Source organism: Paramormyrops kingsleyae, chromosome 3, assembly GCF_048594095.1.
Source record: "Paramormyrops kingsleyae isolate MSU_618 chromosome 3, PKINGS_0.4, whole genome shotgun sequence".
Taxonomy (NCBI): domain Eukaryota; kingdom Metazoa; phylum Chordata; class Actinopteri; order Osteoglossiformes; family Mormyridae; genus Paramormyrops; species Paramormyrops kingsleyae.
The window spans coordinates 14,883,994-14,956,082 of NC_132799.1; the positions used below are offsets into that span (position 1 = coordinate 14,883,994).

The window sequence follows — 72,089 nt, forward strand, 5'->3', positions numbered from 1 at the left end:
AGGCGGGGACCTTGGCGGTCTGATCCTCGGCTGCAGAAGCTAGCTCTAGGGACATGGAATGTCACCTCTCTAATGGGGAAGGAGCCTGAGCTGGTGCGCGAGGTTGTGAAGTTCCGGCTAGACATAGTCGGGCTCACTTTGACACAGGGCTTGGGCTCTGGAACCAGTCTCCTCGAAGGGGGTTGGACCCTCTTCCACTCTGGAGTTGCTCGTGGGGAGAGGCGCCGAGCAGGCATGGGCATACTTATTGCTCCCTGGCTCTGCGCCTGTACATTGGGGTTTACCGCAGTGGACGAGAGGGTAGCCTCGGTGGAGGGAGTACTTCGAAGACCTCCTCAATCCCACCGACACGCCCCCCCCCAATGAATCTGGGGACTTGGGTGTGGACTCCCCTATCTCTGGGGCGGAGGTTGCTAAGGTGGTTAAAAAGCTCCTCAGTGGCCGGGCCCTGGGGGTGGATGAGATCCGCCCGGAGTTCCTTAAGGCTCTGGATGCTGCGGGGCTGTCCTGGCTGACACGCATCTGCAGCATCGCGTGGACATCGGGGGCAGTGCCTCTGGACTGGCAGACCGGGGTGGTGGTCCCCCTCTTTAAGAAGGGGGACCAGAGGGTGTGCTCCAACTATAGGGGGATCACACTCCTCAGCCTCCCTGGTAAGGTCTATTCGGAGGTTTTCGGAGGCCGGATTGTCGAACCAGGATCAGTCAGGAGGATCAATGTGGTTTTCGCCCCGACTGTGGAACAGTGGACCAGCTCTATACTCTCTGCAGGGTTCTGGAGGGTTCATGGGAGTTTGCCCAACCAGTCTACATGTGTTTTGTGGACTTGGAGAAGGCATTCGACCGTGTCCCTCGGGGAGTACTGTGGGGGGTGCTCCGGGAGTATGGGGTGCCGGGCTTCCTTTTAAGGGCTGTTCGGTCCCTGTATGACCGGTGTCAGAGCTTGTTCCGCATGGGCGGCAATAAGTCGGACTTGTTTCCGGTGAGGGTTGGACTCCATCAGGGCTGCCCTTTGTCACCGATTCTAAAAAAATATTACAGTTGCAAATCATATAATTATATCTGTAGCATTATTTGTAACTAATATAAGTTATAATGATCTTTATATTTTAATGACCACAATGTCGCTCTTGACCCTTTGGTACCTATCATGTCAATGATTACCGCTTTTTCAATTTTCACTGTAAACTGAAATAAATACGCTGTTGTTAACTAGCCCTGGTCTATCAGCAGGGTGCTAATTGGCTCTGAAATAAGACAATGGTCCTCACTTAAAAAGCTTGAAATTCAGTTATGTATCTTCTAGCCATTAGTTCAATGCAGATGGGGGGGTGCCAGATGCCAGATCCTATCCCAGACAGCATAGAGCATTTACAAGCTTTACAAAGGTGGAGGAATATAGTGAAGAGGATGCCAGTCCATTGTTGGCCACACATGTAGACTTAATCCCGTTGAACAATATAGAGAATCGAATCCACCGAACTGCTTGTTTTTGGAGACAGCAGAACACGCAACCGCAATGCGCACAAAGTGAAGGAGGAATTCGAACCCCCAACCCTGGGGACAACGCAGTGAGACCCACTGAGCCACCATGCCACATTGACGATAACCGAACAATGGTCCCGGGCTGCTCAGAGCTGTGGTATAAATCCCCAGTCCTCTCATTTGCACGTGTTACCAAGGCCATCGCTACAGAGAGGAAGCAAAACAAACAGCAGCTCATTCAAACACTCAGATTTGTCTCTTATTTTCTAAACTAGCTCAGATCAGGGACTGTAAGCATACATCCTACTGATAGGGCTCCGGAAGTAGGGTAAGAGAAACCGTGGAATCTGAAAACTGAATTAACAGCGTCTAGGTGAGTGTGCATCTAGGTGAGTGTGCGTCCAGGGAGTGTGCATCTAGGTGAGTGTGCGACTAGGTGAGTGTGCTACTAGGTGAGTGTGCTACTAGGTGAGTGTGTGACTAGATATGGATCAGCAGGGTAACCGACCAGGAGTACATGGAATATGAGGAACCCAGGAGACACAAGGTGCAGGAAAATCTCAACACGACTCTGTTCTGGGCACATTACTGGTGCCTGTCACCCCTTGCTGGCCCTCATATGTCCCTTACGTGCCCCCTCTCATATTTGTCCTCCGGTTCCTGGTTGTTATGATTCCAAGGTCAGATCAATCCCATAAATCTTTATAAATGTAGTTGATTTCATTTGACAGGAATATAATTTGAATATATTATTGTGCACATTTCCCCAGACAGTCATAAATGCTACTGCTGGGCGTTAACAATGTCAAATCCTGACTCTTGACCCTTGACCTCGCGACTAATAACTGTACTAAGCTTAATAAAGCCGCCATTGTTCTCTGAGGGTTAATCAATAGAATCTCTATAAACCTATTATCCTAATGTGCTGTGTAAATCTTAAATGCCAACTTGTATGCACATTTTATTATTTTTGTAGGAATCAAATCTGTCCCAAAGTGGGTTTTTCTAACTTCTGGAAGCATTTTTTGAGAAAAATCCCTCCGAAGTATAATAAACATTGATAAAACTGTTTTTGTATTTTTCTGTAAAATTTTCACATTTTCGATTGTTTTGATATACATTTTGATAAAGCTCGTCATCAACATACATCTAGGCACATTTCCAGCATATCAGGTATCGTACATTTGGTCCTTCAAGAAAGTAGCAGAAGTAACGTAATTCAAGGTGTTGCTTTTCCACTGGAATAAAAACTGGCACCGGTGCTGCATGACATGGTGTTTCAAACTGAACTGGAAAAAAAACGATATTATATTATAAGGTTGGACGATGTGTGATATTAATATCAACATTGCATGTTATGCACATGCACTTATTACCTCGGTAGACAGCTAGATTAAAATCAGGCATTTTCATGCCTTCAATTCTGTACGAAGTTCAGTAAAACATTTTTACTCTGTCATAGAGAAAAAAATGTAGCAAGTTTTGCAGTTTTAATGATTACTTTTCAAAATTATCTAGTATATGTTAAAAAAAACAGCTTAAGGTTTACCTCCACTGCGCTGCATGTGTTCTCTGAGACTTTGTGAGAAATTTATGTTGAACTCCTTTTTTTGTTTTATAAATACATCTATATTTATTACAACAAAACAATACCATGCTGTCCTAGTCCTAGTATATCACACAAAATACTTTATTTGTTGTCATACCATCCTGATCTTGTTGAATCTGTTCTTCGGTCCTTCATTTATTTGACCACACATCCATTATTATTGCTTTTTAAACTTTATTTATTGTTGTTTTCAGAGTTTTACAGTTTTTTCAAGATGGCATAAGCAATTGACAAAAAAGGGGTTTGAAGTCCCATCCCAAAATAACAAAGTACCAAAAAAGTACCCCAGTAGGTCAGGCACGATAGGTACTGGAACACGACTGGAAGTCAATGAGAAAAAGGAAAGTACCAAAAGTACGGTACCTGGTGCGGTGGAAAAGTGCCCTGTGTTTTTCAGTTTTGTTCAGATGGAGTCGTCCTGCATTGAGTCACTGTGGAGTCACCACGATACTTGCATGTGTCTGGGTGCGCATGTGCGTGTGTTGGAGAGGGAGAGTGAGAGAGGGTGAAAGGGAATAGGAGAGCGAGTGGGTGACCGTTAAAGACTTTCACAGCTACTGGAACAGTCTGCTGCAGATGTCCTCTCAGCACTGCGGGAAAGTACTGGACCGGGAGGATTTCGAGAGCCCACACTGAAGCCCATTCACAGCTGAACTCCGGGAACCCACCACTAATGGTACCGAGCTCAGGGGAAAGCTATAAACCATTTTTACAAGGTGTAATGAAAGAAAAATGGGGGGTGGGGGTTGGAATATTACACAGACTGGCATTGACACCCACCCCACTCTCTTTCTACCCCCTTCCACTGTTCCATCCATCCTTTCGCCGCCATTCACATCAGGAGACGGTAAATCTTGTGCTTTATGGAACAGAGAGCCATGGTCTGAAATGGGATGTGGCGGCCATGTTAGGGTCAGGAGGGGGGATCACTCCCAGACACCTTGGGCAGACCCCTCCCCTAGACACCTTGGGCAGACCCCTCCCCTAGACACCTTGGGCAGACCCCTCCCCTAGACACCTTGGGCAGACCCCTCGACACCTTGGGCAGACCCCTCCCCTAGACACCTTGGGCAGACCCCTCCCCTCGACACCTTGGGCAAACCCCTCCCCTAGACACCTTGGGCAGACTCCTCGACACCTTGGGCAGACCCCTCCCCTAGACACCTTCCGCAGACCCCTCCCCTAAACACCTTCCGCAGACCCCTCCCCTAGACACCTTCCACAGACCCCTCCCCTAAACACCTTCCGCAGACCCCTCCCCTAGACACCTTCCGCAGACCCCTCCCCTAGCCACTCCTGCCAACTCTTCCACAAAGCATCTGGTGCAGATCTGCTATAAACAAACAATGAATTACTGTCCATTAGGAAGAGGTGGAGTCCTGTAGATTTTTTTTTTACTCTTTTAGACATCAAAGGCCAATTACGTCTTTAACATTTTATTCAAATGGACGATTTCCGGATCAGTCCCCGTCAACTGAGATTCAAACTAAAGCATCCACAGGCTGACACGTCCAAACTGCTCCATGCCGAACACCATCTACAGTAGATTAATTCTGCAGACTTCCACAGCAATTTCTCAGCGCTGCATGTTCCATCCATATTTACAGCCCATTCCAAAAGATACTGGGCTTGGCTGTGACATATTCAGGGGATAGGCATGTCACAGTTTTCTGCTAATGCACCAGCTTCTCTTGTGAATAATCTGTTTAACTAACAGACTCTTAAATCTAGAGGAATCCCCCTCCCATTGGCCCCAGTGATAACCAGCACCACCTTGCAGCCTGGTCTGGAGTCTGCCAGTGGCAAGTCCTCAGCTGGCCGTCTGCTCATATCCACAACCAATTACTTACGTGCCTCGGGGGGGGGGTGGATGGTTGGTTTCGAGAGGAGTGGAGTGGGGATGGGATTACAGCGTTGATTGATTCTCAAGAGGGTCACACTCGAGCCACCGGAGAGCCAACAGGAGCTGCGATCCGGGGGCCACGGCCTTCGGAGCACAGCATTATGGGATACGCCTGTGCCACAGCTGCGTGCAGTCGTCTCCCCACCCCCCCTCAGACCATCCTACCTACGAGCCACTACCATTTCCAAATTAGTTTGGATCAGAGATCCTCTGTGATGAGAACCATTTGTCCCAAAACTGAAAGGCATTCGATCTCGATGACATGAACTATAAACACCTATTTGCTACTTGCTTAGGGGTCCTGTGTGTGCTTGCCTGACTGACCCCCTTTGCATGGCTTCATTTTAAACACCCATTTCAAGGTAATATTGGCACCATTCACACCCTCCGTCTGTCCCGATAGCGCCCCCTACCTCACGCTGGCCTCCCAGTCTCTCCTTGCTTTCCTTTTCTGTGTTCTTTTTTCTTTTTTCGCCTGCCTGAAGGGCCAGAATGATAATCACCCTGCTCCAGGGAGCGTGGCAAAACATGCGCAGAATTTGGTCCAAGATGAAAAATAAAAATAAAACTGGGGTTTAGTGATGCTTTTGCGTGATCAAGGATCTTAGAAAGAAAGAAAGAAAAAAAACAAGGATTTGCTTGTTGTGAGCTGGATCCAGCAGTCTGGGAGGTTTTATGTGGCAGGGGGGCAGGGGGGTTCGGGAATAGAGGTTTATATCCATGCTTTTGTGTACATGACATCAATATCACTAAATACTTCTAATCTCCCATTAATCAGCCACAACATCCATTTCCTCTGTCAGAACGGGGATTCATATCCACACCCTGCAGAGCCTTGAGACTCGGAGAGCTACATCCTTACTTAGAGTGTTACACAGCGTCCCAAACTCATTAACAAATAATGGCTGATCTGGTGGAACCTCGGACCACACGTGTGTTTTCATCCCACCTACAGCACCAGTCCTGCTGTCAGCTCCCAGTTTCCCAGCTGGTTTAAATTTCCTCACAACGTCTACTGGCACTTGTATTTAAATATATACAAAAAATTTATATATGACACAGTCCACCATTACAAATGACTGTTGATTTTTCTGAATGTCTCAGCAAAAAACTCTATTCCTCCTAGTTTCCTCTGAGATAATGTGTAAACAACAGATATACAAGCAATGTTCAAGCAACAGATGTTAATTTTTCACACTGGTTTGTGTGACAGGGATTGCGGATCGCTACTCCACCACATGTTCTGCATGTCCTGCTCCAGACTGTGGGAAGAACGGGGCGACGGACCCGTTTGCACCTCCATCAGGAAGTGGTTGGGGGTGGTGTTAGGGTAACGTGGCAGGGAGTTCCTTCTTGGGGTCCTGACCATTGCCCATGAGACTGTAGGAATTTTGGTATGGTTGGTGTCTGCTCCCACCTCTGCCCACCTTACACTTTGCCAGCCCCCCCCCCCCCCCCATTTGGCAGCACCACCCATGTCAGCCAGCGGCTAAGTGTTTGGCCGGGGGCCTAGAACCACAACCCTCACCAAGCAGCCGCTGAATCGTATTCCCTCACAAAGCACCTTTTCAGGGACCCTTCCTCCCCGCCACCTAAAACAGCTTCAGAAAGAATTGCCTCCCCTTCCCCCAAAAAATGGGCTCCAATTCAAGTATTCAGGTTAATTTTGTCTTTCTAAAAAGATAAATAAACATATACATATATCATTTTTAGCTTACTCTGTCTCGAAATGGCTTGGAGCCATAGGCAGTTTCCGTATAAGTTGATTCACACCCAATTAACGTGCAAAAATGGCCCCTCGCGTTACTGAATTATGGCCGTTTTATTTTGGTCAGGCAGTAACATGCGATTTATTCCAGTTACTCGTCGAGATTTTTCTGCTTTCACTCAAAAATATATTATGGGTCTGTTACTGCCGGCTTGCAGCTTGAGGCCTTTTCCACTAAATTAGACACACGGACGCGAGCTGGTGGCGAGGAAAGCGAGCGGCACGGCCAGTAGACAGCAACTATGCACACACAAGCATACACAAGCATACACAGGCATACACCGGCACACACACAGAGGTGCACAGGCACACACAAGCATACACAGGCATACACCGGCACACACACAGAGGTGCACAGGCACACACAAGCATACACAGGGGCACACGACACACACAGGGGCACACAGGCACACACAGGGGTACACAGGCATACTCAGGTGCACAGAGGGGTGCACAGACACACACAGGCAAACTCAAATGCACACAGGGGTACACATGCGCACACAGGGGTATACAGGTGCACACTGGCGTACGCAGGGGTACAGAGGCACACACAGGTGCCCACAGGGGTGTACAGGCATACTCAGGTGCACAGACACACACAGGCAAACTCAGATGCACACAGGGGTATACAGGTGCACACTGGCGTACGCAGGGGTACAGAGGCACACACAGGTGCCCACAGGGGTGTACAGGCATACTCAGGCACACACAGGAGTACACAGGCATACTCAGGCACACACAGGAGTACACAGGCATACTCAGTTGCACATAGGCACACACAGGTGCACACAGGGGTACACAGGCATACAGAGGCACACACAGGTGCACAGGCATACTCAAGTGCACACAGGGGTGCACAGGTACACACAAGGTGATGGTATAGGTTGGTTCTTGCCTAATGACCCAAATTCAGAGGTTGCAGCTTGGACCTGGCTGTCTGTCTCTTTTTATAATACTTCAGATGCACACCCTTTATTATCTGTGACTAAATAAGCCACGGAATGATTTTGGTTGAATCCGCCCTGGCCGTGTGCCACAGCACGTAAAACGTACAGCGAGAGAGGGATGAGGCGGAACAGAAGGAAGAACAGAAGGGCATGAAGACGAGCGATTAGCGTAGGGACGGTATTTATCGCGTCTTGCCTTGACAAGAAGGAGTGGATTCTTGTTATTGCAGGCCGACGGGCAGGCGAGCAGGTAGAGAGGCAGCCTAGGCAAATACTTCTGTTTAATTACATCCCCCACTGCATTGAGGGGGAACATTCCAGAACACATGAGAGGGCGTTCTTCATAACCTGCCCTTGAAGAATCTGGAACACTTAATTACCGTAAAAAAAGAAACAGTATCCTGGTGATATAGCCCAGAATAAAAGAGAGAGGAGGGAGGGAGAGAGAGAGAGATAGATAGAGAGAGAGAGAGAAAGTGTGCCATTTAGGGCTGGTCCTGGTGTTTAAACACAGTGTTAAATGGCCGGTCCCAAGAAATTCAGAAGCACCGGGCTGTTTCTTCATTGGCCGCTGTCAGCTCAGTGTTTAGCCCTTAGTTTTGAATGACAGTACCGTGGTTCTTTTAAAGTTCCTTAACTGTGTTGTGCACTGAAATGACAATGTTACAAAGTCACAGGAAGTCGAGAACTGCAACTCATTCTTACCTGTCTTACTGACCAGTTATTTAATTTATATTATGATAGTATGGGAGCATAGTGTGAAAAACCAGAACGTAGGAGGCGAAGAGGTTCAGAGGTATTTTCAGCCTCCCAGAAGAGGGTGTTTGGGGCAAACGCACCTCAGGTCCTGTCTCACAGCACAACTCCAACTCTTATCCCCTTTCCCACAAGTTTCTTTTCTTTCAAAAAAAAAAAAAAAAAGGTCATATTCAATTAAACTCCATTTATGGAGAGATTTTTATTACCGTTTTTTTTATTGGCGGATGCAGCCTGACAGTCGCTGCGCCGAGCCCATCCATCCTCGTTCTCTGGTTGTATATTTTCATGAGTAGTTCTGAAAGGAGATACGGAGCAGCTTTAACGGAGGAGAGAGACGGAACGAGAGGCTGCCAGTGGCAGCCTGTAGAATTATGCATCTATTTCTGCTTGGAAAAGCCACCAGTGGAGTCTGCGTTCTGTCATTACTTCAGGGCCAGCGCTTGACAAGGCAGAGAGCTGCAGGCTGCTGTTTATCTCCCAGTCTGCCCGCGTCCCTCTCGAGTGCACACGCCCTGCTATAGGGCCTCCCAGACACGCAGAGCGGCTCGGAGACGGGGGACGCCTGAGGGCCACCGTGTGGCGCAGCTAAGGGGATACGGCGGCGTCCTGTCACCGTGTCACCAGGCTCTCCTCAACAACAGCTAATGTTTGATAAAACAGTGGGGTGCCTAAGAGGGGGCTCAATTCATCCTGAGGGGCCAACCTTATCATTAGGCAATGATACGTTTTGAATCAGCGAGTGACAGGGGGAGGCCACTCTGGGGGCCAATCAGCTGTCAGCTGGGGTCAGTGCCCCTTTGGCCCCGCCCTTGTACATGGCCTTGTGAAAAGGTGATTGGTCTTGCTGTCGATACTACTGGTGAAAAAAAAAAAATCATATTTGATGATTTAAACAAATAACACCAATAAGATATTACATTTTTTTAGTCGAGACTTGATCAGGGGCAGCCTGCTCAAGCCCGGGGGGCGGGTGCTGTCGACCTTGTGGTTTGATTGAGTCAATCACTGGCAAGTAACAACACTGAAAATTTAATTAAATCAGGTTAGTTGAAGCCCCTTATTAGGGCCCCCTGGGCGTCAGCTTGGGTAGACCCGTGCATAAAAGCGCGTCTGGACATGATGCAAAATTAAAGATATTCCTGACTTTTCAATAGATAAGATCGTCTGAGACATGGAGAGGTGTGCTTTTGTCAGCAGTGATGTCTCGCCATTGGCCAAAACGATCAGAGGATTGCCCCCGGCTCTCACCCGGCTTTGATCAACAGAGGGCAGTATGAATGCCGTCCCAACTCCATGAAGCCCCTTCACTGGGGCTGTTAAGGTCAATGACTCAAAGTGCCTCTTTAAGAGGTACATAAACCAAGGTAGATATTCCATCCATGGCTTTGGATGCGTGAGTGAGCAGAACTCTGCTGCACTGCTTATTTCACTGGCAAGTTTGGATTAAATCATCTGGATGAGGCTATATTTAAAGCTCGTCACCTACTAGGCTTTCCACTAGTTCTGAATATAGGCAGGTTTGGATCTGATTTCACTAATAGATCCCAAACTAAGATGAAGGATAAGGAGCAGTACACAGTTTTAACAAAGGCAGGACAACAAACATATATCCTGTCGCAAACGATAGCACAGTAGCACATGCACACACATACAGGCACAAATGTACATGCGCACACACACACACACACGTACATTCTCGCACACACACACATGCACACACACACACACACACACACAGGCACAAACATTAATGTGTTTGCAGTCCATTTCAGTTACAGCCACGAGTTACCTTAAAAACTCAAACAACACCAAAACCAACACCTCACCCTGCCCCCCAAAACACACCAGCCCCCTCTTCCCTGACAAATAAAGCCTGAACAGACACCCAATACAGGTCCAGGATCTTCCTGCCCCCCAAAGCTCCCCCCAGCTGATATGGACTGGCATACCTTTAATTTCTTTGTTTTATAAAATTATTATAAACTATGAACTGTTATCTTCAATGCTAACTAAAATTACCTCGGTATGTCTAATTACTTCTAATTAATATAATGCAACAAAAGAAAAAAATTATGTCAAAAAATATTCATGTTTTATTTTGTAAGTTTTAATGTGATGTGATGCATATTAACACAAAAAACATTATATAATAATAAAAAAGTTTAATAAAACTGAGGTATATAACTTGCGCTTGAGGCAGTCAGTCTGCAGATGGATTGTGACAGTTTAGATAAATCAGAGTGGCATGACTGTCTCTCTCTCTCTCTCTCTCTCTCTTTCTCCCTCTCTTTCTGGTTTTTGGGCAGGGGTTCACCTCTAGCCCCTAGAGCAGTGAATAGCAGAATCCCCTGGGCTCTGGACAAAGCCGGTGTTGACATTCCAGGGGACCAAACCTTGTGCAAACAAATCAATGGTGGCAGATGGTGGGGGTGGTAGGGGGAACGCAAAGGGAGAGGGGGATATGGTGAGGGGGCAGGGGGGCGCTCAGTTATACGTATGGTAGTAAAAAAGGTTCTCTTAAAGACTGGGCTAGCCTTACTCCACAGGGATTATAATCAATTACACTAAATCTTCAAGTGTGCGGGGGTGGTAAATTAACTGAGCAAATGAGATAGTTAAGGTCACGGGGGTAACTGTACAGTAGGATCACTCACCTGGGGAACGGATGGCAGGAATTAGCAGTGATACGTCACAAATGCAGTTGTCCAGGAAACTCGGCCAAGATGTGGGGAGTGACACTAATTAATCGATCAATCAACAATGACAGCTGACAGAGGTGAGGCCGATTTCAGTTAAGTACTGTCAGCAGGATCAGCAACGAAGTTACTTTTACTTCTAGAATATGCGTGCGTATATTTCAAGTCTCTGAAGTCGTTCGTCTGTTGTAATCTGACACAGATCTCCGTGACCTACACACGATCGAGAGCGTTGGAGCATGGGCGCCTGATAGCTGACGATACACGTGCAGACGCCCGTGAAAGAGTGTGTGTGTGAGACAAGCATTAACGATGACCGGGGGGGGGGGCACCAACCTGTCGCTATCAGAGCGCAAATCTCCAGAGGCTTGGGGGCCGAATCTGAGCTCTGATCTTAACCGAGGGGAACAGGGAAGAACGTCCTAAACATGGCGGAACAGAGCATGTTTTCCACCTTGCTGCCAGGAACCAGTAGCCCTGTCTGGATGTCCAAACCTATCCCTCTTTCTTTGGTCCAAAAGCAAAGTGTGAAACTACAGTAAGTGTACAGTACTCTGGTTGCCCTATTGGAGTACAATGTGATGGAGATTCCTACTGTTTACCAGAGACTCTTTTTCTTATTTTTCTCATCCAAATCATTCTGGGGGCCTAGCCATGAAATAACACGTCGCCATGGTGTCGACTCGGAAACACTCGCTTGTACTTCATCTGATCCCACGTTCCGACACGCCAGCCGGTGCTCAGATTCGTACCTCTCAGGTAACAGCGGATTGGATGGGGAATCATAGCAGCTACGCCATCTAGGGTCCGTGACTCTTATTTTCCTGAAAATCATCTGCCCATGGAAGTGCAAAAAAGCATGACTGGCATCATGGCAATGGCGCGGTAAACGCCAGGGTCGACAATACATCTTAATTTACCAGTGGGGGATGGTTAAGTTTCATGGCAACAGAGTCTACGCCCATATGAAGACACTGACCTTCCCCGCATGCATCTTTAATAACCGCAGACCCAGTGCGGAGTTACAGTGAACCTGGATCCCATCCCAGGAAAAACAGGGCATGCGGCAGGAAACACCCTGAACTGGATGCTGTTTAGACCAGTTAAAACTAATGAAATTATTGTGGAGGCAGGCATTGTTTTGCTTTTTCTCCAAAGTCGGGATCCAAAACAAGGCTCTGACAAATCACAGCACATCTTTCATGTCACACGCCCTGAAGGAGATGCACAAGGAATTAGGCATGAAAGCGATTTGTTCTCACAGATTCAAGAAATTTGGACAAACTAATCCTTCATTGTTTGCTCTCTTGGACGTTCTTCACAAATAGTATTTGGTTTTCCTGAGATTTTATACAGCTAGAGGCTACACAGCACCTTAAAACAAAATTAAGGAACATGTTAAACGAAGTTCCAGCCTGTGTCACAGATAATTTCATGACGCCCTGAACCGGAGAGCAAAACTTGGCTCACTTGAGGTGTAATCATGAGACCTTTTGTGCCAGGCTCAGTAATGTCAACAAGAAGCGTTCAATTAAGGTGCCAAATTGTGTGCCTTCACACAGGAGAATAAAGGTCTTCATAGTAATACCCACGCATCCATTCAGATTGCTAGTCACATGACAAAAGCTGATCATATTAACCGGAGAACTGGTGATATTGACCATGAGCTGACCCATCGATTGGGAAAAAGCTCTACATTCGTCGCACGGACCTGGAACCTCTGCTGCTAACTGCGCTGGAGTAAGGAGCAGGCAGTAGGAAGCAGACCTCCCGAAAAGCTTGGATACCATTCCGGTCCCTTGTGGGGCTCAGCGAACTCCAGAGAAGCCAGCGCAGTCCGCAGCAATCCGACAGAAACCTTTGGACAAGTTTTCTCCTGTACAAACCACAAGAAGCTCTACATTTGACCCCACGAGGTAAAGAGATTTAGTCCCACCCATATCATCTTGCTGAATCCAAGAAAAAACGACGTTTGGGAGAAACTAGCTAGTTGCGACATATTGGAGTAAATGAAGAGTCGTACAGTGAGGGATCAGACCCATCATGCAGGTAGCCAGACCTGTGGATCTGCTCATTTCTGCGCTGACTGTCGAGAAGTGGATAAAGCGTTGAAATTCAGTGTGTGCCTCATGCCCTGGCAGCAGGATAGGTTGGACAGAATATCACAGAAGGCTACAGACTGATTCCCTCTTTACCAGAGTCCAAGGAAATACGTTTTCATCCAATTTGGATCTGCATGCTTCCATTCGGTTTTCATGGAGCACCGGGCTTTTTTTTTCTTTTTTTTGTGGCTGCACGCGCACGTGGTTCGTCCTTGGAGTGCTTGTACTGCAGCATAATGGGACAACTTCACTGTTTAAAGCCCAGATTTGCTCAGACATTTGTGGGGAAGGGCGGCTGCGGCTACTATCCCAGTGGCAGCCTTCGCCTTTGTAACCTTTTTAAAATCTGACAGATATATTTATCATAATATCCAATCATACGGGTCTAAATGCTGGACATTCTGTAAAGACAAAGCTTTCGATCCTAGGTTGCAATAAATGAAGAGTAGCTATGTGGCAACGAGGGGGTTATGATGGATTGTCATCTAACCCCATGAGGAAGGCTGCAGCTGATTGTTCCATATGAAACGATTCATAGAAAGAAAAGCTTGCACACATTTCAGTTTTTCACCTTTAATTTTGCAGTAAGTGTCAGAAAAATCAACACTCGCAGGAAAAAAATTGGAAACACTTGGATGATTTTTTAATACTTTTGTTTTCTGAGGAAAAAAAAAAAAACCTTACGTGAATTTTGTGGAATCTATTTAGTCTAGGTGAAGTGACAGAACATTAGCGGGTATTTGTGAAGATGCCATTCTGTCACACACTGATAGTCAGCATTTCCCTTGCTACAATCTTAAAATGAGAAAGCATCTTCTATGTCAAAGAAGTATTAGAAAATAAAATGTAAAGTGTGTCAAATGAACTTAATATTCATATTAAAACGTCTAAAAACGAGTGCAGGATCTTCCAAATACCCACTAAATCATTTCTGTAACCTCCTCTGAAAGATCATTTTAAATTACAATAAACATAATGGATTATTTATTATTTCATTAATATTATTTCTTTATTACGGCATTTTTTTTTTTTTACTTTTTCGTCTTTAAAAACATAAGTCAATAAATTAACATGCTACCACCGGACAGCCCAAACTCCATTATGTATTTGAGTAGAAGTGAAACAGACTCTGTTAGACACCTCAGATAGGGGGCAAGAGGAGGGGAAAGTTACTCTGGAATCCATACAAAAAATAATTCACTGTAAATATAATATATATATTTATACATATTTGAATATATTTACACATATACCCAGCACTATATACTGTGTATTCAGCTCAATAATAATAATGGTGTGGGCTTATCAAAAAAGAAAATACAAACCATATTACAAAAACATGAGGCAGTGTCTTTCTCTTTCCCTAATTTTTTTTTGTTAGTTTTAGTTTATTTTTCATGTTTATTTCCTATTTTTGTCCATAAGTCCTCCAGTAGAGGACACTGGTCCACGCTTCCCAGTTTCAGAAATGCCAGCCAGTGGAATGAAATCAATCATTTTAAACTATTTCAGGATCTCGGAGAAAGAAAAACAATAAAAAGAAACTTAAAAAAAAAAAAAAAAAAAAAAAAAGTGAGAAGCGGACCCCAGGATTGGGCAGTCAAGTCATTCACGTGGAGCATTTTCGGGGCCCGCCCTCCCATTAAGAGCTTGGAGTCGCACGTCTGCGCGTGCATGCAGGTATGTGTGTATGTACGTGTGCGCGCGTGTGTCTGCCACACAGCTCAGTTCAGATCCAACAGCAGCACGTCTTTAGTCCGGCACCCCCTGGGTCCAAAAGTCCACCGGGATCCAGAAAGGGTGAGTGGAGCAGAAGTTTGGGGGGGAGGGGTTTGCGGGTCTTGCCCTTTTCCAGGGGCTAGTAGGAAGACTATTCGGGGGGGGGTGGCATGGAGGTCACAGAGCTGACCGCGTCCCTGCAGCCTCATGTCTTTACCCCGCCGTTGATGTGCTGATACTTGGGGAGGCAGGGCTCGTCCGGGAGGGGCTCATGGGAGAATACAGAGTCATCTCCAGAAGAACAGGAGCTGCGTGTGTCTGGGAAGCTGGGAGAATACTGCTCGGTGGGGGCACACAGGTCCAGATACTCCTGAAAGGTGGGGGGGGGGGGGGAGGTTAGAACTGTACAAGGTCGCATAATCAGAGCTCGAGTCAGCTCTGCAAACAGACTGCAGAATCCCCGCCCGCAAACACACATCAGCAAATTTATCTGCAAGCCTGTAGGGGGATTTAAAAACACTGGCCGAATGTCGAATAAAGGTCAGACTGGACCCGTGTGAGACGAGCCTGGAGTCTCCCTGCGCTGGACCCATTTGCCACATCTTTTTTTTTCTTCTTCTTCTTCGGTACAGAGCATTTCGACGTGTCTGGGCAGGGCGGGGCTCGGCTGAAACGGACCAGCAGCGTTCTGGGTGGGGTGGCGACCGGTTGGCTCCACGCTGGTACGGTTTGTGTCGGTTTCAGGGAAAATGAAAATAAACCTGACGTCCGAAATTGGATGCGAGGAGCTCGGTGCACGGAGGCAGATGGAAAAATCGCTACAAAAATAGGCCACACTGGCAACCGTTTTTCTGCTGGTGGAAAAAAAAAAGAGTGAGACCGAAATAAAAAAAAAATCCATTAATTTAAACTTCAACCAGTGTGCTGTGGTCACTTGCATTTTTTCTTTGTCTATTTGATTTTTTTTTTTTTTAACAGTAGTTATTGAAATATTTCAGTAGAGGAAGAAAGGTTTGGGTTTCTAAAATGACTTCTGGCTTCCATTCTACAACTCAACACAACAGAGCTCACATTACTAAAGACCTCCACATCTGCGAGCACTTTGGGGGGGGTGGGGGGTGGAGAGAGAAAAAAAACAGTTTATTACATTTCAAAAGTTCAAATATAAGCTAGCTGCGGGGATAATCCATACAGTTCCTCTTTAACCCTCTGACTCCTTTCCAGAGCTTTCCGTTTGATACCTGGAGTTTTTCTCTCACATCGGGAAGATACGGCATAAGACAATTCTGGAGATGGAAAGCATTGCTAATTATGTTTCTGAGATCATGCCGGAGGGGTTTGAGTAAAACACTTTCGCTGCCTAGACTCACGTTTCCCGCTCTGATGGACAAGTCACGGTCTATCGCCCAGAACTCTGCCGATAATGGCTTCCCCGGCTGACGAAGACTCTGCACGGCGTAGCAATGTGCGGGCACACACACACACACACACACGTATTTTGCAGAGTGGCATGTCCAGCAGCCGGCCTGTTGTCCCTGTCCGGGTCTGTGCAGTCTGTAACTATGCCTTTTGGTTTTTGTGACGCTCTGGCACACAGTTGCATGTCGGGACCTGTGCATTATTGCAAAACATTTCCTTTTGCGCGTGAATATCTCAGAACAAAGGATAAAAAAATTTGATCTAAAAAATGCACTCTTCTTTAGCACCGGGGACAGGAAACGTCCATGTAAAAACACGTCCGTGGCAGATAACACCTGCAAACTACAGAGAAGCGGAGTATCAAATATGACACATCAAAGTGTGGTTCACGCGTTATGTGGAGGGGGAGTGCAGCTAGAGATGCATGAATGATTTATGGGGTTGTTACGGTCAGGGGAAAAACTTAGACCACATGGAGTGGTGGCGGTGCCAACGTCCTACATCTGTCCAAGACCGCTTCACCACAGAGCCACGTCCATGCTACAGATACTAGCCCTGTTCGGAATTCAGTCCAGTTCGACCCAAAAGGTGTGTGAAAGAGAAGTGAATTTCCATGTATGGAAAAAAGGGGCGGTTTCTGATACTGCAATGGGGGCGGGGCATCACTTTCTACATCCTCACCTCATTGGTGGCCAAGGTAAGGATGCGGTCCAAGTCCTCCACCAGCTGTTTGAAGGTGGGTCTATGGGAGGAGATGGCGTGCCAACAGTCTTTCATCATCATGTACCTGGGGTACAGAAAGAGAGCGAGGGGGGCGGAGAAGAACATCAGGTTACTTTTCTCTTGCCTGCCAGTGGTCTTCCACACATGTGTTCCATTTACGAGAACCTACTATCATCGAGACATTTTGTCTTTACTGTTGACTTTACTGTTACATTACTCAACGAACAAGGGCACTTCCCCAGCTGAAAGCTGATTTACCCCCAGAGTGCTCCCTCTCCTGTCACTCTTCGATTAAAAACATATCATTGGCTAATGATAAGGTTGCCCTGCCCCCACCCCTGTATAAATTATGGCCCTCACCTAAAAAAAAAATCCTAGAATTGCCCCTGCTGTGCTGACCTGCTACACGTGTCTCATTTAATTTTGAGAGAGCACAAGAGGTTAGGAGGATTACAGCAAAAGCAGAAGTTAGTTTTCAGTCCAACTCCCTGAACAGTATCTCTGGTGTACAGGTAGAGAGAAGGCATTGTGATTTCACTTTATCACCTTACTGTGCAGTCCAGCCATCTTTAAATACCAAAGCTAAGTAAGATGGCCTGCCAGTCCATTGGAGAAATGCTAAAACCAAAGTACTTTCTGGTGGTGCTGACGGACGATCGCAGTGCTTTTATTTTGTTCGAGCCGTCGCTCCTACGGTACCGAGTTTCTCCAGAGACCAAGAAGCTCCATCGGGCAGTCAATGTCAAAGCCCACTGAATAAGAACATTGATGGCAAACTGTCAGCGCATCTGTCTGCTGGCAGTAATGAATCTGAAGGGTGCTCATCAATGCCCCTCTCCAACTGCGAGTGCAGCACTTATCTTTACATTATCTTCAATAGCTGGCCACACTTCCTGTACAACCTGTAGAGATTCCACCTCACTTCCCGTATCATCTGGAAATGGTCTGCATCTTGTAACATCTGTGAATAGCTCACACTCCTCCACTTCCTGTATTTGTAAATGCTTTATTCTTCATTTCCTTTGGAATTCATATGGCTGACCCCAGACTTCCTGAAGTACCTATAAACATTTTGCCCACTCTCTTCTTGCAATATTCACAAATGGCTGTACAATTATTCCCTGAAGTATCCATAAATTGCATGTTAACCACTTCCTTTTGTATCCATAAATGGCATATTAACCACTTCCTGTCGTAGCCATAAATGGTATGTTCTTCACTTCCATTTTAGCACTTATCACCTAATATGAGGCTTATATTGTTGCTGTGCTTCATAACATATTTCTTTGTCCTGAAAAGCTGTTATTATTTGCTCTACAGTGACAGGAGAGCTGATGCAGGGTTAAAACACACAGAGGCAGATTTCTGCTGAAGTGCAGGAGGTCACCACTTACAACTCGTTGGTGCAGTTGCTGGGCTTGTCCATCCTGTGGCCTTCCTTGAGGAGTTTGAAGAGCTCCTCCACAGGGATGCCTGGGTATGGAGAGCCACCCAGCGTGAAGATCTCCCACATCAGCACGCCGAACGACCACCTGGGGGAGAAAGCAGAGATTGTGTGCTATCAGACAACCCAGCACAGAAATTCAAAAGCCAAAGCTCACAAAGTCAATGATCGCTCACTCAAGAATCAAACCGATTCTTCTCAACAGACAGCTGAAATTGAGTTTCACATCAACCGTAGAATTGCATGACCATACATTACTGCCGATAACCCTAACCCTAACCCTACAGTTTCCCTGAGCAGGTGGTGCTCACTGGCTGCTGCTGGCTTATAGACCTCATGCAGAATAATGAGACCAAAATAAACCAAATAACCTGAGGTGCCCGTTTCACGCTCTGCTCATCCCTGAGCATGCAAAGTCTGCTGCGTCCCCACTATTCATAAATAACAACCACGTTTGGCGGCAGATTTGAAACTTGTTCCGATGAGAGTAGGCTGGCTGGCCGGGCGGAACAACGGAATGCCTTTGGCGGTTGAATGCGGTCTTTCTCTGTGCCCCCCAGGACGCCCCGTGGCACTGACACCCCCCCTCCCCCTTTGGACCCTGCTCTCAAAGCTAGCTTTTGTCTCCTTGCGGGGGTTGACCACAGTGCCCCGCATTGTCCGTACCAAAACAAACAAACGTGGGAGAAAAAAAACGTGAAGCACAGGAAACAGCCGCCCCCCGACCCCCCCCCCCCCAAGGGGAGGACGCGCCGATACGGGCCGGCACACGCGTACACAACTACAAGAAAAAGCGCGGGCTAGCTGAGATGACAGATCGAACACAGGTGGCCAGAAAAATGCAGCGGGAACGGCAGCGAGTGACATTAGCGACGCAAGTGAGGTCTCAGACACGCAAACAAGCAGCATTTCAGACAAATGACTCACACACTCAAAGCCAAATAGCCTTAGTGACACAGAAGTCACACTCTGGGCCACTCTACGAAGCCAGAGGTTCTGAGGCCGTCCAACAAGAAGTGCACTCAGGGGTGGCACAGAGGCCGGGTTCGAGTCAGTGGCCACTCTGCTTCCTCACTTATCTGTGTGCTCAGTCTGCCTACTGTTTACATTTCTCCTTCCCTCCCAGTTCCATTCTAATCGGTAACATATTTATTCTTGTCCTTCGATAACGGCTGAACTTCTTCTCAGACGTTTGCTTCGTGTCACACAAACGCCACGCTTCTCATGTCTGATCCAGCATCTTTTCCCAATCTACTCGTTATCTGTTCTCAATAAAAGTACGGCATCCTTTAGTGCGCGAGTCAAATTTCATTTTCTTATGAAGAGGTGAACGGTGACTGGAAGAATAATCAAAAAGTACTGAAAACTTTATCCCATTTTAATTTTACACTTCGGTACAGAACTAGGCAAAAATCCATGGCTCCAAAAATGCCAACAGACCCTCCGTTCAATGGTAACCCCCTCCCCCCCAGCTTAACCTCGTCCCCTCAGATATGACATCATCCATAAGTAAGGGTCTGTGTGCAGGATCTGCCTGTGCGTTCCTGTAAAGTTGAGGTCACATGACTGCTTATTTGTGGGAGCCATGCTGTGAGAATTCCTCCTCAGCTCATTTATTCATTTAATCTGATTCCATTTTATAGACTGCCCCCGCTTTCCATCATATTCTGATGCAAATCCACCCCCTGGGGGCTTATATAAAAAAGCCAATTAGTAAAGTGAGCGATGAAATGTAATTACTGGTGAGCGATACAAGGGGCTTCTGTTTAGCCAGCATGGGGCCGCGGTTGTGGCCTTGGCATCGATTAGCACTGGCTGATGCACGCGTGTACATGGGTACGAATAAACAGGGGCTAGGGTTAGCATGCACGCACACGCACAGGTTTGTAGTTATATCTTTGTGGGGACTCTCCGTTCATTTGTATGGGGGAAACACTAATCCCAACATGACGACCTTAACCGCTACCCAGCCCTAATCCATAAGAAACAAAACAAAATATGAGACTTTTGGCCTTTTTAGTTTTTTGATTGCATTCAGAGATCTTTCTGTGGACCTGAAAAATGGTCCCCACAAAATGAAAATAACATGTCTATTACATTGTGGGCCATTGTGGCCATTTGGTACCCACAATGTAATATAAACATAATCCACAGACACACACACTCCCACACACACACACATTGTCCTATGCAGGAAAGCTGACATCAGCACACATACATGCAGTAATCATCTATACCTTCAGTGACAGGCTTAGGGGAACAAAAAAAAAACCACGACGACACACCATTCATCACCAAAAGATGGTACAACTATAAGGACAAAAAGGCCATAATGACCCAAGCTTTTAGCAGCGCGCCAAGTCACATACGCTGTCCTATGCAGAAAGCTGACATCAGTGAATAGTTACAGTAACAATGCACATTTTACAAAACCTGCACACACCAACGGCTATGCTCGCACGAGCGACACGCAAATAGCTCTCCCCATAGGTCAGCATGCAACATGCTTTTTCCAATTAGTCTTGCGCCGAAGCAGAGGACACAACACGAAAAAAAAACACCTCATACCGCCAATTCAGGCCCCTAATCCGGGCCTATGTTGGAAAAAAAAAAAAAAGAAAGTGTGCGATTCAGACCTCGCGTCTCTATGCGCCGGAGAGAAACAAAGACTCGTTGTCATTCACAGAGCGGACGTACGAAAAACACAGGAAGGGGGGATTACGGCCCTTTGAGAGAGAGGGAGAGACGGCATGCACAACATGTACGGAACAATCGGAGGGAACGGAGAGGGATGAGGCAGATTTGTAGCCTGGGTGCCACCGTGCTCAGACATGTGTGAAGAGACTGGGGTGGGAGAGATTTCCGCACAGCCGGGGGGGTCGGGGGGGGGGGCGCCAGCTTTGAAGCCAAGCAGATTAGTAACACAGCGATGGCCGCAAGCATAGCGTGAAATCCTCACTTTCGCCGCCGATCGCCTCACACACCCCCATCCCATCTTTGGGCCTAAACACCCCCTGTGACGTACGTGAGGCTGCTTCAGTTGGGTTATAAAGGACAGCTGAGGAATGGTTCCACTTGGGAAACGTCAACTAGCTAGTGGCTCTTGCCAGGGTGTTTCAAAAACCTTCCCCAGCACACAGTCACAAAACTTTACTAACAATTAGCCATTTATTGTCATTTATCTCCATTGTTTACTTCCAGTTTTGGTAAATTTGCACTACAATGAACCACTGCTTTTCCTTTAACAGTAGTTCAGTTATTGGTCTCAGCATTCTGGTTCTTTGCAGTGATATTTGCACATGGTATGTATGGTACATCTGTATTGTCTTAAGACACCATACACTGTGATTTCTGTACATTTCTAATTTCTATTGTATTCTTTAGTACAGCAATACCCCCATATCCGCAGTCTCAGAATCCGCGAATTACAGCGGTCCAAAAAAAGGTGGTTTTTGTGAGAGGTATAAAAAAAGCAGATTTTCATTGCTCTGTCATCCCTTGATACCAGAAATGGGGACTGGAGTTTGCGACTCAAACTCGAGTCTCACTCGAGTCAGCGACTCAAACTCGAGTCTCACTCGAGTCAGCGACTCAAACTCGAGTCTCACTCGAGTCACTCTTAAATTGACTTCCGACTCGTTATTTTTTGACTCAGACTCGTGAACGAAAAGAGGCTTTAAGGCTCTGTTGAAATTTCTACACATGTGAAGCACTGAGTGCACACCTCTCCGCAGACCGTAGAGGCGCTAAACATCACGACATGCCGCTGCCAACGGCGCATAGGGACTGGAGCCGGAGAAACGTGACGTCAGGCGATATCGACAAACAACGCTCGTTTTCTTTTTGCCACTAGTACAAATTGCGGACCCGATCTGACAAAGTGTCTTTCCGGGTTTTATTTTATGTGAAAAGGCACCGCCTAGAAATAGACAATTGTGTTGTCATACAGTGACACAGATCCGGCATAGATTGCCATAAATCTGATAATTTAGCAGAGATGTCCCACAAATACCTTTTTATTTCTGACATACCCTTCCAAATCATGCTGTGTTTTCTTACGGCTTAGAAAGCGCCCTCACCTCTTCATTGTGTCCCGCATAGGGCATGTAGTGTTAAGTCTTCAATTATACGGCGTTCCATCTCACATTCAAAATGAATAAAGTAGAAACATAATGGCAGCAAATAATTCAACTGAACAATAATATCACTGACCGCTGTCCACTGCTCTGCACGCGTTATTTTGACTTTTAACATGGGAGTTTGCGGTGATACTTGCATAACCAGCTATTTACTTGCATACACACGAGCTGAGAGACAAATCAATTTATCCATTGACTTAAAGTTTTTGCTTTATAATGGCAATTTTCTGTAAACATGCGCTTACTTTAGCAGCATGACAAACAGGGTCTCGGTTGTACTCATTCATTAGCCAATCACATCACTTAAACGTAGTTGAGGGCGGAGTCTGACATGGCTCGGTCTGGCTCCAGAGCAGGGCCAGTCAGACATGCCTTTAGTACAGAAATGTATGCATGCCACGGTGCAAGTAAAATTTCCCCCCAGGGATGTCTTCATCATAATGTTATTTGCTCTGTTGCCATTAGAATACCTTTCATTCGAGAGAGTTCAGTACTGTACAATAATGTACATTGTACTTTATCAATACTGCATTTAATGTTGGTTAATGTTTTACTGGTTATAGCTTCTCAAGTCATATGCAAGTACAGGAAAACCACATTTGTTTGTGGGGTCTGCGGATGGTTCACTATTCACAATTGCGGTCCCGGACCGCATCAGCTGCAGATACGATGGAACTATGTATTGCACATATTGTGTTATGAAGTATTTCCCCTATGTGTAATATTGTGCTGTTCTTCATGTTTGGCACCCAATGACAAACAATTCTTGTCTGTTTGTACATACTGGTGGTTAAGTGTTCCGAGTTCTGAATTTTCTAAGGAAAACAGGACGAAACACTTACACGTCACTCTGGTGCGTATACACTCGGTCGAAGAGGGCTTCCGGAGCCATCCACTTCACTGGGAGACGACCCTGCAGACACAGCAACAGAGGTCAGAGGTCACAGCCTCACAATAAAACGGCCACATTTAAAGTTCATTCTGGCTGTCAAGTTTTCTCATGACGTGTGCATAAAGGTGAAATAAACCACACCCCAGCAGCCTAAATCCAGCTATCTGCTGTGTGAGTGTCACATTAAGCAGACCTGATGAAGACTTATCTTCTGGGTCATACCATCTGAACACCACCCCTATAATCAATCCCACTGAAGTAGCGGGAGAGTTCAGACGTGCCTTGTGTTTTGGTTCATCTTGATTGTTTTCTTTAAGGCAGGACCAAAACCAAAAGACGGTTGGGGGGGTGGCACTCACATTTGTGGTCTTTTTATAGTAATCGATGTTGTGGACGTCCCTGGCCAAGCCGAAGTCAGCTATCTTCATGACGTTGCTTTCTGTGACCAGTACGTTCCTCGCGGCCAAGTCCCGATGAATACACTGAGAGAAAGAAGAAGGAGCAGCGGTGAGACCGAAGGTGTGGGTAGGAAACTGAAATACTTATCCCTTTTTCAGGATGCACACTTATTAAAATTTTCTGCCAGAGCAGCAGAAAATTAAACGCAGCAGAAAACAATCAGGGATCCACCTTAAATAGCCCCAAAACATACAAAGAACTTTATAGGAAAGTTAGAGTCATAGATAAGTACAAGACACTAGAGGGTGATCCCACTGGGAGAAACTTTCATGTTGTCAGAATCACAATAGGGTGCAGCGTGAAACAACAGTCGCGCTCAAAACTGAGCCAGGACTATGGTCCAAATCGATCCAAAATGGCTGCCAGGCTTTCAATGTTTAAGAACATTCCAAAAAATATACATCTGAATTTTCATGCCATAGACTGTATGTTTGTGGAGAGCTGAGTGTTTTTTTTTTTTTTTGGGGGGGGGGGGGCATGCTACAGGCATCCTCATCAAACTATGGTCTTGGGATCAGACTGGTCTCATCCGGTCACACAGTAGCAAATCCTTACTTCCGGTCTGGCTGTCATCAGCGGCAGGATTTTACCCGTTTTTCGAGTGATGTAATGAAAGTCACACAGGCGTAACTCTAACCAGGCGGTTAAAGGATAACCTGGTAATCCAGCAGGTCCCCCTTTGCGTAAGATCGTTTTGCCCAGTATAACGGCGTTCGTTAAGCCAAGCCGTTTGTTCCCTCGGCCATTACATCATCAGCACCTTGCATGCTTTGAAACAGGTATTATGGGCTTTGTGGCTGTTATTGGTTGTTTTGGTAACATATTACTTGAGGGGGCAAAAAAAATGTAGCAGTACACTCTTTCTTAATATATTATTTAACCATAAATTAAGACCCTGTTTACACTTGGTTTTAAAATAAGTCTTGTGCAATCTGATCAGAGGACAGCCGATAGACATTGGCGTTTACGCCGGAGTCTATTATGAGTGTTCAAGGTGTCCATCTGACCACTTGTGTTCAGATTTCATTGCTGCTCTGCCTATTGTTATTGTAATGTGCATGTCAGGGATGCATCCAGGATGCATTAGTGTTTACCGTGGAAAAGATGTGCGGTCAAATGCATCCCAGACCAACTTGGCAAGTGGTTTGAGCCATGAGATCACAATGCATCTTGGTGGTTTACACTTGTATTTAGTGGTGTCTACTTGCGGTCAGATCACCCAAGATCAATCAAGTGTAAAAAGGGTCTATGTGTACTAAATCGATGTTCCTTCATCATCAATCAATCATAATGGTTTATGTACAGTACTGTGCCAGTCTCAGGCAGCCAAAGAAAATGATGTATAAATGTTCTTCATGTTGGTGTAAAACTGAGATATTATGCCAGTCAAAGTGTGTCAGCTTAGCCATTTCAAAACCTCTGCTACAATCACCCCAGTATTTCCAGCACCATACAAAACACCCATGTATTTTTTGACTTGACCACAAGCACACCTCATATAGCTAAACAATATCTCATTGACTTTTTAAGTAATTAAGTTTATTAAGTGGGCTGGTGGGGAAATTTAATAAACACATGGAATGGCTGGGGTGCCCCTGAGGAGAGGTTTGGGAGCAGAAGCGGTGTTCATCCAGCCATCCAACCAGATATCAGTGACTTTTTGGACAACAGGACAAATTGCTTCTAGTTATTGTGTTTCTGTTCATTTGCAAATGTTCTGCTGTTAAATTATGTTTTTTGTTCTGAGCAGCCCAGATAAATGACTTTAAACATTTAAGACTTTTAAAGACTATTGCACAGTACTGTATTTCATGCAGTTACTATATTTGTTCATGATTTGTACTTGAGTAGTAACTGAGTTACTAAGTTACTTGTGACCCTCGTTTCAGTTACTTGTGGTGTTTGTCTGGTGTTGTTAGGCATGAACTGTGTCTAAGAGGAATTTTCATAATAGAAAATAAAGTTTACTTGAATTTTGAACACGGTAATAGATTTTATACTTTTCATGTAACATATGTGTAAGTAAGTTTAGAGCCCCCCCACCCCACCCATGGTTAGCCCCACCTACCTTCTGTGAGGCCAGGTACTCCATACCACGGGCCACCTGGTAGGCACAGGACACCAGGTCCTTGAAGGTGAGCTGCTCGTCTGATACACGGGCAATGTCGTAGGAGTACTCCATGCCGGGCGGCCGGCGGGCTCGCAGATATTCCCGAAGGTTCCCCTTGGACGCGTACTCCACAATGACGTAGAGAGGGCCTTATCGAAAGAGCAACACAGCGTTAGACCCCCCCTCAACTGAAAGAACTCGGTCACCTAGCCCATCTTGCTCTCTATTAACTAATGTCCACCAACAAAGAGCTGGTGCTGGTGCTGGTTCTCACTTGGAGCCTTTTGAGAACCTGCCTGCGTTTCCACCGGTTTCAAAAACCAACAGAACGGAAATGTTAGGCAAAAGTGGGAGTAAAGTAAAGGTTCATATGAATCCATACTTTTTAGCTTTATTTTGGTATGTTTCAGATTTTAAGTTTTTGAAAGCTGCTGAATTGAACAAAACTCAACCATTAAGTCTCATAGTTTTCAGAGTGTGACTTGTCGTGCTCTGTCTCTATTGCCTGTATCCACTTTTGTCTCCTAAAAGCCTGTATTTCTCTCCAGTCTATGTGTGTAAGTGGGTTTATTCTGGCTCGCTGTTTTACTGCTGTCCTTTCAGGGTCTGCTAAAAACTGAAATTTACTGCCCGCCTCATGATCACTTGGCCACAATATTTTATTTATTCAACCTGTGACCGGTTTTGAATTTATTATTAAATCTGGCCAGCAGATCAATCTTTCATTTTCCACAAAATAAAACACGATGCAACGTTATTCTGTAATAAGCTGGCAAGTTGTTTCATTGTCGGCACTGGCGATATCAGACAAAACAATATCATTTAAGGCTACTACACTGTCACACTGTGGCTGTTATTCTTGTCTGAGGTCACATGAGCTCCTTAAATAGCCAAGTGCTATAGTCTAGATACATCATATATTTTAAAAAATCCTGAAGATTCGTATCTCATATACCCCCTTATTACACCTCATATGTCTTGTGGTTCATTTCCGATCGCTGCTCTGACTTCACAATGTGTTTTTTGTGCTGTCCTTGTCATCCACATCCCACCTATAGAAATATGTCCCAAATCCCCAAGCTGCACCTATAATGAAGACTGCCTATCTGGAAGCTGGACGGGGACTTTTTGGGACTTACTTCCATCAGATCTTTATCATCAGACATCAAATGTGCAAATGTGATAACTAAACATTAAGCAGTAAGCGCTTCACTGTTCATCATACCTGTCCATCTTAGCCACGCCGTGCTGAAGCCCCGCCCCTCCACACCCCCCCCCCCCCCCCCCCCACACTCACCATCCTGCGTACAAGCCCCCAGCAGGTTGATGATGTTTTTGTGCTTCCCAATCATCTTCATCATCTCCATCTCAGACACCAGGTCAGAGAGGTCCTTCTCCGTGGCGTCGTCTGGTAGGGGAGGGATAACAGGTAAAGCTCAAGGGGGGGGGGAACTCTCACCTACATCACCCTCCGCAATAATGCCAAGGCTCCGTCCACGGGAGCGATGTTCTGTAGACCGGGCGTAATTTCCAGACGATGGAGTGTAATGTTACCAAAAAAAAAATAAAACTTTTCTCCATCAAAAAAAAAAAAAGATTAGAACCGCGAACTGAGACAAAGAATACAAAAGTGTCCTTTCAGCTCTGGAGAATTAAAGGCGTCTATTTAATCTGGTGCAATTATGTGAAGCACCATCACCTTTTTCATTAGCAAGCACTGACTGATGCACCCAGTCGCAGTGGGATCACCTTGGCTGAGTTACTACCCATAATGCCCCTGTAACTAAGCTGCCCTTTTTCTCCCTTTTAAAATCTTTATCTTGCCACGTAAAAAGCCACCTCTCTTGTCTGAGCCCCTTCTGTCTTTCTAACTGCTATTATAATTTGTGTATTTTCTTGCCCCCCACCCCCCATGTCTTTTTGCAGGTGCTGAATGTGGACCTTTGCACCTGGTGCAATCGAGGTCTGGAATGCAGTCCTCAGTCAGCACCAGGAAATAACAGTGACGGGCGATTCCCCACCACCACCTCACTTCATTTTCGCCAGCCCTCCATTGCCTAGGCCACTCAGAATTCCTGGGGTCAGTATCTCGCAACTGGGGAGGGTGCTGGGGGCTTAAACCACAGTCTCTGTTTACCCCCTGGACACTCCGTGACCTTAAAACCCCAACAATATGGTCCAACAATCAATAAAGACCCTCCTCACCCCCCCCCCCACAGTCTGGAGTTTCTGTAGAATGACACTCCACCAGTGGTAGACAGAACTGCAGAACTTCCACGCCTGCTAACCCTGGTGAGATGAAGAGCCCACCAAGGAGATGATTACCTTTCAGCATCTTGACTGCCACTGTCACAGCATCCTTGGTCTTGTCCTTGTCGATCCCCATAGCTTCGGCCATCACCACCTGCCCAAAACATCCCTCTCCCAGAGGCTTGCCAAGCGTCAGCCTGGGGGGGGGGAGACGGGGGAACTATTAAAACCACTGACATTCAAGAGAATCCAGAACACACCCTCCCTTCACCGACATCACTGGAATCGTTTTGGTAAAGGGGTCACTAGCCCCTCTAGTAATTATCAGCCATTTACTCATTCAGCGACCAAGAGAAATCCTTATTGGAACAGCTCCTGTTCACTCCAACGCAAGACCATAGCAAGACCCTTCATCAATCATAGCTGACCTGGAAAATTCTGGGGCCTGCAAGTCCTCTAAATTGCCACAACCCCTCTGATGGAGATATTTGGCCAAATTTGGCCCCTGGTCCAGCTCTCCGTAACAGCATGACCCTCTAAATGCTTTATTTATGTGCCTCTTCCTCCTCCTACATGAGACTAATGTCTGTGTTGTAATACGCGCACTAGAGCCAAAAATAGGATCACACTATCTGTGAGTAGTAAAAAGACAGAAACGCTTTCACGAAATGGAGCCAATACAGCATTTGTGTGTGAGTTATGACTCAGGAGAGAACCTGCTGGCGTTTTTTCCTCCAGCGCAGAGTGTTTGAGAAGTGGGTCAGCACTCCATCATCGCGTATACCCCCCCCCCCCCCCCCCCAGCATCAGGCAACCTCAAGCTTACACATTGACCCCTGAACTCTGTTTGCCCCTAGCCACCACAGGATTGGCAGGCCTTGGCCCCACCTCCCCTGAGCACACCCCCCCCCCACACACACATGGCCCCGTGTCCCGGCTGTGTAAACATTCACACCAGGCTCATCACGGGAACACAATCCCCATTCTGTCCATGTGTGGCCCCCGCTGGCCCCCTGACTCAATAGCACCCTTTCTCTGGACCAGCCGAAGATAATCAATGTTGTTCTCCACCCCCCACCCTTCATTTCTTCAACATCGGCACCATTTTTCAAAACCGTTAGTATTCCAGAATTTTCCACATTCACAACACAGCCCTGGAGGCAAACAGTAATGACAAGTAAAAAAGTCAAGGGGTGGGGGGGGGGGGAGGAAGGACAGATTGCCTGTCCATCTGTCTGAGCAGCAGAAAATTAAACGCAGCAGAAAACAATCAGGGATCCACCTTAAATAGCCACAAAACATACAAAGAACTTTATAGGAAAGTTAGAGTCATAGATAAGTACAAGACACTAGAGGGTGATCCCACTGGGAGAAACTTTCATGTTGTCAGAATCACAATAGGGTGCAGCGTGAAACAACAGTCGCGCTCAAAACTGAGCCAGGACTATGGTCCAAATCGATCCAAAATGGCTGCCAGGCTCTCCGTCTCACGTTAGAACAGAGAGTCCACCCACAGCAGTCGCTCCGCTCCCCAAGTCCAAAGAGAATCAGGACTTTCTGCACCCAAGGGAGAATTTTTAATATTGCGCAATAGTGCCCCCCCCCCCCCACTTTGCAAAATAGTACACTCCACATGTAGGTAGTTAAATAATTGTCTGTGAGACAACGTGACCTTTCTGCTGTGCTTTAAGCGCAGCCCAAAGCCGGTGTTCACATCGAGGCTCCGCTGCTGCTTTGTGAAGTGAGTCATAGTTTAACCAGCAGAAAAATAATGGCAAGAGGTGGGCAAATTCTTACAGCAGTTTAAGCCTAAGAATTTCCATTAATTAGGAATTCTTTTTATTGTCCTTCAGCTCTAAGCCTGCAGATTACATTTATGAGTGTTTAATGACTTGGAAAGAAACAGTGAGTCAACAACTTACTAGTATATAGTGCTGATAAATGATTAATGGGCCTTTATCAAGACGTGAGGGATTAATAGTTTGCGTGAAAGTCTTGTGTAAAAGTGCACAGCGGGAACACCTGGCTGTGTCAATGTCATGGGAACAGAATACGGTCCTGGGAGGCTGCATGCGTGTCCATCTTGGCTGGAGAGACACAGCACTTATCTGGAGGACTGGGAAGCTTTTCAAACCCAAAATCTGTCAGCTCGCGAGGCAACACCCAGCCGAGAGCAGAATCTGGCCTGAAATGCTGTGTGGATGTAGAAAAGGAGTCTGAACAGGCAGGACGGGGGGGGATGGGGGGTAACTTACTTATCCCGGGAGAACTCCCAGCGCGGATCCTCCGGAAGATCGTATTCCGGGATTGGGTCGTCATGGGCTGAGGATCGGTGGGTGGTGATGCGTACCAGGGGGGTACTGGAGTTCATGGAGGAGCCCGAGTCTGCTGACACCTACAGGGCAAGAGGGGTATGGCTAATCACCTCGAATCTCTGCTGATGACCTGCTGATAGGGGCTGGGGGTGGGGGGGGGCTGTGTCAACTAAGACTGAAGGGATGTGTCTCATAAACTATCATCGAAAATCACAAATAAGTGCAAATAATAAAACCACTAATACCCTGAATTGTGAAAAGCATATGTTGTATGTAGAGATTAGTGTCTCGTAAGCTGTCAGCAAACAGTTCTCAGAAAAATGGTGGCCCTTGTCCCCAGAAAGACTGACAGCCCTGAACGCCGCATGTCCTTCATTTCTGTTCTTACCTGGACGGAGGTGTCTGTCTGGTGCCCTGTAACCTTAAACGTTACATTGTTTTCTTCTCTCTAAGGCAAAGTGTTAATTACACAGTAACAACATGCAGTAACGACCAGGCCCGTTTCCAATGGCGACCAAGCTCCAAGACCTTGAGAAATGACATAATATGCTTCGCGGGATTGATTCCAGTGTCAGATACTGTTGGGACCGTCAAAATGATGATGGTGACCATAATCAGCAGGTCTTTCACTGCTGCTATTGAGATGACTGACTGATTGGTCTCATGAGTTTTAATAGCTTGCGTGTGTCATCATTGTTCTCATTTGCCTTCATTAAAGCATAATAATGTACCTTTTTTATATTGCTGAATATTTCATCGCCGCTATCCAAGACCCAATTTTTGTGTTTTTTTTTTTAACCACTGCTCCCCCTGCCTTATTCCACGTGTCACTGCATGTGAGTCCACTCAGGAGTGTGAGGCATGTGTGCTGGTGAGCGGGATAGTAAGGGGTCTGCAAACTCTTTATCTACTTTCTGTTACCTGGCGACGCAGGGGAATCTGCTTGCTGAGCTTGTGCACGGTGGGCTGGCCACTGAAGTCGGGCTTCTTGGCGGTGGTGCGCATGCGACACACGACCACCACCACCACCATGCAGGCGATGAGGAAGACGCCCACGCAGTAGATGGCGATCTCAACATAGTCAGGTGATGTCAGTCCCTTGACCTGCTCCTCGGGGACTGCTGTGAAGGTGGGGGTGGGGGTTACGGTTAGGACCCAAGTCAGAGGCGTGAGCCCCACACAAAACAAGCAACCTACAGACAGGCACAACTGGGGACAGACCCTGAAAAATCATCTTCTACTACATCTGCTAAAACAGCTAAAAAGCTAACAATTCTGGAATCGCTACCTATGACTGCTATTCAACCTCAAACACTGCAAATCTGACAGTAAAACTCTTTGATAAACAGAGCAGAACTGTTTGCGGGTGGAGGCTGTGTGTCCCCTAACAGAATTCTTTATTCACATACACACAAAAAAAATAAATAAATAAAAATTCAAATCAGACCACATACAGGCAAACAGAACAGCCAGTGGCCAAAACTTCCAGACACCAGAATTTCAATATAACTCTATAAAGCCACATAATGCATATCTCACAGAATCCACAAACGGGGCCATTGTGCAAAGTCGGGGGTCATGAATCCCCCTATTGTTCTGTCCTGACCGCAATTCAGACAGACATGCAGAAAATTCATTAACCTAATTAAAGTATCTGTCAACGGAGTGCGACCCATCGCAGGAACTTGCAACTAATTGACTGCCTTCATCTAAAGCTTTGCACACAATTTTAAGTGTTTCTACAAACAAAAGGTAGAGCTGCAGTAATCAGACTCTCGAAGGTCTAGTAAAAATTAAAATTCTGCCTCAAAACATCCAGGCACACTGTCCACCTCACAAATGGCTTTGACCAATCCATAACTCATTCATAATGACAATCAGGCTCTGGTTCTTGTGATTATTTCCCCACCCATCCCCCCAGCAGTGACACACAGCCCCCCTCCACGCAATGCAGGCCCACAAGTCCTGCCTTGTGACCATCAGGTTAGACACAAGGTGGTAACGTAAGCAGGTAATGAAATAACAAACAGTAATCTGGTCTTTCTCAGGAGCAGAGCGCCACTCTGATCGAGCTGGCGGTCAGTCCTCTGCATGAAAGAGGAGTGACATCACCATTCGGAGCAGGGTGGTGCACCGTACGCCTACCAGAAGGACGGACGGAGAGATGCACAAACAGGCATGCAAGCAGTGACTCTAGGCTTGTCATGGTTTTACATGCTTTTACGACAAGCACACATCCACAACACCAACAGACATCCCTGAGAAAGACAGCCTGCTCCCCCTGGCACAAAGACCGCTGAACACTCCGGAACCTTCCATTGCCCCCTTTGCCCTGGGGTTGATTAACTTTCTACACAGGGGTGCGATGCACAGTCTGACAGGCTGACTATTATGAAAACTATGCACTGCAGTTCCTGAGATTGGCAAACAATTACTGAGGTTCATCAGTTCAGGTGTCCTGCACTCCAGAAACTGGAGCGGGCTGTCTGTTCAGAAATAATCAGGCCATCAACAGAAGCACCGAGCAAAGGAAGAGGGCAAGAAGAGAGGAGAATATAAGGATATATACCTGGAAGAACCGTCAACCAAGCAGAGTGAAAGGAGATCCCGATAGAGTTACCCGCCAAACACGTATACTCCCCCGCATCCTCGAAAGTGACATTGGGCAAGTGGAGAACTTCAATCTCCTTGTCCGTGGTGTTAACACCTGCGGTCTGGGAGGGGTGGAGAGAAAGAGAGAGAGAGAGGTAGAAGGAGAGGCCGAGAGAAGGAAAGAAAAGAACAGGAAGCGACAGTAGGAATGCCGAGAGGAGTGGGGAGGGGGGGGGGGAGAAAGGAGAATGGAAATGGGGGGTGTGGGAGTTTGAAGTGAGGAAAGGGGGAAGAGGAGAAGAGGAGGACACACAAGAAATGAGATAATGAGACCCAAAAAACCAGAGGAGGCAAGCAGGAGGACGTCCATCGCCTGATTTCCCATCTAGAGCGTAGATGGGGGCTGAGGGAGAGTATGGGAGGGGCAAGGCCCCCCCCCCACAAAAAAAACATCAGTCCCAGTGCCACCAGATTGGAGAAGGGGGATACATGAAACGGGGTCATACAATAACAGAGCACCACACCGGCAGTGTCCCGTCACCCACCAACGGCTCCCAGCAGCCCCACTGGTCACGACAGGCTACCTCATGCATTTAAAACCACAGATGGACAAAAAGCATGGAAAAGATCCGGCTGCAGGACCTGAGCCTGCCCCTCCTTGCCCATTTATGGACTTGGGGGCGGGGTTGATTGTGGATGGGAGAGGCAAAATTGGGAAGGGGGTGGAGTCATATACAGGAGATGGGGGGGGGGGGCAAGACTTAGGGGCAGCAGGTTGCAGGGTTTTTCCATGTCAGTACAAACCAACGTCAGAACAACCAGGCCTGACCCCAGAGGCGACAGGGAGAGCGAAGCCAGGCCTGAAGACAGGAACCAAAACCACCAAACCAGAACCAGCCAGTGACGAGCCCCAGAGCAAAAATAAATAAATACAAAAATGGGGGCGCGGTCAGAGGGTGGGGGGGCGGTACTGCCTTTTACCTGAGATCACCGTCAGCCAGCCGGACTGGCTGACCTCCCCAATATAATTGGAGACTTTACAAATATACTCCCCCGCGTCCTCCTCGGTGACATTGGACAGGGTGAGCATCTCTACATCAGAGCTGTTAATGCCAGACCGCTGGACAGCAAAGTAAAACAAAAAACACCCACAGGAACAAAAACCAACAGGGGAGGGAAAGAAAACGGCATTAAAATCAGCTCGCTGTTCCATGTCAATCACAAGAATATCCGGCACATCAGCTGGCAGTGGGGGAAACAGAGCAAAAGACTCATTGAATGTTGGGTTGGAAAAACTATCACTTTTAATGTAAAATACTGAAATAGTGGTTTCTTTTTTGTTTGCAGGTGTCTCTGTGGGGCTTGATAAATTGTTCGGAAACCTGAGATAAAAATTCAAAATAAGAATTTTTGAAATAAGCAGAAATAAATACTTGAAATCAGTTTGGATGAATGTACCGAGAAAGGCGGAGTTGCCCTCGCACACGTGAGCACTGCCTGGACGCCGAAGGAGGGGGGGGGGCATAGACAGGGCAGCGGGGAGGAGGGCAGTGGGGAGGGGCTGCACTGTACCTTGAGGACGCGCACATAGGGGTGTCCATCGGGTCCGTAGCGGCTGCCGTTCTTCTCGATGTGCTGCAGCCACTGGATGTGGGGTTGGGCGTCACTGTACACCTTACAGACGAAGCGGGCATCCTGCCCCACATGCACTGTGATGTTGGCTGGCAGGCCGGCCTGGAGAATGGGCCGGTGTGGGGACCTCTCTGGTGGGGGGGGGAGGGGGGGGTCACTCAGAGCCATATGCAGCTTGTTGTCTTACCTCCCTTCCATTAGCTGGCTGCCCCTGACCTGCACACTCCTGGACCCCACCCCCCCACCACATTCCTCCCTCTTCCCTTCTTTCTCACGTTTCCCTGTCCGCACTTCAGACACCCTTAACCACCACTGCCACAGCTTTTAGAAACTCTAGCCGGCCCCCACAGCTTAGTGCTCACTGGAGAGACTAAGACAGTGGCTCACCGAATCCCCTTTTGGGGTGGGCATCTCCTGATACACAAACACACTCTCGAATGCGACCCCCTCCCCTCCCCACCCCACCCCCTCTGTCCTAATAATGGGCTGTTTTCATTATCTGCAAATCAGACGACAAAGTCATGGCTGTGACCCAAAACCCGCTCACCCGTTTCAACTCAGGACCAATCGGTCAATTAAGTTGTTAGGGAAGTGTTTTCAGGTGCTGGGGTGGGGGCAGTGAACTCTGGGTAAACTGGCAGTCTGGGACCCCCAGGGGGTTCTGGGGAAACAGATTATTTTTTTTGGTGGGGGGGGGGGGGGGGGGTGTTTATCGTGCAGGATGGATCCCACAGGTTACCTACATGCCCTCAGCAGAGGTAATAGCAGTGAGCCTGTGCTAGTCCAGCGATGCCACCCATTTCGCCGCGTCCTAGAGGCACGCAGTGTTGGCATCGCCCTCACCCTTTGCAATCAGGTGCCCGGTGACACGTCACCACATTGACTCAAGAGAATCTTTGCCAGCAGCTGCCTCAATTGCCATGTTAGCATTAGCCGTGCTCTCTGGCGGGGCAGGCTGGGTCTAAAGGGCTAAATGCTGCGACGTGGAGCTGGGATTGTCGGTGCTCGCTGAGCGTGAAACAAGGGCTCCACTCCCCGCTCGCTAGCACGGAGCAACACGAGGTGCTTGTGTGAACCGCCTCTCTCACTCACAAACCATCCATCCAAACCCCCCCCTCCAACTTTCTGCAAGCTTAGCAAACTGATCAGTCATTAGTCTATTTTGAGCTGAACTGCTCCTGTGAGTTTATCTTTGGGCTGCTGGATAGTGGTTTAGCCAGAGGAACAAACTGTGTTTCTGTTTCTCTATCTCTCTCTCTATCTCTCTCTCTCGTTTATTCACACAGAAACACTGGAAAGCAGCCTTTTTATACCTTCTTAACAAGCATTAGATACATTAACCCAAGTCTCTGAGACACAGGAACTCTGTAGTCGCTCCTCCCCCCAAGACCAGTCTGGGCAAAGCACTCACCCACTACGTCCAGTGTGTAGGTGTGGTTGATGGATCCGTACTTGTTCTCCACCAGACAGGTGTAGTTGCCTTTGTCCGAAGGAACCACACTCTCCATGATCAGGGTCCAGTGCTGGTATCTCACCTGCAGACAAACCAAGGCAGGCATTCCTTAAGAAGAAGGATAAACCTTAAACCTTAAACCTGCTTTGCAAAATGGTGGAGCCCTGCCTCAACACACAGAGGGAAGAAAGATTACCTAGGCAGAATGCTATAAACGTTTTTTTAGCTCACAAATAACTCTTTATTTTGTTAGGAGAAAGGAAAATTCTAAGATACCGACAGATTGATGTAGATAAAAATTTACTGGATTAATAAAAGAGGGGAAAAAACATTCCTAACTCCAAGATCACCTCGCCTGCTAATTCTTTGACAGGCAATGAAAACACCACAAAACAAACTCAAAATAAATGTAAAATATACCATAAATATTGCTATTGTTATAAGTCAGATTTAAAAATTTAAAGCGTGTTCAGCAGGAGGCGTAACACCTGTAGTCGCTCAGCTTTTCAGCGTTAGGGTTTCGCATAAACCGTGCAAACACACCCTCATACTTCTGTTTGGTTTTTTCGCAGTATTTGCTGATATTCCCAAATCGATTCGATATCTGTGCTGGCAACGCAGTGAAGAAGGGCTCAAAAAGTGGATTTAATTTATGGGTAGTATTTTTTAATCTCCCAAAAATCAAAAAAAATATATATGTGTGTGTGTGTTTGTGTGTGTGTGTATCTGGACTTATGAGGGGTGGTGTGGGCACTTTCGTGTTTGGTTAGGGTGGTGTCTGAAGAGGTCTGAGGGGAAAGCCAATGAGGAGAAGACCACAGAGGGGTCACCAAGCGACAGACTGGGCTCTGGACCTCTGACCTCGAGGCCCCACGCAGAAGCTGACCCATGCAGGGACGGCGAAGCAGTTTACAGACTGATGCCAATCAACATCCATATGGAGTTCCTCACAATTAGCTGTTGTTTAGTTTCAATATTCTGAGTCTGTCTGTACCCTGTTACGGCACACTTAATGGGTAGTGCTTCCAAAACCACTAAGTGACCCAAAATCTGGAGAATCTTCAAGAAAATGAAGGGAAACGGACATTCTTTTGCAGGAATTATCACCGTGCGTTTCTTCGAACGTTCCAAGCCGGCGACTTCCTGAGAGGAAACTCTAATTAACACAACAACTTCCTGCATTTGTTTGAGCTTTCTGAAGGACTTCCATATTCTGCGGGAAAAAACAAGCAGTTCTTACGGGGCACAGGAGGACGTGATGGAGTTGGCTAAAAAATAAACCATCCAAAAAGAAAAGAGCAGGTAGCACGCGGCCTCCAGGGCTGAAGGTTCGATTCCTGCACCTTCTTCTCCTGTCTGGGTGGATTTCCCCTGGGTACACTGGTTTCCTCCCACAACCCAGAAACATTCAGCTGGGTGAACTGGTATCTCTAAATGATTTTGTCCTACGCATGGTGTCCCCTGACTCAGGCTGGCTGAGACAGGCATCTGATCCCATGTGACCCTGTACTGGATAAGCGAGGATGGAGAATGGGTGGGACTGTGTGACATGCTATATGTACACACACACAGACACACACACACACACACGCACATGTAGGGTAAACATATCCTTATGGGGACCGCTCATTCATTTCAATGGGAAAAATGCAAACGCTAACTATGACAACCTTAACCCCTACCCTGCCCTAACCATAACCATAAGTAACCTAACAAGTTTTTGCATTTTTAGTTTTTTCATAGCAGTCACCGATTTTTATAAAATAGAGTTTTATGGTCCCCATAAGGGAAAAAAAACGGATATTTATCACGTTATGGGGACATTGTGTACATAAACCCGCTCGCACACACACACACACACACACACACATTCACGCACCCACATACACGCACACACACATACACACACGCATACACGCACACACACACACACACGCATACACATACATTCTCCTTTTGATTGGGAGAATCATCAGAGCATATTACATCATTTTAATGCATATTAAAAAATCCATCCATTTCAAACACTGCTCCAGCACAGGGTGGGTCTATAAATGAATATTTTGCTTCTTTATTGAGGATACAGACTGAGCTGACAAACTGCTGGAGACGTTCTCTGATAAAGCGGAGTGATGAGCTCAGCCATTAAACACGCTTTTATTCCTTTTGATTAAAGTTTAGGGTGTACAAACAATTCAGATGAGGCCCCAGTTTGTTCAAATGAAGAGAAGTTCAATTTTAACCAGAGATCAAACCTCTGCGGAATTTCAAAGTAGGGACACTGAGATCCCAGTCTCGGGGGGTGGGGGGCACTTCCTGGGATTTGCGGCCCAGGTCCCACCCCCTGCAGGTGAGTGTAGTAATCCCCCCCCCTCCCCAATTTATGTTAGTGTATATAACAAGTCCAATATTCTCCAAATAATAAGAGAGTAATGCATCACTTTCACATATTTTTCCACTTTATTTCTAAGCGTTACTCTGTTGAACCATCTCTTGCCCATTCAGGAGCCCCTAGGGGGTTTTCTGGGATAACTAATCCACAAATCCCAAACCCTAACCCTATCTTAATCCCAACCCTCCCCCCACAAGGAGCAGTCAGTGAAGGAGAGTCTGATGGATGAGCTGTCAGCACCAGGGAGTACGAGGGGCCGAGATCACAGGGCAACTGCCACACCAAAATGAACCCCCCCCCCGTGCCCCGTCCCCCACCACACCGTAGGGGAGCTCATTTAGGGTATCCAACTAACTCAGTCAGACAAAAACACTACAGACCCCATAAGAGAATTCAGACCAACTTATTATGAAATGATCAGGTTTTAAGCAAAAGCAAATCACCCCAAGCACTACTTTCCCCAACCCAGTTTCCTCTGCAAACAATTATAAATCATAGCCATAAACCTCACTGGTTACTATAACAGACTGCATTGAGGTGGTTTTCCTACACATCAGCCAATCCCATCCTAGTATTTTAGTCACATGTCACGTTCCATCGCACTTTGCTGCCTTAATGAGAGCTTTTCCCAGTCTTTCCAGCCATTTCCCAGAGTCCCTCCACCACATGGAAATTCCCCTACCTTGTACCCTCCCATGCGGTCCTCTGGTCGGAAAGGTTTGCCATTCTTTTGCCAGTGCATGGTGGGTTTGGGGTTCCCTCCCGCCGCGCAGCGGAACTTCACCGTGTTGGCCGCCGGCACGGCGTGCAGCTTCTTCTCCATCCTATCTGGCAGGGTCCAGTAGGGCGCCCCTGCAACACGTAAAGAGAGGGAACCGAAATAAACACACAAAGACAAGGATTCCAGGATCTCAAAGCTTAGACCACTTCCCGCCATCTGGAAAAGAAGATGGAAGCAAGCCACCACCTGGAGAAATGCAAAGGTGTGACCAAAGGGACCTGGGGGGGGGGGGCGGGGGGGCGCTTGCATGTATTCTCCTTTTGATTGGGAAAATCATCAGAGCAGAAGCAAGACACGCTAACCAGACCATCACATCTAATTTCAGTCCATTCTCTGATATTCCTTTCGGCTCCAGTGTTCCAGTGATCTGTACTCAGTGATTCTTATCTCTGGGGGAGTTCTGGATCTGCACCGAGAATAAGGTTTCGGCACATCAGGGCCCTCGGATCCGGCCGCAGGCCACATGGGGCTTGGAAGCGGATTCGTTTTTGAATCGCGGCCCGTGTCCAGGAGTCGCTTCAAACCGCGTACTTCTTTCCAAACAGCCCTCATGCCAAAAATGCCCCTTGATCCCCAGACTCCTATCCCTTGCCCCTAAATGCACTTACTTAGGCAATACTTACAAACATGAACAAAACAAGAGTAATATACTGCAGATTAAAAGCAGTGCTGTCTCCTTCTCCCTTGTTCCCACTCTCTCAGATGTACGCACGCCCCCCCCCCCCCCACCACACACCTGTGAGAATGACCCCCAGTGACATGAGCAGATGGGGGGGGTCAGCACTGCAGCATTCCCAGGGCCTCCATTCTTCACACTTACAGACTTACAGACACACACACACACACACACACACATCTGCTTTCTCTCGTTTCAAAACTTCCCTCTTTCCAGACTTGTGGGACGGCCATCAACATCCCTTCCAATAAAATCCAGTGCCATGGGACCAACGCAGTGCGCTAGTGATGTTCAGTGTGGCTCTCTTACCATCGACAGTCTGTCACCTGTGCTGTGAGAGCCCTTGGAAACGCCGGCTCCCCCCTTCATGATGTATACCACATCCCCCCTTGCCTTCGGCCACCTCATCTACATTTCAGCCTTCCATGGTTCATTCCAGTGGTCCGAGGTTCACTCTACCACCATTGGCTCATTTCTTAATAAGCTCAATACATCTCACCAATATTTTACCAAGCTTAGAAATACCGATCTCGTGCTAATCTACGCTCTATTAGCAGGTCAACTAAGACATCTAACCAAAAAAATCTTGGGTTTGTCTGGACTGAGCAATTCGAAAAGAGCCATAACCACGGCCAAACAAAATCTTTCCCTGGGCATCAAGTCTTTACAGAACAATACTAGGTGCCATTAATCAATGCCAGAACACCCAAAAAGACAGATCCTTTGGCACAGATCGTTAATAAATGAAAGAGCCCCGAGGTAAATCCAGCCTGCCAACATGTAAACTGGCCAGCCAGTGAATTTGTATGTCAGAGTCATCTTTGTCTCCACGAGAAACCACTTACCAAAAAGATGGAACCCGTGAGTGGAGTAATGTCCACGTGACATGTGCATGTGAGCGTGCCCCCCATCTGAATGTGTGTGCCCCCCCCCATCTGCATGTGTGTGCCCCCCCCCCATCTGCATGTGTGTCCCCTCCCCCCATCTGCATGTGAGCGTGCCCCCCCATCTGCATGTGTGTGCCCCCCCCCATCTGCATGTGTGTCCCCTCCCCCCATCTGCATGTGTGCCTCCCCCCATCTGCATGTGAGCGTGCCCCCCCCCATCTGCATGTGTGTGCCCCCCCCATCTGCATGTGTGTCCCCTCCCCCCATCTACATGTGTGCCTCCCCCCATCTGCATGTGAGCGTGCCCCCCCCATCTGCATGTGTGTGCCCCCCCCCCCCATCTGCATGTGAGCATGCCCCCCCATCTGCTTCAAATAATAAGACTTATTGTTATTCTGTTAAAAATCAATCAATCATCAACCCCCAACCACACAACTCCTGGCCAAAAGACAAAGCTTTCTATCACAAACTGTCAACAAAAACCAAACACGGCCAGGGTGGAGGATTCTAAATATTACAAAAGCCTTGAAGCCCAAGCCCATTAACGGCCTGAGCCTCGTGCCAAGGGCCTGTTGATGATTTCTTAATGGTGCACAGGTTCTGTCCTCCTGTAACTCTTGGGAGGTAAAAGCAGTCATATTTGCTCTCCCTTTTGCCTTCCTGTTGTTCCTGTTGGATCATGGTCTCTCCGAAGGGAATACCGCAGCATTCCGAGTTGTAGGAGAAACCCAAACCACTGCAGGCTTCAAATCCCAGTACCCTCACCACCCCCCACCCCACCAGCTCCAGCCCCTCCCCCCTACCCCCACCAGCTCCCCCCTGCAGACACCTCAAGCCCTGCCCCGGCCCCAGGCCGGAATTCCACAGCACACGGAGAGAGGCCCTGGGCCCAATCTAAACCAGACCCCTACAGTTAAAAAACCCTACACCACACTTTTTCCTTATTAATATTCGGGGGGGGGGGGGTTGAATTTAAAAAAAAAAAAAAAAAAAACACCACATGGAATTTGAATAACACTGCCAAAGCAGATTTTGATCTGTTTCCAGAAATCTCATAACCACCAGAAATTCCCCCTCAGCCCAACACCCAATAGCTAATGAATTTTTGACAATTACAGCTCGTTCCTGGACAAATGGGATACTCAAGGAAACACAAGACTTCACAAAGGACCCCGCAAACACCCCCCAGCCTCGGAAGAACCCAACAACGTCATCCCTTTTCTCAGTGGACCCCCCCATAGAATTTATCAAAGCTTAATGCAAAACATTTCTGACAACAGGTATCTAACACACAACAGATGGACGGCGTTAGCAACGCATGAGACGAGCCACGCTCTGCTCAGGGCTCGTCTCTCCCCGCGTCGCATTTAAAAAATGCATGGAATCCACTGCAGTCTGCGAGCCACACTATTGTGGGGATGCCTGACCGCTAAAGCATCAAGCGCCACTTTCCGGGCCTGAAACGGCATGAAATAGGCAGGACCTGACAAAATAAGGCCATTTTCAAGACCCAGAAAGCTCTTAGAGACTCAAATTCAAACAAAAACCCACTAGAGGTACAACGACGACGACATGGAGGTGAGACCAGGACAGGCTGACGACAATGACACACTGACAGAGGTGACAGGAAGCCTGAATGTGCCCTGGATACTCACGTATCTGTTCCCCGTCTCCGGGGATGTCCTCGGAACGCTCCGTGTCGTCCTCGTCGTCGCCAGACGAGATGGCATCTGAAGAGGAGCACACAGTTACCCCCTGCCGCAAGGGAGAACCATGACTACTGGGTGTGAGCAAGCAACACTCACACATGTGGGATCGCAAGCCTGGCGGAGGAGCAGGTCCAAGATTCAGCGCTCGGTGTCAACGATCTGTCTGTCCACTAACAACAAACCTGTCTGAGCGAACTGATCTTCAGCTAGTGTATCACTGTCGGCTTACATTCATCGCATTTATGATGCAGTGAACAAGACTCTGACAAACCCTAAACCTCCACCTTCTCAACGGCCTCTTTGCCCGTGATGCACACCCACGACAACCCCGTCCCACCGGCGCCACAGAAAACACCGACGAGAAGAAAATCCTAGAGACACGATCATCTCTGAACGAGCGTGCCGACTCCGTCCGCAGGTAGGATGAGGGTCAACAGGTGTCGGCACCGGTCTCTACACGGTTCTGCTTTCTGCTGCTACGTGACATTAAGGGGTCGGCGGTAATGGATCGGCTGGCGGGAGACACCAACCTCGCTGACGCAAAAGGAAGAACAAAAACAACTATAGTACCCGCCGACGATCCAAATAGCAAAAACATGAGGGTATCGCGAGAGGCTACAGGAAGGCACGGGTCATGCTGGGGGGCCGCTCTGCACTACCCGTGGGGGGAGAGGGGATGGGGGCGGCCTTCTTTGCTTCCCGAGCTCCCGGCCTCACCTGTGACATTGACGATGAAGCAGAGCGTGTTGCTGCCCGGGGGGCCGGCAGTGCTGCACGTGTACAGACCCGAGTCCTTGGCGGTGGCATCGCGGATCTGCAGCAGCTTGTGCTCTATAAGCGTGCGGTTGTTGGGCCCCAGCAAGAAGCCGTCCTTCATCCAGGTGACGGTGCCCGCCCCAGGCAGCGGGCACCTCAGCATCAGCGGTTCGCCAGGGTGCACCGAGCACACCTTGGGCTTAGAGATTTGGTACTTTGTTGGAGGCTCTGCGGGGCGGGGCGTGGGGGAGGCAGAGCGGTGCACAGGGGAAGGGGTGTGGAGGTTGGGGGGGGGGGGGGGGTGCACGGGAAAGACAGAAACAGAGGTGGGAGAGGAGGAACAGGCAATAGGGTGAGAAATTAAAAACACCGCAATCCCCTAATACAGATGCCCGAATCAGAGGAGCCCCGACAGCTGTGATTACAGTGTCCGTAAAACGCAAAATAAAAACAGCATGGCAGATTACGGCAGACGGCGGTCAGCCAGCGACGCACCCCCGCACGCATCCGGCGGCCTCAGAGCATGCGGTTATGGACCAAGCAAGCGCACGTGATTAGACAGGATTAACCCCATCCTGTCCTGTCCACCCACCACCGGCAGAGCGGCATGCTGATGGCGTGAATACAGGCGGGGCTCGGGGGGGGGGGGGGGGGGGGGCGCAGTAGAATGAGTGAAGTGGAAGCTGCTTTCTGCCATTCCACTCCAGGGGGGTGGAGGGGGCAAAATAAGACTGATGTTTTGGACACATGGGCAGGGGGACGGGAGGGACCATCGACGTGGAAGAGGGGGGGTGTTTGGGTGTGTTCTCACAAGGACCGGCCCACAGCGACACGCGGAGGCGAGCGCAGACACGTCAAACCTCATGCGTACACGATATAACATGCTTTTCTCCCGGCGCGTAAAACCGCAAGACCCTGTGCTCGTTATCCGAAGGAATCCCGCCGTTTCGGCGAGCGCGGCACTGAAAAACATCGTTAATAGAAAGGTTTTTTTTTTTTTTTGAAGGGCGGAGAGTTTTACGAGAAGCATGATGGAGAGAAAAAAAATAATAACTACCAACGACAACCACAAAAGAATCAGTATGAGAAAAGAAATCACATTTGGCTGAGGAATGAAAGTCAAAATTACAGATATTGAAAGACTCCCAAGCTTTCCTGTTCCAACACACACCCCCTGAAACATATTCTCCCTCTATTGTGTCCAACCTGCCCCCAACCCCCCATCCTTAAGCAGGAAGGGAGAGCCATTATGCTTAAAGAGTAAAGACAAGAGGCCTGGGTGTGCGCGGATTTAAACAGTCCCCCTGGCACCATGCCCCACAAAGGTATGGTTCCGGTGATGTGACTTATTCTCACTGCGGAAATAATTAAGCCGCAGCCCCCACCCCACTCTCACCACCGAATGTGTGGTCTCAGTGAAAGACGTCCCCGCTGACTGATGGGACCCCTCCCCCCTGCCGCCAAGCCAGAAGCCCTCACTGTTTACTGTACTCCTGTTTTATTATCGCCTGCGTGGTTCCACCCGCAACAACATCAAAGCTCTGCACACAGATTTATTTCTGTTAGACAGAGAGTGAATCACACACTAGTGTCTGTCTGAGGAGATCACTGAAGGAGCCCACCACCTTCCGGAGGGTAACAGGAGGGGGTGCTATTTGGAGAGGACCCCCTGTGGACTGAGAGACTCTGGACCTTGCCAGGAGAAACCAGAGCTAAAAGTATGAATGAAATGGACTGGAAAAGATCACAAAGGGGTCATCTTGTGTGAAGTATCTCATTTATTGATGCAATATAGCAAAAAACAACTAGAAGTCGCTTTGGATAAAGTGTTTTTGCTAAGTAGCTTAAGGAATTAATTAATAACAAAGGGTAATGGGGAAGGGGGGTTAAAAAGCACCTAGGTGGTTTCTTCCTGGATCTTGGGGGGGGGCAACCAGGCAACGAAATATGTTCTTCATTATCTATGCTCAGCTGTCCTTCTTCTCTATAGACAATCCCCCTTTACTTCCCCCTCTCAGGTCTTGCATCCGCTCCCCCCCCCATAACTTAGACTTGCCCTGACCCCGGGATGACCTGGTCGACACCCTCGGGAGGCCTGATTCTTCACGGGAACGTGGAGGCCATCCGGAGCTCACACTGCCAGGAGCGACACCTTCTTCCTGGCAGATTCTTCCCACAGCACGGCTTGTCTGGGAAAAGTGACGCAAGCCGGCGGACAAAAGCCCCCCCTCGCAGGTGGTGACCGCCACTGAGCAGATAGCCAGTCCGAATGACGTCCCACGAAAGAAAAGCATGCAGGGCTCACGTATCCGGCCTCTGAGAAAGCAGAAGCAGCTTCCGGAATGACCTTCCCTGAGAAATCAGAAGCAGCTTCCGAAATGACCTTCCCTGTCCGAGCGTAGACCAGCACCCCACATGGCCACACGGCCGTCTGCCTCCGATCCTCCAGGACCGAGTCAGGAACGGGCCGAGAGCCTCCGAGGCTGAGCCTCATCTTCTAGCTCTAACTCTCAATTCACAGCACAAATTCAAACAAATGATATTAATCCATCTACTTCATCCAGGCAAGATCCAACCTAATGTAGTTGCCATGTAAGCACATGTAGTCAAACAAACAGCAAAACAATACAATGAAATCACAGCTAACGTCACACCTTAAAGATGTGCGACCTTCTGATTTTAGCCAAATGTGAGGCTAAAAGCAGCCCGTTAACATTCTAAAGTAAAGTTTTAGCTCCAGCCACTGTTTGGTAGAGAATTTCCCAACGGCGGTACATCAAAATCCATGGGAAAGCCAAGCATCTGTGCGTTACACAACCACCCCAAGCCCCCAAATCTCACTCTCGCCGCTCCATCCCCATCCTGAGAGTGACAGATGGGGGGGCCTCGCGACTAAAGCGGGACAAATGCCGGTTCTCTCTCACTGTCTCCTACCCAAACATGCTCTGCCCTTCATGCTTTCTGCTCTCCTCCCCACACGCTGTCACTCTCGTCATCTTCCTCTCTACTTTCTCATTCACCCCATCCTCCCCACTATCCCCCCCCCCCCAACATTCTGATCTCCACTCCTCTCTGATATCAATGGCTACAGTCTTGGGCATCTCAGCCTCACCTTGGAGCTATCTAGCCCTCAGTAACACACAGTACCACAAAAACCTTCCGTTCAAAACTTCGAAACCCCAAAGGGCAGCACTGGAAAGCAATCATCCTATCACCTTTAAGATCTGCTACCAAAGGCATCGACCCCACAACCATCTGGCAAACTTCTCTTATTTTGGTCCTGCAAAGGACAACAGCGAATCTGCAAACACCACTTGCAGGCCACAGCAGAGGTCCTGCTCCTTGATCAAAGCTGATTTGCAACCTTTTCTGATCGGCGGGGTGAGAGAGTGAGAGGATGGTCCCCTCAGATTCACAAACCAAGCCACACGCCAGAGTGCCTCTGCACTGCGAAGGGTTTCTCCTTCCAAGTGTCCGGCATCTGCATATTAGACAACGCGAGCTTCCCATCTGCCTGGCCCAGCACAGCATAGATTGCTCAATTCAGCACGTTATCCAGCCAAACTGACACAAAACGGCACAAAATCCTTTAAGACCCCAGAGTTCCGCCCCCCCCACCCCCACCCCCTTCGCGGCTCTCTCGCACACTGACACTCACACCTAGAGTTCGAGCTTCCCGATTCTCTGTTTTGAATTTCACACGGAGCCCGGGGGGCATGCAAGGAAGAAAGCGGGAGGGGAAGGGAAAAAAAAAAAGAATGGCGAGCTTGCTTTTCGACTCGTTCGTCCGGTGGGAAAACGGTGCAGTCCCCCTTTTCACCTCCAAACAAACACAGAGACGTCTCAGCTCATTACCACCCCAAAGCCACATAATACTGGTGTTCAATGAACAACAATTACCCCCTCTGTGGGCGCGGCCCATAGCCAGGGAGCAATTTTGGCACAAGACTGGGTGTTATTACCAAGCACCTTCAAGAACAATGGTAACTACAACGCCGTTCTTCGCCTCGCCGTCAACAGGTCACAGAAACTCACTGGAGGATTGAGAAGGTGTTCTGGTCACATGACCAGACCTCCTCCGCCTGCATTATCACTGCTTCTCCCTCCTAACGCCTTGCTGTATGACTCATAGCTCCTGCAAAGGCAACCAGTGTCGAAAATGCCACTTTCAGTGTACGAACTGCACGCAAACTGCAATGTAACTGAGGATCTCACCTATTCCACAGCGCAGTGTTATTTAATCAGATTTGCATGCTAGAGGATTCGGTTGGTCGTGGCACCGTTAAAATCAACCATTAATGACTGACTAGTATAACCAGTAGCTTCCGTCACTCCCAACCACACCACCCTAGCATTTTTCTATTGCTTTTCTTTCCAGATCCTCTTAAGAAGTTCCATGACTTGGGAATTGAATGTCAGAGTACTACCCCCAACCACCCCTCCCCCAAAAGTGTTACCATAAATTGCAAGAGATGAAATTCGGGATAAGTTTCTCGTTACAAACATGGCCACCCTTTGAACCCTCGCACTGGCGGGATGGCAACCGAAACACAACACACTGCCTGACCTTGATGCATGCTCCCCCCCCCACCCCCCGAGGGCAGAAAATCAGGGGCCGTTTAATGAGTCACATTGAGCCGCCCCACCCTTAAATTACCGAACTGGTTACGGCCTGGGAACAAAAGGTGAAGGAGCCAGACTTTCCCAACCCACACAATGACTTTAAACTGAATAACTTTAATGGCAGAAACGGACGACGTCTAATGGGGGCTGGAGATGCTGGGATGTCAGAGCCTCACTTTCCATGGCTACATCTAAACCAAAAAACCACAAGTCTCATTATTAAAGTGCCATCATGCTCCTAGAAAATTCCTGATATACTGCACTCTGTATGGTACTGATATTTGTGACATTTTCACATGAAGGAATTTGCTAGAAATGACTGCTGATCGCTATAGTGTACAAACACTGAAATGAGGGGGAGATGCCCTAGTCATTTGTAGGACGTTCCAGTCTGGGAAAAGTAAAATAAAGTGCAAGAAGGTCCACAGTATCACAAACAAACTTCCAATTTGGACATTTCGAGTCAAATGAAGTTGAGATGATAACCCCCCCCCCCCCCCCAGCCCATCAGTGGTGGTGTGTTTCTCCTTTGGAAACAGCAAACATCCTGTCACAATCTCATCAAATCCCCCCCACCACCCCCACTTCACACATGGAGGGATAAGGAATGGGACACTAAAGAGAGGGCAACCATCTCTTCACCACTCCTGGGCCCCTAAGCTGACTCTCCTTCCGCCCAAGTGACCCATGCAGCCTGCTCACCCTCAGGCTCCGGTGTGGTGTTGTCTTTCTCGGTGGTGCTGATGGGCGGCCGTGCCCCCGAAGCCGTCACCAGCGATAGCAAGGCCACGCCCAGCAGCCAGAGCCACGCAGACATCCCGTCACCGGGGGCCGGGCGTGCCCATCCCCCCCTCCTTGGCCTCCCCCTGGACAGAGATCCCATCTGAGGAGTTCCACCCAACCATGAACTGCTGGCTGTCGGGCCTGTCACTCACGGGAATGCCCCCCAGTCACCTGACCTGGGTAGGAAAAAAATGAGAGAAAGAACATTAGGTTTGGGTAACACATAGAACTTTCCAATCAAACATACTGGGTCTATTACTATTACAAAACAAGGAAATATCCCCAACTGCTCTGCTTCTATTTAAAAGCTCATTCATTTATCCAGCAATAACTTGTTTTAAACTTTCCACAATGCCCGTCACAAAGCTCTAGGCACCCAGTAGGAGATCTGCTCTGGAGGCAGATAGACAGCGAGCTAGGTGTAAAAAGTGCACAACTACTCCTCTCTTCAAGAAAGAAGGAGGAACGTCACACTTGGGGGGGGCACCATGTTCTGAAATGCTGCAGAACTGGCCCTACCACAGACATACCAGAGTGGTGATGCAGGCCCACTCGCTCGTACACCGAGCTACACCTGCGCTAACGCTGCCTGACGGACTTTCCGCGCTCCCTGCCGCTCCCGAGCTTGCCAGGCTGTTTAGGGGAGCGCTTCTCGTCCGTGTTCCCGCTAATCGTCCAAATCTCCGCTTTCAACCCATTAAACTGCCTCTTATTTCTTCTGTGTATATAACAGCTTCCTGCACTCGCAGCAGACAAACACCGCGTTATAAATAAGGACCCTCCATCCCCGATGAAAAGCACACCATACGACCAGCCTCATACATTGTCGAATACGAATAATCACGATTTCGTGATTATTTTCGAAGCTGAAAAGTTTAGAAGTAAAGTCGTCAGCATATCAAATCTACAATTAATTTTCAAATGTTTTGTTTTCAAATATATTATGCTGCACTTCAAATAAAGCAGGATTCAAATAAAACAAGACTGAAGTACCGTATGAGGGACGCTTTTTGTGGTTTGTGTTGCTTAACGGATTTTAAAGACTTTCGATGCTTCGTCCCAAAAAAGAATTTAGTCTGCAGAACGGGTATTTAAATGTTCTGATAAAATATTTAGCCGGGTAGATAAGATGTAATGTTATCTAAACTAAGGGATAAAGAGCCTGCTTTGTGACTCAATGTGCAGTTGAAGAAATAGCGAAAGGCTGGCAAACGGCGCCAGGTCAGATTTAAGATCTTGCATGTACAAGACGCGTGACATTTTTTTCTTCATTTATTTGCAAAAAGCATGCAGCCAATTGCAGCGTGACTTTAGTTTTATTGTCAATGGCATTGTCAATAAGTTACATGAATATGAATTTTACTATTAGGCCTACCCCCTTTTCCAAAAATGTCAGTAATAGCTTACTTTCCTACAATGTGTAAACAAAACAGCCTATCTATCTATCTATCTATAATCACGAATCGATCCAACGACTAAAAATTTTTACAACGAGGTAAACACGGATGTAAAGACAGATGTGTCAATAATGCATATTACAACGTACATATGAGATTCTTGGAACTGATTGCAACATTGCGGTACACGTCGTCCCAAAGAAATTATGCTACTGTCTGTAAATCATTACTCGGTGGACGGGTCGACAATCCATGTGCACACCTAATTGCATTTTATACATTAATTGCCAGACTATTTTCGTCCCTAAGCAAAAGCCATCTGCCCTAACGATTGTTATTGACTCAATCAATCAAGAGTGAAACGATCGCGACAGGAAGGCTACAGACAGATTATCCCATAGCAAGCCTCAACACTAACATATGAATTTCTAAGATAGTCCTAATTTTGGCTTGTTTATAGTGTAAAACCCGTACCTGGCCATTGTTATACATTGGTATAACGTGCAACACCATTTACCCAGCGCCGGGACACCGGGCGCCACCGCTCTCACCTGCGCCCTTTCGGCTGCAGCTGCTGATTTTACCCTGAAGCCATGCGGATCGCCTCTTAAAACGGGCCAGGTGTCCCATTTTCCACCCCCCTTTTCTGAACTGTCGGGTTAGCAGTCTTATTTCCCACCCGTTTATCCCTCTTTCTGAATTGACGGGTTTCCCACCATTTCCTCCACATTTTCCTAAACACACGCACTGCGGGTGTATGAGCAGCTCCACGGATTACGGTTTTATCGTTTTAAGACCCTAATTTGCGACGAACTGCGTTAAGTGAACAAACAAACCATTACTGAAGCAATCCGTGAATCCACACACCCACACAGCGCAACTCCGGATACTTAATTGCAACAATTATTAAATATTTATTTAACAAGTTAGGGAGCTGATGTTACAATTGTTGAGTTGGCAGCAAGTGTCTAAACTGATAGTCTACTGATAGTTGTTATTGTAGGCTACAATGTATTTGATTGCGTCAATATTCAGTATGTAATAAAATGTTGGTTTTCTGAACATATTTTTTCCGTGCCATGCTATTGTGGAGGTGTGCTGATTTTGTGCAAGTTTATATTTCACCTTTTGCTTCTATAGAAAAGTCAAATTCGTACAGTTCGCCTAAAGCCGCTAAACTCAGTCACCAAACTTATTGCATCGCTATTGAAATTCAAATTAGTTTATACAATGAAAGCGCTCAGCGCGGTCCGGCAGCGTTATGATCACCGAACAGGCAAACTGCGCGTTACTTAAACTCATACAATAAACGCGACAGAGCAAATGAGGTAATGTCCCTAATAGGTGGGCTAAATAAATCGATTCAAACATAATTAGGCCATACTTTCCATAAATTGCCACTAATGAACTAAATGGGTTTTTACTACGTGGTTGCAAAATGCCTGCATTTTTAAACGTTCTTAAACTCCAAAATTGAGAATAGTATGAGATCGCAGTTTTACACGGGCGTTTGTACAAAACTGTATCAGGTGGTGACGCCACAACTGCCTTCCTCATCTTCACAAAGTTCTGCAACCAGATTTCTCTTCTGACTATCTCTCACTGCTCAAGATTAATCCAGCGCATACCAGAAATCCAGCCATCATGGCGCAAAACTGGCAAGAAATATTTACAATTCGTTTAAAAACATACAGGGCTATTGGACGAAATTTGCAAGTTAAATACATCAATTTCTGATACTGAGCTACTTGCCGACTTATACATAGCCTATATAAATAAATATAAAAACACAAAAACAAAACCATAGTTAAAGATATAAAATGCAAATATTCCACTTCTCAGTACTTCAAGAAACCTGGGAACTTTCTGGGAAACAAAACAAAACTCTATTTTTAATTTCAATTTGCTGGACTTTATTCAAGGATGCTCGCTCTTTGGGTTAAACACGACCAACTTTCAGATTACAAGCATTAATCGTATAATTTTGCACAAATGGCTGACGGGTTACCTTGATGCACTAATGTACCGAGTTTGATCAGCATGCACGGAGCCGCAGGCGGCTGCATGGGCCGGAGAGAGTGCACTCCTGACGGTGAGATTTCTCTCCGCAGCAGCGCAAATGCCAAGCAGTGATTTCTGAACTAATCCGAAATCCGTCAAGATTCCCTTTTCAAATGAGGAGAAAAGCCCCCAAAAATCCAAATTACACCCAGCAACTATTATTCTTGAAAAATCCAGGAGATTGTACATCCAAAAAATGGTAGCGGATCCCAAAAACAAGTCCACCAAAGTTTCTCCAACTGTTTATTGCTTCTTATGAACAGAATAGGATTAGACGTTCATTTTTTCGCAGTAATGTAAACTTCGTGAAAATGCACCATTTGTTGCGAGTCTGGGCGTGTAAAGCGAAGAAGACTCTCTTTTTTCCACGTCCTCCAGCGAAGACAGGATCCATTAATTTCGGAGATCCTGGGGGTTGCACGTCTCCTGCTCCTCCGAGAATACTTGTTCTAATCTCAAACGCTTTGTCAGGTTTACAAAGGGCTTCTTCTGCCCCCCCTCCCACCTCCCTTACGTCCCCACCAGCTCCGGCTCCAGCCCCCTCCCCTAGGTTCCACGGAGCGTCACTCCCCCTGAAACCTGACCCGTTTTCGGGCCACGGCTTTCCTCCTCCGCCTATCAAGATCGGTGCGCCCCCACCCCCGTCTCAAAAACGCCGGAGCTCCGCTCTCCGTCTTGCTTTGACGGGCCAGCTACGCTCGGCTATGCGGTCCCTCTGCTTGGCCGAGCAGACTGCTTAACTTTCGGGTCCCACGACGAACTTTATCGCAAGGCTGCCCCCCCCAACCCGCCTGCGTGAACCTGCGCTCCTCGTAGCAATGGCGCCCCCAAGTGGACAGTATTTACAGTACACAGTCAACAGGCGCGACGCGGCTGCTTGAGGCAGACACGTTAACTTCAACAAAATGCATAAAAAAGAAGTGATCATTTTTGAGAATGTTCCGAAAACATTAAATATAGGCCTAGTTATTTCAACAGTAGGTCCCCCTTTGACACCCATTATCCTTATTTTCCGGGAACACAGCAAACGTCCTTCTTTGCAACCTGTTATTAAACTGATATTTTCCTAATAAAATCTGTTATTCGTTTAGTTTCCTGAAAACTAGCCTGCATGAGTGTATGAGCTATAATACAGTCTGTTGTCCACTGGTGTCTGACTTTCAATGAATAATCATATTTCTCCAATTTTTTGTTTAAAAACAAATTATATCTCCCAACCAAACACTGTCGTGGTAATAATTAAGTAAAATAATTAAATGTCTCCAACCACAAATTGTCTGTTCAACAGGCCTACAGTCTGCTCCTGCTGTATAATTTGCCCGAAAGGCAGTGACGTCAGTCCTGTTCAAAATATTCAAATTTATTTGCTAAATAACCTGTAAACTTATTTATTTGTGGAAACTAAGGCTATTCTCCCTGCCAGATAATATGTCACAGGCTCTATCCATGTTTCTTATAAGCTGTCACCCATGTCAAACAATATTGGGCCTAATTTAATTCTTCCCAGTTGCTCTCGAAATTCCTGAATGGCAGGTGCGTTATTTCTGTTTGTTCTTTCTGTGCCAAGCATATTAGCCACAAATAGACGATAAATAAAAATGGCAGATTTTGAATTAGAGACGTAAACAGATCAGGTGTGGATGGTAGGAGAGCAGCCGCTCCCGCTCTGATCCCGTCCCACGTCACACAGAGCTGAACGCGACTCAGCGCCGCATTCTTGGGAAAAAAAAAACACCTTTACAGACGCGGGCTTCACTCGGACAAGCTTTACAGCTACCCCCCCCCCCCTCCAAAAAAATGGGGACCTTTCTCCACCCTTGCCTGTACCAGTCCAAGCTGTCTCCCCCATCGGAAAGGGCTTTTGAGAACACAGTAAGAGAGGAGAGAAGGCGGGTGGGGGGGGGGGGCAGCTAATCTTTTCACTGCTTTTATTTTTCTTCACTCAAAGTGGGTAGCTGGAGACTCTTGAAAAAAAAACAGGCTCATTGACAGAGAATGGAACTTCTAATAAGCCTGGTAGTGAAGGCAGGGCTGTGTGAATAGGCCCCCCTCCCCCTCTCTCTCTCCTCCTCTCTTTTTTCATTCCACCCACTGCTCACTCTCCCCCCAGTGAAGCCATCAGGGCCCAAAAGGTGACAGTTTGGGCTCTGAGAGAGAGAGGGACGTTGGCGGAGAACTGCTGATTTTTTTCTGTACAAATAAAGGAGGGACACGGACTTCTTTCACAGGCCCCCTCTAACCTCCTGCTCCCCCCCCCCCCCTTTTACCTCAGCATTAACCCCTCCCCACGCTCTAGTCACCTCTTCTCTTTCACAAGCCCCTTTAACTGGATGGCACTGAGATAGAGAGGCTCTGGAATCTTCTCTCCCGCTTGCCCCATGCTGTCTCTATCTCATCTCTTTCATTTTCACATCCCCCCCCCCCCCCTTGCAGGGGTGTTGGAGGGGCATGGATTCCCTGACAGATTTTACACGGGTCCTTGAATATGAAAATGATAAAGTTATATAATGTAAGGGGGGCGGGGGACCCAGAATTTCTAGCGACTCCCTTGCCCCTGGTTCTGATTCTGTAGTTTAAATTTTAATCTTAAATGTAGAAATTATTATTTAAAAATACTAGAATTTCATCCATTCATCCATCCCTCCATCCATTTTCTATATCCACTTGTCCTGTTCATGGTCACAGGGTTCCGGAGCCTATCCTGGAAGCTACTGGCAGGAATACTGTAATTAATTTCTCACATTGCTCTATAATATATTTTCAATTTAAATGTAAAAATAATTTAAGCAGCATAATGATGATGTAAGAGAGACTGCTGATGTCCATTATGTTAATTAATAATATTATTTAAGCAAGCAATTAACTTAGTTGCACGATCTACTGTCGATTCCCGTCGTTTAATAAACTATTAAAGGTAATGGAAAGCGATCCTCTTGAGTGTAAAATCATTTAGACGCCCCGGAAGTTGAAGGCTAGACCGTTTGTGATGTCAGGGACTCGTCCAGCACAAACATGCCAAGCACCTTTGCTGAAGTGTGGAAACAGCAAGTCACGCAAACAAAGATAATCCCGTTACTTCGATGAATCTCGCGGTCTCGTCTCACAGAAAGTCAGGGTGTACTGAGAGGGTGGTCAGCTGTACTTGCATTCCATCATAAACATTTAAGGTTTAAAAATCATTTTATGTGTTAGGATCAAATTGGGCAACTCTACCTAGAGTTACCATGGTTACCTTATGGGGTGTGTTTACGGACAGGTGAGTAGAGTTTAATTTGTACCATAGACTTTAATGATGATCATGTAGCTGACAACAGACACACACTTTTCCCATTAATGGGGGGGGGGGGATGGAAGTGATACCATGATCATTGAATGTGCAGAAAGACAAACACAAGGAGGTTCTGGGCAGTGGGTGCTCATGTTTTTGCATTTATTTTATGGCCTGTGTAAGAACGAAAATATGCTCTGTCGTCCTCAGAAAAAAGACCGAGGAATAAACATTATGGCGGAAGGAAATCCATCAGATCTGTGGATAACCAAGCCGCTCAGCATTTTCATGAGAGGGTTTTTATTTTCCTGAGACATTTTTTGTCATGTTATAATTAAAACATCAGACGTCAGTGACTCATTTCCTGCATTAAATCTGAAACAAATGCTTGGGGTCTTTTGGGGGGGGGGGGGGGGGAGGTATGCCCAGGAATTTAATTTGAAACATATAGCTGCTCTCTCTCTCCGGCACTGTAAATTGAGTCGCCATGGAAATTTGCATGTGGGGTAGGATGGGGGGGGGGGGGGGGTTTGGTGTGGGCAAGGAAAATAAAGCCGGATCTGGGACAGGTGAATGATTTGATCTTAAAGGATGCCAGTATAATGTAACACAAGACGAATCAAGCTTGCATAAGAGGGGGGGAAACGTGACAGAGCACAGGCAGCTGTCAGAAGGTCATCATGACTCAGGTACCCGGGACAGAGAGAGGGACCATCTGCATACTCCTGCCATCTCCACCCACCGATGGAGGTGCCGTGACCCGCGGTGATCCACAGCGGATCCTGATCATCATGCCTGAGGCTGAGAGAGTAACCAGCCCAGCATTGCTCCTGCCTTGGGTACATACCAGCCTCTACCCCTCTGCCGGCGATGATTGACAGGCCCAAAGATACCTGGATTACTCAGATGATCTGTAGCATTCACTCGAGCCTCCAGGAATAACTCGCATGCCTTTTAGCTATGTTTTCATTTGTCTAAGTCCCGGGTGGGGGGGGGGGGGAAGAGGGTGGCATCTTGTTCCCAGTCCAGACAGAGGTGGGATGGGAGGCGCAATTCCTTTCCAGTATGAGCCCTGAGGTCCCACTTGTAACCCGAGCGTTCACTGGTGTTCAGGAGGGGGAAAAAGCCGACATTAAGAACAATCATCCCTGCTGGATAATTTTGCCCGAACGTCACACTGCTGCCCCTCGGTCAGCGACGTCACCAGCATGCTTGTCCAGAAGGCCTGGCTTTTGTTGCATCGGATTGAAAAAGGCCTGCCTTTATCTCCGGCTGGGTGGGGGGGGGGTGAAGAGACCCATTTTCCTGGCGTGTCAGGCAGAGCCCGGCTTGAAAACTCAGGCTGCTCTTTCTCCTCTTTTTCCTCCTTCTGCTAGGTGCTAATAACTGCCACTGACTGCAATTTGCACCTCCCCCCTCCCCCTTTCCACCCTCCCGTTTTCCGCTGCCCCCACCAATCTCTGTCTTAGTTTAGTGATGGTTCAATTCTTGGTAAAAGAGGCTTTGTGCTTCCTTCCTTTTGTAAAGCCTCGAATCTGTGATGCATTGAAAATCAGTCCCATTTACGCTCTTTGTTCTCTCTTTATCGCAAAGGTTTTATTCATAAAAAAGTTATTTTTTTGAGAAATAAGACTCATAGTTTTTGCTGCATTCTTAAATAAAACGAGTCCCTTTCTTGTTTTGCATTAACTTATCTGAGTGATTTAAAACATGTTTCTGCGTGTGGACACACACGCTCACACACACGCAAGGAACACAGTCCTGTTCTCCTCATTAACACGCACTCACACGGCTTCTTATGTTAATGGACGTAATAACTATCTGCACCTGCGTACCACTGGTAGCGACAGTTAGCAATTAGCGCTGACTTCACAAATTTGTGGGCTGGTGTTCTGTCTGAAGAAGCAGGAAGTGGAGTTAAACATTACAAACGGAGCACGATCTGGACACCACCAAAACTACACACATCACTACTGGTAGAACATATTTCTCTTCAGCCGGCCATGCATCCCATTTACAGTAAATATCTACATTTCCAGGCAGAATAATGATCAGACACTGAGTCTCAAAACAAAGTTCCTTTTGCTTAGTTTATGGCTACAGAAATACTGTTGTATTTTGCTTTTGTGCTGAGCAAATATCTCCCTGGGTATGAGTTGGTTAAACTAATAAAATGAAAATTGAATAGCAAAAAGTGTTATAGAAACTGCTTTCGCCTTCAGGAAAATATCTCTATTCTCAAATGTTAAATCGGGAAGGTGTCGGCTTACGGAACGTAAGCCAATGAAATATCTGTCACCAAAAGCAATGAATGAACTTTAAGGCTTAACTCCATCGACGCTAACAGGTAATTGGTAACAGCATTCAGCGATGGCAGGCCCTCAGCCTGGGCCGCGCTGCAGCAGCCAGACCCACAACACACTGTACTCATTGTGTTTCCAATGTGAAAAGGGTCAGGGTATAAATCACAGGGCTGGTAAAGGTGCTGTTTTGACCTCTGACCTCTAGGCTCAATTCAGATGCCCCCCCCCCCCCCCCGTGTCCTGATGTCATCAGCCACTCATTATTCCCAATGGCCTCCCCAAAAGCCCGGACCCCTCCCCCATCGTCCCAGTCATCTGTCCAGTGTCTCATCTCCCTATAGAATACTGAAATTTTCCCACAATGCCCCTCACCGTTCAGGGCCCTTTTTTCGCTTCCCTTTGTTTCTCCCGCCATGGCTGAGGTCTCCTGTCAATCGGCATCATCTGCCTCCCTTGGTGACCCTGTGCTACAGGTGGTACAAGGGGGGGGGGCATAGGAGCAAACCAGCCTGTGCACCTGAGGGTCAGTCAGACGGCTGTCATGACGATTAGCTAAAGCTGCCTGCAGCTCAGCTCATTCATCTTCTCGGATACACTGCAATTATTCTGCCTATATATGCAAAGCCTGAATGAAAGGATTCCGCAGAGTAAGGTGATGAAATTAGTATAGAGCCGGTCTGCCTGGCTGTGGACTTGGGGGTCAGCCTGTGGGTCACGCGCATTCTCAGTGAGCTCATTTGGATTGACTGAACTGATGTATTATAAGGATCTACATGTGAATCTGAATGACAGCAAATAGAATTAAGGCCTTAATTCCACCGTAGTAATTTAGAAATGCTTTTGTGCTAACAGAACAATAAAGTGACCTGCAACAAAAATAATCATTTGGGAAATATTTTACATCACACCTGTATTCAAAATAATAGAACTGTAGGGATCGAATGACAGTACAAATTAAACCAAAAGCCAAATATATATATATATATATATATATATATATATATATATATATATATATATATATATATATATATATATATATATGGATGGATCAATTTACACGGAGTACATCACATTAATTTCACATCAGCAGTGGATTGCAGTAGTCAGGGTCTGGTACCATTTCCTGAAGCAAGGAACAGAATCAAAACATCCCAAAGTGTAATATCATTACGGGAGTAAATATTAGTGATGTCATAAACAGAACAAAGTGCTAATGGGCCTTTTATTTAATAAACCCATGAATGGCACAGAGTGTAAGGTGACATCACAGCCACTAAAACACGGTCTGTATACGGTCTTGTGATTACATAGTGCCAACAATGACTAACAGACGGAAAAACTCTGTGAGTGTAAGCTATTGTAGCTGTCTATGGTCCTTCCATTACAATGTCATGAAGATATGGTCTCTGTCCCATACATAGATGACTGCAGGTTCTGTGAGACATAAATTTAAAGACTAACCCTGAGGAATTCTTGAGAGGCAAAAGCTGGGAGTTTTAGATTTTAGATTCCATCTTTATTCTTAGTTAAAAAATTACAGGGCAGATATCAACACAAAAAAAAATTAAAAATCACCATTAGTCATTTAGACTAGTTCTACATCAGTATCAAGCCTAACCAGGCCAATGAAAACAACTACAGTTATAACTGAAGGTAAAAAAGCAGTTAAGTGATTTAGCTTTTTTTCTGCTTTCACCAAATTTGGGTGCCTGTCTGTGTTTGACAGTGTTTAAACACATGGATCGCTACACGAGGAGATATTTTTTAGCTGTATGTGACCGTCATTCGCAGATACACAGGCACATGTGAGAACAAATCATGTTTCGCCAAAAGGGGGGAATAAGGATCAATGGATGTTGAAGAAAAGTTCAGCCTAAGTTGTGCTGGACCTCAGATGGAGGGACTTTGATCCTTGCAGCCCCCAGGTCCTGTCTCTGCTTTGTGTCTCCAAGCAGGAGGGGAATATGAGAGGAAAACGGGAAAAAAATGGTGGCTGGAGGAAACAGGAAGCAATGATGCGTCTCTCAGTGTGATGCTTTTGACTACAAATCTGCTTTTGAACATGGAACTTTATTCCAACATGGGATGAAAATATGAAAGTAACATTGACTAACCAGCTGACTGATTAGTTAACAGGCTTGCAGGAATATGGCATGCAAATTCACATCCAGGATTACACTTTTCCACAGTTTTCCCCGAGAGCCAGTGCTCTCAAACTTCAGTGTGTCTTTCTGTCTCAAAATCCTGCTCATCTCTCCACACAATGCAGACTGACGCCGAGATACGTGTGTGAGAACCAGACTCCCAGTGGCAGGCTGCCACACCAAACCAGCTGAAGGTCATCGTAATATAATCTCCATTGCCAACAATTAATCTAAAATCCGCCATTTCCTGTTGCGGGATATTCGGCAGTGTTTTCCTTCAAGTTTACATCAAGGTCGATGGAAATGGGAAGCTTCTGTTGGACCAGAGAAAAGCACCTCGCTTCAGTAACTGGAAAAGTCTGGGCGGGGGGGAAGCGTATTGGAGCGTCTGTACTGCGAGGGATAACGGGGAATCCCCGCCCCCAGGATCTTTAACGAGCTCTGGCCCGTGTCGCGAAAATGAATCAAAACAGAGCTGCACAGCGACTCACTGCACGACCGCTATATCTGAGAAGCAGCTAAGGCACATTTCACAAATATGTGCTGGTAGCTGACTCACACTGCTAAATAGGGGATGTGTGTGTGTGTGTGGGGGGGGGGGGGTGGTGTCCTTATCTTCCTGACTCAGGGGAATCGATGCAAATGACACGATTTATCGACGGGCAGTCCCATTCCCATCGCCCCCCCCCCCTACCCTCACCAAGGGAACTTGCACCTCCTCTTCCAGACAGTCTGGAGATAAGGAGCCGTCAGGCTAGATTAACCATTTCCCAGGAGTCAAGCACGAGATCAAAACTCAATTTATTTTAGGGGCGCTCCGCTCGCCACAGGAGCGGAGGGTATCTCTGTCGCCATTGGCGGACCCGTTCCAGGTAGGAGCATTTTCACGCTGCTGGCTCATTCGTCCATGATCCTTATCGCTTATTTTGGTTGGACGGTTGTCCAGATAATTCAAGTGTATTAATTTTCAATGGTAAAAATGGTCAATATACAATGGGGTAATTGCATGGCCTTGATAGCGGAGTAAAGTGGAAAGCACAGACACAAGGCCCGAGATAACGGTTACTCCGTCCATCCTCAGCGACAGCCTCAGGTCCGAGAGCGGACAGGGGTTCGTTCAGTATGGATTCCCAGTGTTTCTACATCCTGAGTCCGGTCATCCAATCCAGAACACATTTAAATGTCACACTAACCTTTCATTTACAGACATTTGTAAATCATTACAGATTCAAAGGTAGCCTGTTAAAAGTTTACCAGAATTTGCAATGATTTACAAATCCTAAAATTTATCTTCCAATTACTCAAAATACCTTAAACCAATTCATAATCAAATTATATGTTTTGAAGGTGTATTTTAGTACTCCAATGTTTTGTTTAAGGATGTGTCTGAATTACTGTCTTTCTGTTTACAAATTGAGAAATCACCTCCTGTAAAGACATTTTTAACCAGACAGAAACAGATTTTCAGATATACGAACTAATCACATTTGAAAGCGTAAGTAATCACCTTCCCTGTCAGGAAATCATACAAAGCTATTGTTAAATCTACTAGAGCTTTAAACTAATTCATTAAATGAATTATTCAGTAATATCTTGAAAGGTGTTTCTCTGTGATGGTTTTGGCTTCCACAAGTTTTGCAATTAAAGTTCCCAGATACGTAAGAATTATCCAAAGCATAACTGGACATTTCACCAGTAATGCAGCAAAATGCTGTGTTGTTAATCCTAGATAGCTGTGTCCCAGACTAAAGACCATACCATAATCAGACGGAACAGTAATGTTTTCTCAATCATTCATTTTGGACCCGAGACCTCAATCCACGCTATGCAACATGTTCGTCCTTGCTTTATTTTCCCTTCTTTCCCATGTAAACACACATGTAAAAGAAGCAGTCACCCTGACAAGTTAATCAAGTTTCGGTTGAAATGGCCATTATACAAATAAATTAATCAAGTCGCGTTCCACGGGCTTCCGACACTGACTAGGTCTGCAGGGGCTCCCTTTGAAAGAATATCCCATAAATCATCACAGAATAATTTTGAAGACGAAGTTGGACGTGCACACGTCTTTCCGGAGAAGGAAATATTACTTCCAGACAGGAGCTCCCTGCCGATTGGCTGCTCAGCCACATCAGCACTTTTTAATGCCCCGAAAAAGTCCTAGAGCGTCTAATAGGCATTGTAATATTTAGTTATATAACTATTATACTTAGCTATCATTGGGTGAAATTAACGCAAATATTTCCTTTGAGTGGTATACATGTATTTATACAATAAGTCAATAAGTCTGCAGAGATCATGAGATGAGTAATTAGTACTGGTCTCTAACATAAGTACTGGTCTGTGTCATAAGTACATGAGTGAATGAATAAGGAGATGTAGGTCCCCAGGAAGGTGCAGGAGATGCTGGATTCCGGTGGGTGGGAGTGGGCTGGAAAGGGGAGGGAGAGTCAATAGAATCTCTACACCAATCACCCCTCCACATCAGAGCGACTACAGGCCACACACCACAAACCTCACGGCCGACCGCAAGCCCCCCCCGGTGCCTCGGGGCGGGAGTGCAGGCAGACAGGGAGGAAGAAGGGGAACGACACGAAACATCTGTGGACACACACACACACACACACACACACACACACAAACATACACACACACACACACCACTTTCTCTCTCCCTCTCCATCTGCTCTGCCTCAGCCATCAGCAGCTATGTCTTCAGAACACACATCTTCTTAAATGCACTTTCATTACGATCAAACACCATACAGTACAAGTTATCATTCCTTATGTATATAAATGCAGCCCATGTATTCCAGACTTACTTCATCCAAATTTCTTTAAAGTTTTCTTGTGTCCCTTCACGCCTCTTACCTCTGTAACCTGAGGACACAGCCCCTGCCTGGGTTATCAGCAGTCAGTCTGTTGACACAGAGCTCACTGCACAGCCTGAGAACAGCGGTCGGCTTCGCGCGAAAGCGCACATCACAGCAGAATCCGGACACGTCCAGCATGCACCTTTCGCTTTTTTCGAGTGTAAGGAGTCATGCTTGACTTAAGGTCACCGTGGGAGACACATTATTGAAAAGAAAACCGACCACATGACCTTATAACATCTGACTGGAGCCTGAACTCTGCAAAGCCCCCCCCCCCCCCCACCCCAAAGAAATCAAGTCCTAAAACATTTACACATACTTTTTTTTGCCCCTTACAAAAGCAGGGCTTTGTGGTTGTATTTGTTTGAATTGTTTGTACAGGGCTTGTGCAATCCCAGCATTCACGCGGACAATCGGCCTACCCAGATTGTGCTCCTCAGCCGCAGATAAACAAAGATTCAGACGCTGCGTACGTGTGCAGCCCCTGGGGCCTCGCGCCGGCACCAGGCTGAGCATGTCAGTCACTTATGTATACAGAAACGTCAACGCCTGGGTGTGCACAAATACAGCAATCGAGGCCATGTGCCTCAGCTAGCAGGGAAAGGGGAAAATAAAGTCGCCGAGCATGATGGGAAGAAACGTATGTGCCCTAACCCCCCCCCATAGAACCTAACGCCTCCCCCCTGCCCAGCATGACCTGTCACTCCTCCTGTGTGTCAGAGTAATTTACTGTGACAACAAACAACTGGCCATGGGAAGGGGGTGTCCATGATTCTTCACACCAAACTGAGAATGGGAGGCTTTGTGGGTACAGAGATAACAAAAGAGAGCCTGAGAGGCTGGGAATGAGACAGCAAGGCAAGAGGAGCTATATTGTTATGCATATAGGCCAGTTCTGTCTGTTAGAGTCTGCATGGGACATATATTCATATTTTATTGGATTTATTGTTCCCTGTTGTGCTGGTCCTTTGGCAAGCGTTCTTGGAAATTCTCTGGCAACGGTCTAACTTCTATTGGAAGTAATTTTTTTAATATTGTTATGTTATTATTTATTTTTTTATTTCCAGTGTCTAAAGGTTTTTTTTTTTTCTTTTAAAAAAAACAAAAACTGGTTACCGTGGCCTCTTGACCCCCCAGTACAGTTGGGGAGGAGAGAGTGGGGGTCACGGGCGGGGGGGTTAAACTGTTAAGACTTTGTGCCTGGCGTCAAATGGAGTCCCTTGGTTTGTTTTCGTTTGAGTGTGAAGTGCATTTCTGATTCCCGGGGGGGGGGGGGGGGTAACGTAATGAGAGCACAGGACTGCGAAACGAGAAACGGCAAACTCGTTTGTGAGAGAGCGAACGCGACGCCTCCCTCGGCCGTTTTGTTTTGAAATGAAAGGGCCAAATTGTCCCCCCCCCACCCCCGCGTGGGGCTGAGGAGCCACAGCTGCTGGAGATGCTGAAGATAGCGGTCTGCTGCCTCTCCAGCCCTGCACTGATAAGGCGGCCAGGGGAGTAAACACTAACCGCTTTTCTCCTTAAGTGAAAGCGACCGCTGCAGGAATACGTACAGGGGTGGGGGGGGGCGTGGCTAGCTGGATAGGAACCCCCCCCCCCCATCTAGCCATAGTGACGTGGCATTTAAATTATATGAGGTATACAGTTCAAGGGATGATGATCAAATTCTTGGGGGCTCCTTTTGTTCCCTGTGTTTTGACTAGATACGACTTCGCCGAAGCCCTGCTTCAATGCCATAAGAACGTGCAACATCTGGAAAACCATTTTGCCCCTTGGAAGAGTGCTTCCACACAAAGTCGGCTTCATTTGCACAGAGCACAGAATGGAACTCGATAAGCAGAACTCGAAGTTACGCTGCAGTGACTCCTCAAGCGCTGACTGACAAGCAAGCCCGCTAGAGTCAGGCCAGCAGGGGGAGCAGCGGTTATGGCGCAGACTCTGCTGCCGAGTTGCACAAGTAACAATTACGGAAAAATGTCTCACATAAAAAACAGGACAGAGAGCATAAAAAAAAGAACTAGGGACCTGAGCCTAAATTTTTTCTTAATTCAACTCATATTTCTGGAAAAAATGAAGAGACCACTATATATTTTTAAAATCTGCATTTTAATATCCTGGCTAAATCCTGGTTCTGCTGGCATAATGCATTTCATGTACCATGTCTATATACCGTACGCCATGCATAAACCTTCATTCAATCTAACAATGCCTTCTCACATAGACATTGCACATTATACCCTGTCCGACCCTGATTTGTGCTTGGCTTCCATCCCATAATCGCACGATTCCTCTTGCACATATCGGGTGTCTGAGCTTGCTACTGTTTGCAACTTAATTTCCCCCCAGGGATAAACAAGATGTTTCTATGTGTCAATCTATCCATTCATCCAACTATTTATCTATCCATCCATCTATCAGTGATGAGTGAGCAGGAAGTGGGTCTCTACTGTCAGCAGGATGTATCCTGATGCCATGTATCGTTTGCCAGGGTGCTCTTGGCACCGGCCTGCCCTCGTGATGTAAAGGTATAAATCTGTGTAAGAGCACCAGGTGAGGGGCTTTAGGAAGAGCTTTTGAACTTGGGGTAAGGGGAGACCCCAGAGTGGGTCGGCAGGTGTGTGTATGTGGCTCACGGTGCCCAGCTCACCAGTCTCCATCTGGGTACCAGGTTGACCTGCCAGTGGGAGAGAATGCCCCAGCTGTGCCCCGGTCTGTCAGGGGGTAGAGCCATGTGTCCCTGCTGAAAGGGTTGCAGGGGGCAGGGGGGTGGCCTGGTGGACCCATGAGCTGTGACCCCCCCCCCCCCCCCCCCCCAACAAAGATTCAATATTCACTTACATGGACCCCGATTTTGTCTAGCACATTTTAGGCTTGTAAGGTTATACGGTTAACTCTTATCATTAAGAGCAGTAATGCAATGTTAAAAGGACCAGTTCATATTAAACAGATTTTCCTTTATCTATTGTTGTCTAAATCTAAACATTTAGAAAGGAGGTTTCAACATATGGTCAATATATAAGGTAATGGAAGCCTAACAAAAACATAACAACTGACCTGAAGGTAGCTTGATGCTTTACAGGAGAATGGGAGACTCAGCGTGCCTCTCCAGCGACCGTCTGGGGCTGGGGTCCTGCACTTTCCTATTCGCTGTCACCTGCTGGAGGACTTCTGGTCAACAGAGTCCTCAGTCACTGGGATTCTTAGCGTGTCCTCGCATTAGGCGATCTGTGTCATGCCCGAGCATGTTTGAGCAGTGTGACCACCCTGTACTGTGCCCAAGCCCGCTTGAAGAGGTGCGTCAGGGCATGGGTCAGTTGGGCACAGACCTGGTGCGGACAGAACGTCCGAGCACAGAACTGAAACTGGCACACGCATGTGTACATGTTCTCCGCACATGAGCTGGACCCAGAAGGAATGGATTGGGTAGGCTGTACAGATCGGGTGGCGACAAAGAGATCACTTTGGTCTATGGCAGAGCTGGGGTGTTTGCTGGGAATCTGGGCTGACAAGAGTATCCAGGAACAACTAGATGCAGCACACAAAAACTCCAAGATATTTGGTAAAATACAGGACCGCCTTTATACCAGCAGCACGATCAAATGAAAATCACTGTGTTTCATATTCAGAAAATCTAAGAAGGCCATGTCATCGCACTCAGACTCCAAACAAGCTACAGAATAAGGACATTAATCATGTACTCCACTGTACTGGCTGATAGCGCTATCTATCCTATGTTTTCTGGGTAACATTTTACTTGACGGGGCACAAATACTCAGCAATAACTCAGTTATTACTGAAGTACAAATCATAAACAGATATAGTCACTACTTGAGATAAAAGATGCATCACGATTCAGTAATGATGAACAAACATGAGAGTATCACTTGTGTTATATTGCATGGCCGTTTGTCCTACGCCTCACTGCCTGCAACTGTGGCATAAGAATTTCACTGAGCCACTGGGAGGACATGCCAATGAAACCTGAAACTGGGAGCGAAAGCTCAGGAGTTTAGGGCCCAGTTGTGCTTCTCTGGGGTGTCCTGGGGACAATCCTGGGGTGGCGTCTCCCAGAAGCAGGTGAAGCTCTGTTCTGATCCGTAAAGAGGGGAGATACAACTCATTTTATTTTAAATCCAGTTTTAATTCGTTCCAAGGGTGTTATTGCCGATACTGATCCCGATACTGATATTCAGTGCCTATCAAACCCTGGTGATAAAATGTGCCAAGTCGGGGTGGAGGAGGGTGCAGGTGTATTGATCGTTCTGTGCTGGACCCCCTCCCCTTTCTCCTGCCTTATGGCCCATAAGGGGGGGGTCATGTCCTGCTCTTTATAATAACCATGTAAATTACCGGGTAGAAACAGATATTTAAATGTTAGAATCAGTTCTCAAAATGAAAACGTTTCGATCACAACAATCTAGTTATTTTAACAAGGCTCCTGCAGCATCAGCAGTAGCATCCATGTGATTGGGGGGGGGGGGGGGGGGGGGGACTACGGGCCAGACAGTGGGGCCCCCCCTGGATAATCTAGTAATGTATTCCGCGGGTGAGAGGGTTTTCCCGCCTCCATCAATGGGGGGATTAAGGAGGCTCTGCTGGGGAATGTGCCCCGTCTACAGCCCGCACTCTTGCTGCGACATCCGATTTTCCACGGAATTTAACAGGGAAAAACAGGAGGAAAAAAAAGGTGTGAGCCCCCCCTAAACCACCCCACCATTTGAGACCAATAGCCCGTAAATGGAATTTTCGTGTTTTTCCCCCCTCTGTTTTTTTGGCAGATTTATCTGAGAAAATAAATTGTCTTAATTCTCATTGGCCTGGTTTGTGCGGGTGCGCCTTAAACCCGCAGAGACGTGTGGCACGACATCACATTTACACGTGTCCTATGTCGTAGGGGTTTATGACACTTAGTCGGTGCTTTGAAATATAACGTTGTTTATTGTTGAGCTCAAAGGAACAACCACTTCGGTGATATCTCTGTAGTAATGTTCCAAAGACTTTCTGGTCAACATAACCTTTATTGGGGTATACAGACAGTTCGCACCCCCTCCTCAGAACCAGATCAGACTGGTTAGGGTAGGGCGTGCAGTTTGCATCTTACAAGCATGTATATACTTCATATAATCTGTATGCTGCAGGCCTGGAGCGTCTGCACTTCACACAACCTTGTGGTTTTCCTGCCCTTTCTGACAAACGCGCTCCAGACTCAGACCTGTGTTCTCCAGCCCGCATTTCTGCGAAATCTAACAAGCACGAAGTTCCAATACATGTTTATAATACTGAAGTTAACTCTTAATTCTCTTTAGCTTATTCTTGGGTGTTGGCTGTCTATCACACAGGTACCGTTGCTTTTAATATACAAATATATTCTAAAGCTGTATAGAAAAATATCTCTCTAGTCAATTTCTCTCTCACACCTATGTCAGGTACTGTCTGTGTAGTCAGTATCCACCTATCACCTTCCAGCTGCCATGGCTCTGCATTTCGCTCAGGATCAGGAACTGAAAACTTTAATAGACCATGACAGAGATGTAAAAAGACAACAGGGTCAGCCAGTCCCTGGAGCAAATGGAGGTTAAAGGCTTTACTAGGAAGCCCAACGGCGGAATCACTCTGCTAGCCTGGGACTTGAACCAGCATCCTAACCCGCTGCTGCCGTACACCGTTCATTTGGCTAACGACATACAAAATGTCCCAGTCATGCAAAGGTTCAATTTCCAAGAAGCACAGAGCTATTCCCCTATTGATGGAGTGAAGAAACATGTGTGATCACAGAGAGCCATGTTTGGGGAAGACAGGCCTAACCCCCTCAATCGTATTGGAGAGGACCACTGGGACTTCAGAGGGCACCGACTGGCCTCCCAAGACACCCGATATCCCACAAATCCCAACAGCAGCACACATCCATGCTCCCACTTGACCCGTCTCAGCATTACTCTCAAAACCAAAACAGCAATTAGTAACATCAGATCACACGGCCATTCTAATGAGAAATCCATTTTGTCATCTGCATGCAAAAAACTGTAGTCATCAAAAGAAGGAGCAACCATCGATATCTGTACAGCCTGAGCGTCCTGGCTGTGTTGGTACACATCCCCCCCAGGTACTCCACTTCAGCCCCACAGCCCAAAAACATGCAGTTAGGTCAACTGGTGTGACTAAATTTCCCATAATGTGTAATTGTATGAGTAAGTCTGAACCCTATTATGGAGCGGCATGTGAGGCCCGTGACTCTGCACCGGAAGATAGCAGTACAGGTATCTGGGCTTCCATCCAACGTCCACTGTGGTATAGGTCTAAACCACCCTTAGCCATTCTGTTTGTGTTACTTTGCACATGTGAGTGAAAGCACAGTAATCCTGTGGCTTTCCATTTGAGGCAGCATGAGCAAGTATAGTGTGAGCAAATATAGTGTGAATGAGTGTATTGTGAGCGAGTATAGTGTGAGTGAGCATAGTATGAGCGAATGTAGTGTGAGCGAGCATAGTATGAGTGAGTATAGTGGGACCAAGTATAGCGTGATTGAGTATAGTGTGAGCGAGTATAGTGTGAGTGAGTATAGCACGATTGAGTATAAAAGCCTACAGTTAAGCTGGTTGAGCAACACAGCAGAACCCGCAAGAGTGGAAAAAAATGCCAGCCAGCCTCAGTCAGTAAGATCCTTCCACTAAAATCTTATCAGGAGCCGAGGAATGTGCCCCAGACACACAGGGAGGATTTGCTGGGCCAACACCCTGATCCTGGTCCACTCTCCCCCTTGGCTTGCAGGGTGTACACACAGGTTACCGTGGAACCAAAGCCCAGGCCAACCCAGAGAATCAGACACATCATCAATTCACCAGTGAGGCGAGCAGATGCAGCACCCAGTGGAGAAGGAAGGACTTGCGCATTAGTGCTGGTCTAGTGCCTATCTAACCAACCCCCTCTCATCCCCACCAGCTTACCTCCTGGGTTGCAGGAGGGGAAACATCAGATCAAACATTTAAGGTTAGGGAGTATTTGAGTCCTAATAACCATAAACTGCAAGAGCCTACGGTCCTGGATGATTCTTCAACTGTTGAATCCAGGCTTAAAATTTTTTGATAACACCAACTCTTTTCTGGGCAGGACTGTTTTTTATTTTTTACTAAAGATTCTCATAAGGGCTGGCGAATCTGTACTTGGATGTTCTCCAAACGTTTCCCTCCATGACATTTTGCGAAGCTTGTGGACAGGGGGTGGTCTGGGTCTGTGGTTGGGAAGATCTTGATGACTGGGAGGCTTTGCAGTAAGGCGTCGAGCTGGCAGCGCGCCACGCATTACTGCTCAATCACACAGGGAGCTCGACCCACCAATACGCATCCTCATCTCTCTTATTTGTTCTCTACAGGCATAGTGACTTAAATGCATTATTGTAAAAGAACCACTGAAAACACATAGAACCACTCAGCTCTGAACCACTCTATAACACTCTACAGTATTTTTAAAAAAATCTGTATTTTTAAATCCAGGCTTAAACCTGGTTCTGGCAGGTTGCTTCCAGGCTCAATATTTCTAAGACAGCAGTACACAAGAACAAACTGAAACAGGAGACAGTGGGAACAACCAAATATTAGCCAGGTAGAGGGCGGAAGCGATTTTCTAATGTCGGAGATGGCCGTCAACTTACCTGGCAGCGCCTCATAAATCGGGGGATGACATCAAGTGATTTTTAAAAAGAATGGTTAACATTAAGTGCAGGTGTGAAGCGAAACACTGAGACAGTGCGTATCAGGCTCCTATAAGCAGGACTGAAGACCCATAAAGCAAGAAAGAAACCCGTCATTAACAAGAGGCTCGGAAGAGCCAGACTGCAGTTTGCAAAAAAAACACAGAAGCATATACCTGCAAATTGAGAAATGAGTAAAAGTAAAGATTTTGCTGGGGTCTCTTAATTTTTTCAAAAACTGTATAGATATAAAACATATTTTAGTACCATTTAATGACACAGCTCGGAAATTGCATTCACGTTCATTTCTTAAATAAATTCACTTTTACACACTCATGTAATGAAACCCCAAACAAACTTTACTTGGTAACATAATCCATGCTGGATATGTCGTTCACAACAACCAGCCTCTGTATTCAGTAACAGATATTTTATGACTGTTCAAAATGGCTTAAATTCAGGTTATTAACTAAAGGCAAAAGGTCAGGCCCCCATTTCAGTCCGCAAAGACGCCATAAAAGCCGTCAGAGGCCAGAGAGATAATAACTCTATAAATGGTGGTCTTTCAAAACCAGGTTCCAAGAAAAACATACCTAAGTGTCACTGTGAGGCTAATTAAAATGAGTGATGCCCACGTGTCGCTTAGGGAGGCCCATGTGAATCTACGTAGAGCACAAATAATGCAAGGCGAGCCGTTTGCCCAGGTCTGCAGGCAGAGTCTGGGGAGCCCTGCTAGGAAAATCCCAGACAGGAGGCAGGACACGCAGAAGCATGTCAGCACAAAGAGGGAGACTCGCTTTTCGCATTTACAAGGCCGCCGGAGCTACAGGAGGGGGGCAGCCACAGGCGCGCTGGCAGATTTTCCAGTTTCATTCATAAAGATGGGGGGGGGGGGGGGGGGCATAGAATCACATGACCTGTGGCAATGTAACAGCACTTCCATGCTCCTTACCGTCAGGTCCCCTCTGGCCAGCCACTTCTGGGTACTTTGGTATCACTCGGTAGGTAATGTGTACTCAAGAAGGTCTATGTGTGAGTGTTACAGAGGGCAAGCAAAATAAAACTAGGTCTGAGGAGTCAAAGCTGAATGGCATGAGAAAAAATGTAGGAGAATATATATATATATATATTATATGTGTGTGTGTGTGTGTGTCTGTGTAAAACAAAAAATCAATGTGATCCTTCAGACCGGATACCCACATAGCAAGATAAGTCTGAACTGGATCCGGGCCAAATGTTGTTCGGAAATCGCCGTAGATCCGTAAACCAGATCTGGCCTTGTGTCTTTGTGCACAATGGACCAAAACTGCACTGCAAAAACTGAAATT

General features: G+C 46.9%; 1 protein-coding gene across 13 annotated transcripts; it reads right to left on the reverse strand.

The window, feature by feature from the left end:
• Positions 1 to 13,828: 13,828 nt before the first annotated feature.
• On the reverse strand, positions 13,829 to 53,224 carry LOC111839944 (fibroblast growth factor receptor 2). Of its 13 annotated transcripts, none has more exons than XM_072709707.1 (18): positions 52,431 to 53,224; positions 48,945 to 49,201; positions 43,581 to 43,847; positions 42,810 to 42,884; positions 39,493 to 39,662; positions 36,377 to 36,500; positions 34,906 to 35,096; positions 33,311 to 33,455; positions 31,663 to 31,859; positions 30,682 to 30,821; positions 28,502 to 28,623; positions 27,474 to 27,584; positions 26,135 to 26,325; positions 23,967 to 24,089; positions 23,558 to 23,628; positions 18,527 to 18,664; positions 17,091 to 17,196; positions 13,829 to 15,360 (listed from the first exon to the last, which is right to left on the reverse strand). In XM_072709707.1, the coding sequence occupies exons 2-18, from the start codon at positions 49,123 to 49,125 to the stop codon at positions 15,196 to 15,198; spliced, it is 2,517 nt and encodes an 838-aa protein (XP_072565808.1). In that variant the 5' UTR covers positions 49,126 to 49,201; positions 52,431 to 53,224; the 3' UTR covers positions 13,829 to 15,195. The 13 variants fall into 13 exon arrangements, with proteins under 13 accessions (XP_072565808.1, XP_072565804.1, XP_072565806.1 ...); XM_072709703.1 differs by having other exon boundaries at positions 30,682 to 30,820; positions 31,656 to 31,859; XM_072709705.1 differs by having other exon boundaries at positions 31,663 to 31,862.
• Between the last annotated feature and the right edge of the window lie 18,865 nt (positions 53,225 to 72,089).

Bases quoted from the DNA above. Each gene is read 5' to 3' on its own strand.
- LOC111839944 (XM_072709702.1), bottom strand. From the start codon at position 49,125: ATGGGATCTCTGTCCAGGGGGAGGCCAAGGAGGGGGGGATGGGCACGC. The intron at 43,848-48,944 runs GTGAGCAGGCTG...CCCGCCCCGCAG, and splicing joins CACCACACCGGAGCCTGAGG to AGCCTCCAACAAAGTACCAA. The intron at 15,361-17,090 runs GTGAGGATGTAG...CCCACCTTTCAG, and splicing joins TTACCTTGGCCACCAATGAG to GAGTATCTGGACCTGTGTGC.